The sequence below is a fragment of the Schistocerca serialis genome, chromosome 9, assembly GCF_023864345.2.
Source record: "Schistocerca serialis cubense isolate TAMUIC-IGC-003099 chromosome 9, iqSchSeri2.2, whole genome shotgun sequence".
In the NCBI taxonomy this organism is placed as follows: Eukaryota; Metazoa; Arthropoda; class Insecta; order Orthoptera; family Acrididae; genus Schistocerca; species Schistocerca serialis.
This window is the reverse complement of record NC_064646.1, coordinates 311,555,560-311,620,652: the sequence shown is the minus strand read 5'-3', so window position 1 is coordinate 311,620,652 and position 65,093 is coordinate 311,555,560. Positions and strand designations below refer to the sequence as shown.

The 65,093-nt window shown below is 41.2% G+C and overlaps 1 protein-coding gene across 1 annotated transcript; it reads right to left on the bottom strand.

The window, feature by feature from the left end:
• Positions 1–25,484: 25,484 nt before the first annotated feature.
• On the bottom strand, positions 25,485–39,717 carry LOC126419581 (trypsin delta-like). Its single transcript, XM_050086767.1, has 2 exons — positions 39,352–39,717; positions 25,485–25,883 (listed from the first exon to the last, which is right to left on the bottom strand). The coding sequence occupies exons 1-2, from the start codon at positions 39,715–39,717 to the stop codon at positions 25,485–25,487; spliced, it is 765 nt and encodes a 254-aa protein (XP_049942724.1).
• Positions 39,718–65,093: the final 25,376 nt, after the last annotated feature.

Here is a 65,093-nt window from a genome sequence, read left to right as displayed (position 1 = left end):
AGTTCTTGAAATTTATTCTTATTCGACTCTCTTTTCTTTCTCTTGCACAGTCTGTTAGCTCTTCTCCTGAATTCTCTATATTGTTCCACATTATTTCTGGTTTCTCTCTGTAGCACTTTTGTTCCTACCATGTTGTTTTCCTCTATTGCTGACCTGCAATCTTCATCAAACCATTCCTGGGTTCTTTTATTCCTTCTTACGCCAATTATTTCCTTCGCAGCATCCTTAATGGCTTTTTCAATCCTGTTCCATCTTTCATATACTCATACTGCAATCTCTTCATTGCTCAACTTTCTGCTTAGTGTTACTTGGAAGTTTTTTACTTCATCAGGGATGTTCAGTTTGTCTGTATTCCATTTCATCATCTTTCCTATTCCGTTGCCATCTGTTAGTGACAGTTTCTCTCTCAAGACTGATTTTATCACAAAGTGGTCTGAATCACAGTTTGGTCCTCTGCAACACCGTACATCTGTAACTGACGTGGAGTGGCGTGCAGTCACTAAAATATGGTCAATCTGATTGACTACTCCATTGGCTGCAGACTTCCAAGTACCCAGATGGATCCTTTTGTGTGGAAAGCAGGTACTTTTAATAATCATATTATTCCTTACTGCGAATTGGCATAGTAAGTCTCCATTCTCGTTGTTTTCTTCATGTAGTGAATATTTTCCAGAAACTCCATATGAATGTTCATTTCTCCCTATGTTTGCATTAAAATCTCCTATTACTAGCATCAGGTCATATTTTGTACTAGTCACCATACTTTTTCCAAGTCTTCGTAGAACTGCACTTTAATTATACCTCCCAATACATTGCATTAACACACACTTTTTCCTGCCGACCCATACCACTGTTTAAAACAAAACTGGGCTTTCGTTGTTGAATCAGCATTGTTTTGCGTGCATGAGGAAATTTGTTTTGCTGCAAATGGATTACCTGCCTGACCTAGTTAACAGGTAGTTATAACTTCTCCGAACACAAATGTATTGAAGGGGTAACTGCTCACACATTCTCTCTGAATGTCGTATTAATGTAGTGAAAGATAATATGGGCATTTACATGCCCGTTATAACTTAAGTGACTGTATATTTAAGGACGTCTTTCGAGAGCAGTGGTTCTCAACCCTTCTTAGGCCATTACTCCTGATTGCAATTAGGCATTAGCTAGTATCCCCGCCTTCTCACCCAACGTCTGTTACCCTCCCCCACATTATCACAAACTTTAGCACCTAACTCAACTGTAGAACGAAAGACATTTCTTGCAACACTTTTATTTTTAAAATGATGAAAGAGGAATGATATTCAGTTTGTGTGTGTATGTGTGTGTACGTGTGTGTGTGTGTGTGTGTGTGTGTGTGTGTGTGTGTGTGTGTGTGTGTGTGTGTGTGTGTGTATTAGAGTAAATGACAAAGGAAAGCGTGCTGCATCACAAGTGCTACTCACAACTCCTTCTGAGATAAGAATGCCAACTTTCCACAGTGAGGGTACACACTTGTTGGAAAACATACTTCCCTTGCATTGCTCCTCTCTATTGTGGCACTTGTTTGACATGCACACTGCAGCCCAATTGAAATCAACCAAGGTAAAATGTGTGCACCACACTTATTATTCATAAATCATTTGATAACGGCACTCCTTAGTCCTAAACTAGCAGAAATTGGCTGACTAGAGTCACTAATAATAATAGTGTGTACAGCTCTATAGTAGCCATTATTTAGATACTGCTGTGTCGTGCTTTCAATTAATACATTTATCTGTTTCTAAGCGAGTCATGATGCAATGCTGGACTGCCACAGGTACTATGTGCAATTTGGAGGAGATATTTTCTTGAGATACTTAGCATTTGTCACGTATGTGTATCACTTTTGTAATCAGCGATGTACTGGATGAAGCACAACAAATGTATGCAGTGGGTGGACTACTTGAAGGACCTGTAACCTCCATCGTATTAATACTACTACCTGAGGAAAAGCAATTATTGATAACTTATATAATTAATATAAAAATCTTACAAAATTATGATAAAAGTAATGATCTTTTCAAAATAAACTAGTTTCTTGATGAAACTGTATGGAATCGATTGCTTTTTACCCCTCAGATAATTTCATTTAATCCATTAGGGACTAATTATCCGCAGAGACATTAGCTTTATGCACACACAAATCAGATACAACGCTTTCTCTCATTTCTTTCGCTCTAACCCTTGGCTTACAACATATTTTAGTCCCAAAAGCGTACTGTATCGGCATAAGTCACTAAATGTATGTGATATGCTCTTAATAAAATTTATCATCTTTCAGTTTGTATGAATTTTCATTGTTTTTTGTATCAGAATTGAGAATCAAAATTTATGCTACTATTGTTTCATAAGTGTCCATGTAGAGATCAAATTTGGGAACTTTTGCTTTTAGCTAGACATTTTTAGTATATTTACTCATATTTCTGCATAAGAAAATGAAATACAGTAGTAAGAAGTAAATAAATGTTAAAATAATGGTAATATAAAGAAAGACTTAGGACTTATACTCCCTCTACAATTATTAGCAGGGACAGCAGATAAACGTCTTGAGATATTGAAGTGTACTGATGATGGTATGTCTTAGAATAGTATGGTTGTTGCTCTGTTATCACCCGCCAGTGCTACAGATGGTATGACAGACGAAGCCTTCGGTGTAGAACTCCTAATACTAACGTAGATTGTATTTTGCTTATTTGTTTACTTTAGTTCTTTTTCTGTGTGACTTGCTTCTGAGAAATATTCAGACCACAGGTACAATGATAACCAATCGAATTGGCAAAGATTGTAATCTACAGAAGGAAGATGGATTGAAAATGTAACCCAGAGGGACATTTGACTTCAGGTCTCACACTTCAGTCAATATATGCATGGAATGACAACAGCATGGTGATAGTGGCTACGAATTTTGATACTACAACTTCAACTCATTCAGTAGCGTGATCTTCACGTCAGTAGAAGAGACCAATAGCAATTCAGTAAGCAAGAGCCATTTACCACTACAACAAGTTTATGAGTGGAAATGGTGGAGCTGATCAAAGCGTTTCACTCCGTAGGTCATGTATCAGGGGTAAGAAACGGTACTTCCACATTATTACACGTTGTGTCGTTGTAGTTGTGCAAAGTGTATTACAGAAAAGGCGTAAGTTGGACCACATGCCATTTCATCGATGAATCGTCACTGCAGTTTGGAATCAAACTGTCATGTTGCTATGCAAAGAGCAACATAATCTACAATTGAGGATATTGATTGTACATATGACATGCTGGAATTTGCTACTGGATCCTTTGTCAAGAAAGAAGAAACAATTTCATTGTTGCCAGTGTCAGAAAAAAATTAGAACAGAGTGCATTAAATGTAGTGTATCTCTTCATGTTTCTTGTTTCATACAGTTCCATAATAAACAGTAAGGCGCTTAAATAGTGACACTGTGTCGAGTGCTTGTGTATATAGGTGTACTCCTTGGAGAAGGTGGGGTACATTTCGAAAACTATTCATATATAAGGTGCAAAACCATTATGTATATATAACTTCTATTACAAGCGATTAATTGAATTTTTCATTAAAATTCGAACAAATAATAGTTCAGCGTGATCTGGGTAAAAGTACTTCTCTCCAATCTTATGACAGTTTGTGTTGGTTTCACCGAAAGTTATCTGCTCACATATCTACCCAACATTCGTGTTTCGTATTGCCTCGTGCTCGCATTCGCATCATGAAAAACTCATTGCTCCGTTTGAAGGACGTAGAAATCATCTTCTGGGGCACAGACTGGAACTGATAACTGCTGAACTAAATAGCTGATGTAGATCTTATAATACCACATATATTTATCAATAAAAATGTATACTCGAACACAGTTGGAACCCCTCAGTATAAAACTTTTCTAAAGTACTTGTACTCATTCAGTATGTACTGGTTGTCAATACATACAGAAATGGCAACAATGAGCATTTTTACAGAAAACTGTGCATTGAACCGACACACATCCCTAGATTCTCAATCATGGTAAGTGTGTCACGAAGCGTGTTGCTAACAATAAGAGCCATTGTTATAATCTCTAGAGCATGGCAGCAGCTACACATTAGTAACAAATGAAACTAATACACCTAACGCACTCCTTTGACCAATAATGCTGCGTGATTGTGACGTATTTAAATTACTGTAGACGATAATCTAAACATGATGAAAACACACATTTTCTTCATGTTTGAGTTTAAAAGATTACTGTTCATTTCTTTACTGCGATAATTTTATTAATTTCCTTTATTGTGTTACTTACATTAATCGTATCTGGGAGAGGACAAGAGCAATTGTGTATTAAACAGTAAAGTCTGTGACATACTCAGGGAAGTCTGACGCGTCGTTTGCGAAACACAAAATACTTGACTATAAGACAGTTATGCATATGTCGAAAGTACAACAAAGGCGTCAATTAGCAACGAGCCATACCCATCTGTGTTCTGGAATATGTACGACTCTGCTCTTCCTTTGACGAAATGTTAATTATTACTTTCAGAACCCAATGTATTGAATTCTTCGTGAAATCTGTACACACAGTCAAAATGTAAGTCCTCTAATTAGTCGTGCAGCTGGAATTATTCGTCATCGTAGCATGTTCAAAACCACAACAGATACAGTGCTAATGAAGCGTAAGCAATTCCACCAAACTAGTGCAATGAAAAGGAACCGATAGATGTGTTTATCTCACAGCGACGGTAGCCTTGGATTTCTGCAGCAAGTTTCTCTTACTGATTTTTATTTTTCTACTCTCTTGAATTTACTGACGTACAATTAGAAACATATAGAATAATCCACACACATATGCTGCAAAAAGAGAATGTGTGCAATATCTTCAGATTATGTGAAAGCATCCACAAAGCCACACATATATTGCTGAAGAATGAATCTTGTCTTACGCCAACTGTAGTCGGCAGAGAATACCGTACTAAGACGGTTGTAATGAATGAATAAATGAATTATGCTATCATTGTTCCTCAATGTCTTACCGTAATTTGGAATGGTTGTCTTCACATTTCCTACTGTTTTGTCAGAATAAATCGCAAATGTACAATACGTCTACTCTGTACTGATTTGTGGCAAATAAGAGTCACACTAGAAATTCCTTTAAATCAGGGATTCACAGACCGCTGCCTGCTGCCCCATACAGCCCACCATTTATATGATGCAGGTCCTTCCTTCTCCGTTTGTTCTCGTAAATTTGTTTTTTTATTCATCTTGTCTTCCTTTTCCTCCCCGAATGGAAAGCGCTGTCTCTCGTAGAACTTAGTTCTCCTACGAATACGTTGTTGTAGCTATATTCATTAAATACAGCGAATATCTGTGAAACAAATTACACGAACAAATTATGTACTTCGTTTGGGGCAATCATTACGGTACACGGTACTATAAAGTCCTATATTCACCCTTGTAATGCTTTAGATAGTTTATTTGGATGAGAATCAACTGGTTGCCTGGTAATCGTACACAGTTTTAATGACATCAGTGGATGCCCATGTATCAACTTGAGACGCATGGGAACTATTCATTGAAATAAGCACTCACAGTGAATTAGATTCACGATAATTACACTGTTGTATAATAGCCTTCCCTAGTTCAATGTTCGGATAACTGCTCGTTTCTATCTACATAGTCTTCACTCGATGTAGTTCACCTTCTTGTCACTTTTACAAGTGTAAACACAGTATTTTACCGACAGACTGCCTATTCTATTGTTTCATACACTCGCACTTTTTCGACGATAAGTCGTAAAATTCTTTGTCTTCAGCTCTCTAGATTTCTTCATTCTTGATGATCTTCTGCGTTGCCTCTAATGACAAAACTTTTGCGACGGTCAATATTAGTTCATCTCGTGTTATTCTCCACTTCTCCTTCGTCGAGCCGTCTCGTCCCTTACAAACTTCCAAAACCCTCATATCATAAAATTCAATTCTGGAAACGTATTAATTACACTCATAGATAAGCTGCCAGAAATTGCTTCCCATTGTCCCAAAACATAAACTCGCCTTTTCACACTTAAGCATCCAACTATAACCAAAAATTAAATTTCGCTTCCACAGATTATATCTCTGTGCCAACAAACTGCCATGCTGCTTCTGATTGTAGCCGATAACCTAATCCCTTATAAATAAAATTAAAGAAGTAAATTTTAAACGTATTAGGGCATCACAATTCCAAATTACAGTTAATATTAGACAGATATTACGTTTGAATTTTCGACGAATGCACCAAAAACGCGTGACTGCAGGCTATATTTTCACTTTTCGGATTTGTGTCAAACAAAGAAAAGAAATAAAACACGTATTACACTGCATCAGTGTTAAAATTATTTTCCATAACCTAAAAGATGCTGTAATAACTTAGGACAGAGAAAAATTTCCGACAAATTAAAATTTTCTATGTGGTATAATGTTGTCCTGTTTCTCCAGATACACTTTGTTTCGATATTAACAAGTAGTTTTCTATCCGAAAAAGTCAACAAAGTTGGGTTGAAATTCACGATAAGCGGCTACAGATTAGAGTATTATCTCATATCTTTCACATTTTAAGCAAAATGAATTTAGTATCCAGAATAGCGTTTGCTCAAAGTGATGTTTCACTGTTTGGAACTTTCGTGCCGTATTTATAAGACTTTCTTAAATATAAAGAGAAAAACATCGTACAATATCTTATACTGTGAAAAGTCCTATTTTTTTAAGACAAGATAGTATCAGATCAATCCGGAAAAGCTTGCACCCCTTGACACCGTGACCTGCAACTACTGTGGAACGTGGTATGTGGCAGAGCAGAGATACGGCCACGTGCAGCCAGCGGCAGCTCAGAATTTCCGGCGTGATCGCGCGCCCTCAGGGCTTTCCACATTGACCCGAACGCTGTTGCATAATTTCACAACAGGGCAGCTAGCCTGTGACTAATGCAAGACTTTCAGCTTCCCGCGTAATTTCATGAGCTGACAATATAAAGCCATTGTGCTGGCTTGGGAAAAGGAAACAAAAGGAACGCCAGGAGGGGTAATGCTGATCCGGGACCGATTTTAGCGGTTCATAACTACGGTGCCGGCAGTTAAAATTGCAGCAACAAGAGGGATAGCCCACACGAATGTTTTTATTATACATTTACAATACAGTTTTTTTTTCATCAGTCTTCTGACTGGTTTGATGCGGCCCGCCACGAATTTCTCGACTGTGCTAACCTCTTCATCTCAGAGTAGCACTTGCAACCTACGTCCTCTGTTATTTGCTGGATGTATTCTGATCTCTGTCTTCCTTACAGTTCTTGCCCCTCTAGTGCCATGTCTTGCCGGCGGGGGTTGCCGAGCGGTTCTAGGCGATACAGTCTGGAACCGCGCAACTGCTACGGTCGCAGGTTCCAATCCTGCCTCGGGCATGGATGTGTGTGATGCCCTTAGGTTGGTTAGGTTTAACTAGTTCTAAGTTCTAGGGGACTGATGACCTCAGAAGCTAAGTCCCATAGTGCTCAGAGCCATTTGAACTATTTTTGAACCTTCATGTCTTAACAATGTCCTATCATCTTGTCCCTTCTCCCTATTAGTGTTTCCCGCATACTCCTTTCCTCTCCGATTCTGCGCAGAAAATCCTCATTCCGTATCAGTCCACCTAATTTTCAACATTCTCTGTAGCACCAGTTTTACCACAGTCCGTGTTTCCCTACCGTACAATGCTGTAATCCAGACTTACATTCTCAGAAATTTCTTCCTCAAATTAAGGCTGATACTTGATATTAGTAGACTTCTCTAGGCCAGGAATGCCCTTTTCAGCATTGCTAGCATGCTTTTGGTGTCCTGATTGCTCCGTCCGTCATTAGTTATTTTACTTCCTAGGTAGCAGAACACCTTAACTTCATCTACTTCGTGACCATCAATCCTGATGTTAAGTCCCTCGCTGTTCTCATTTCTACTACTTCTGGTTACCATCGTCTTTCTTCGATTTACTCTCAGTCCATACTCTGAACTCATTAGACTGTTCATTCCGCTCAGCAGATCATATAATTCTTCCTCACTTTCACTCAGAATAGCAGTGCCATCAGCGAATAGTATCATGATTCCACTCCTGAATCTTCCTTTTACTTCCATCATAGCAGGAGGAATACGTTTGAAATTTGTAAGAGATTTGTTGGTAGACGGGGAGCGAAATTTTGTATGCACTGCTTCCAGTAACAATGGCTCAAGCCCTTCTGGGTGTACTGCCCAACTGTTCTGCATCAACTCTGGCTTACTTAGAGCTTATCAGTCGCAGCTGCAGACGAATGATGGCATTCCAGTCTGCCGACAATCTATGAAGAAATGTTTTTAGTGACTCAGAATTCTTTAGAATGTCCAAGTCATGACTACAGTCGATAGTCCTATATAGCGAAGCAAATCAGGACATCATTGCCAAAAATGCGTCATAGGTTCCCTTGTCGAAAGACACCGTCACGGACTTCCAGAAGACGGGGCTCTGCCAGCAGCGTTAATACCTGGCTACGTCAAGCAGAGCTGATCCTATTGTGTATCCAATGGCACTCTTACCATCTCAGCGGGTGCGGGGACACCGGTAACAAAAGCTAACTTACGGTATCTTGTTGTCATCGGAACATGATCATACGGACACTTCCGCAGTGTTAATATACGCAGATCTAAGACCCATCTGAAAAAAGGCGTGGTGCCACGACTGATATCGTTGCCTGCACCACGGTCGGCGCGCAACCCTGTGCTGCAGTGTGTGAAGTTGACCGTCACCTCTGATGATCGTGCTGACAGTCTGTGGCGCTCCAGGCGTCACCGCACTGACCTTTTGGACAATTACTAAGAAAAGCTGTTATCAAACTGAAGACTGTTTCGAACACCACAATGCTTAACTTGGGATGATCCTGATGGAGGCTGTATGCTGTTGCCTTCCTCCGACCACTGAAAAGTCTTTCCCAGTCAGTTATAGGGGAAGCTACTGTTCAACGTGGTTTCCAAACTACGGCGGAACAAGGCTTTTCTTCACATCAACAAACACAGCCAGAGGTGAAAGAAATGATAAGTGACAGACAAAAATCTTTGAACTGGCTGGAAATAGAACTCAAGATATATGAATCTGTCCTCTGGCACTTCACCACTGAGCCACCGAACCTCACATCTGGACATCTGGATGTTTATCTTGTTGAACATCGGTTCATTCACTGGCTGTACGACCCTTGCACGGCCGAACGAACAATATGTCCGTGATCTATGGTGCTAGTCACGCCTGAGCCGGTGAAATCCTACACGGCGTTGATGGGCCTTCTGAACCCATCGATTCCGTATTTGCATGTGAATAGTGGGGTTCAAAACAATGTGAGCAGCAATATCACGGAATGATAAACGACTGTTCTCGATAGGTCACGATCTTGCCGCTATTAAAGTCTTGCATCTACCCGTAGACATTTCACCTTCTTACACGAATTTTAAGACGATCGTCTTACGCGCCAACATTAAAATGTTGCATCTAAATCAGAAGTTTGTCGTGTAATCCTTTTGTATACACAGTTTTGCTCTTAAATTTCCATCTTTTGCATTTCCAAAAGCATGTAGTACAGATGACACCACTTGACATTGTTTGACATTTATGCAGGCATTTACGTCTGCTGGTACACCTACAAATATGTGCTCTAATGAGATTTCTTTTTTACCTCCTCGATTTCCGTGTTGCGTGTGGGTAACTCGTCACGTAATTTTATTATAAATATCTCTCTAATTATCGCGATCATCAATCTCACGATTCAAAAGTCCTTGTGTTCTGTCGGTTTTTATCTAACCATCTACTCCAACAACTGCATCGTAAACTTTTGCCTATTATTTTCCTTTTTCTACGACTATCGTCTCTTGGTGGTCTTTATTGCTTCTATAATTGCGACGTTAATTTTTCATTCAAGCATTAAGTTCGGTATAACCTCCTAAATGTGCAGACATACAATCGCTTTTCTTCCGTTTGGCTTCTCTGATACGTCACAATTCCGTAAAATATAGGGGCATCGGACATACTACTGAGCTTCAGAGACTTAATTTTGTATTTCTGGCAACAGAAAGATTTTGTAATATTTGTCTTAGCTTTAATATAGCTCCCTCTCGATTGTCATTCTTCTTGTTATTTCAGTACCATAGGCACTAGGTAGTTGAAATAACCCACGGCTAACTATGTTGCTTAAGTAACCGTTTGCAGTAGAGACTCATTAGCATTAAAAATCGTAATCCTCTATTTGCTTCTATTTAAAATTTGCCCAAATTTACTGTTCCACTCATTCTAACAGTATGTTCATTTCTGCACTGCTAGAAAAAAGAAATGCAAAACCTGCAAGAACTGTGTTCACTGTTACATTGGTTTAATATCTGCATCCTGAGGGGTTGTAGTGTTAATAATTCATATGTCACAGTCATCGACAATGACGTGGTGCCCTCTGTTTTGAATCCAGGCAGTAACTGTGCTGAGTTCAGAGGTGAGCAGTGTTTTCTACGTGTATTCTAGGGTACAATCGTGCCGCACCGTCGAGTTCGTACGCCTACTGAATAGCTTCAGTCATATGAACACGGTCGCATTATGGGGATGCGAAAAACTGGATGGACGTATCGACGGATTGCTGCACATGTTGGGCACAGTGTATATGTGAAGTGTCGCTACTTTCAACAGTCGTCTGCAGAATATTCCCACACCTGTAGGCCGGGATCAATACGTATGTGCAGTACAGACACATGTCAAGATTGACTCATAACGCGAGCAGCGTTGGCCGACCGAATATCATCCAGGGAACAAATCTGGACACGCGCAGCACCTTCTGTTTCGTTAGAAAACATTAAGCAGCAGGACTAAGAGTACCTGTTTGAATGGCAAGGCTATTAACCACGACATTGACACGCATCGATAATCTGGTGTCGTGAGAAAATTGACTGGAAAGTGGAATGGTCCTCTGTCGTCTTCATTGACGGGGGAAGATTCTATCTTTATATGGGTGATGGATGACACGTGTATGAAGCAGACCTGTTGAGCTGCCTGTTCCATAGCGTATCCGCCCATGACACACACGTCGTACCTCAGGGTTCACGGTGGAACGGAGAGCATCAGCTACAACTCGTGGTCACATTTGGTGTTTCTGCAGCGTAGACTAACCGGTGCACAGCACACTGCACAGCTGCTATCAACGTGCTACTGCTATTTCTTCGACATGATGGAGGTGTGCTTGTTCAACAGGACAATGCTCATTTACATCTGGCTGCTGCTACAATATTTCTGGTTTACAACTGCCCTGACCGGCAAGATCACAGGCTCTCTTGCTTACACGTTCTCCAGAGCCCGCAGCAACCATTACCGAATAGCAATCAATGGGGTTCAAATGGCTCTGAGCACTATGGGACTTAACTTCTGAGGTCATCAGTCCCCTAGAACTTAGAACTACTTAAATCTAACTAACCTAAGGACATCACACACATCCATGCCCGAGGCAGGATTCGAATCTGCGACCTAGCGGTCACGCGGTTCCAGACTGTAGCGTCTAGAACCGCTCGGCCACTCCGGCCGGCAATCAATGGGGAATAATGTTTGGGACAAAATATCGCAGGATGCCATTATGCATGTTTATGACCGTTTGCATGCGAGAATACACACATATGATACTGCCAGGAAAACTGTTGAAACTGTGTATTGAAGCGATTCTTCGGGCACCCTTTACTGAGCCATGTGTGTTTCATTTCGTTTGAATTTGTTACCGTATACTCCTACAACGACGAACAACGTGTCACCTAACTTTGACCTTGTCCTTGAGGATGAAGTATTCTTACCAGCACTATATTTCAAGTATCGCTAATATTGTGGCGGTAGTCAATTTAAGATTTTTAATTCTGTACTCTCTGGCCCTTATATCTCAGTTCAATCCATTAAGAGCGTTTTAGTTGCTAAACGAAGCTGAAGATATACGACCCTTTCCGTCTTGTTTCGTTCGCTGATGCGGTTCTGACTATACACTCTGCAATAGCTCATTGAAATCTCCACACTCGTACAAATTCTTCACCAGAGTCGGAAATACACAAAGAAAAATATAGGACTCATGTCCAAGTTACGTTAAAATATGCCAAAAGTGAAATTAAACTATGTAATTAAGCGCACGATTTACTGAACACGGAGACATACTTCAGGTCATGTCAGTGTTATACCTTGCACGCTGCAAAAACAACAAACATCCACAACACCATTCTTTCCTAACCTGTGTACGAGTGGCGCAGCCCTTATTTTAAAATGTGATTCTCATGTGTTACGCTGACTTAGGGCCATCTGTACATGGACTAATTCAACACTGTTTCGAACTGCGCCTGCCAGAGAGACAACCGCAAATACTCTGCCGTGTTCAGTGCTGCCGCACATAGGTGACGACATTATACACTGAAAAAAGTAGCGAAACCAAGAAGGAGTCGTGCGAAATAAATGGAAATGATGATGTTTATTCAGATTTCGTGCCAGTCTCGTAAGAATGGAGCCAGTAGCACCACTATGAGGATGTAGATCAGGTCTGATTTACACACATTCTGTAATGGTGGCGACCAGTAGTTACCTATGAGATTGGACGTGCTGACTTGATGTTAGTCAAGAATGCGCTTAATGTGACAAAGACGCCAACAACACCTCAGTAAGTTTGAAGGCGCTCGTATAATAGGGCTACTAGAAGGTGGATATTCTTTCTTCTATATTGCAGAAAGTCTTCGCAGGAATGTAGTGACTGTACATGAATGCTGGCGGAGATGGTTAGGAGAATGTACGGTCGCAAGAAGACCGGGCTCCAGACGGCCACGTGGTACTGCGGACAGGGAAGACCATCGTGTTCGGCGTATAGCTGCGGCGCAACGCACTGCGTCTGCAGCCTGATTTTAAGCAACAGGTAGCACCGCAGTGACAACAAGCTGTTACTAACCAGTTGCCTCATGGACAGCTCCGAGGCAGACATCCTGTAATGTGCATTCTCCTGACCTCAGTCTACCACCACTTTCGATTTCAGTGGCGTCAAGCGAGAGCTCATTGGAGTGCAGCGTGCAGGTTTGTGTTATTTTCTGATGAAAGCAGGTTCTGAAGCGGTGCCAGTGATGGCCACGTGTTGGTTAGAAGGAGGCCAGTTGCATTCTTGTATTCAACACTCTGACAGTTACGTCGGTTATTATTGTACCAGCATTTCACATTTTCAATGACTTTTCTCACGCTTACATTAACATGTGATCTATCAACTTGAATCACTTAAATATGTAATCTAGAAAAATAGTTTTCATAATTTTTTTTACTCTACATTAATTATTTTTTGCTGTAGCCATTTTGTCTGTCGGTGTATATAAATGCGCACTACGCATGGTGACACAAATCGCGATACCCGGCGCCTAATCATTCATGCTGAGCTGCACAACTTTACTGCCTGTTAACACAGCATACATCCAAGGAGACGAAGTGTTAGCAACCTTTCTATTGGCGTGAAAGTCGAAAAACTATTTACAGAAAGAGATCTAGCGCGTTGTTACAAGTTGTGTTGAAGAAGTACATTAAAGCAAAGTCATTTGGCGCTTTTCAGGTAAATCTTAACCTCAAAAACCTTAAAATAACGAGTCAAGGCTATCTGGTAACTTCCGTGTGAACTTCAGAAGTAAACTTTTTAACTTTCATCCGTGAAGATCGTGCTGTTGTTAATTGATGGCAATGAATTATTATTTTATTGTTTTGGTCGTCAAATTTTACTTTACAAGAGCCAAATGGCTTTATTTTAAAGTATATTTACACCACGAGATGTAACAGCACTATGTCTCCTTCCGAAGTAATAATAATTCAAAATAGAAACCTAGGTCAATGGTTCCTATAAACCTGTGTCACACGTGTGGTTGGTTAGTTGATTGGGTGGTTCGTGGGACGGGACCAATCAGCCAGCTCATCGGTTCCACCGGATCAGGGAAGGATGGTGAAGGAGGTCGGCTGTTCCCATTCAACGGAACCATCCCGGCATTCACCTGAAGCGATTTAGTGACATCACGGAAAACTTAAATCAAGATGGCCGGACAGGGGGTTCGAACCGCCGTCATCCAGAATGCGAGTCCAGTGTGCTAACCACTGAACCACCTCGCTCGGTCTGGTTGGCAGATTTAAAAAAAAAAAAAAACAAATGTGTGTGAAATCTTATGGGACTTAACTGCTAAGTTCATCAGTCCCTAAGCTTACACACTACTTAATTTAAATTATCCCAAGGACAAAGACACACACACCCATGCCCATGGGAGGACTCGAACCTCCACCGGGACCAGCCGCACAATCCATTACTGCAGCGCCCTAGACCGCTCGGCTAATCCCGCGCGGCGCAGTTTTTTTTACGTCCTTTCCAAGACAGTTGAAAGAGTTGTGTCAATGCGGAAACCACCACTAAAACAGAAAAAATTGCTGATCAACACTTCTAAGACATAGGTTACACTGCAGTAAATATGAAGAACCATATGTAACTATAAATGGATGGCCTCATGTAACCAAAAATTTATAGCTACAGGTGCCGGAACAGCAAATTATATATTTGTTAAAGAGGAATTATTGGAACGCATTTCTAGTTCAGGCCAATATGATTGTTAACAGTGTACATTCCCGACGAAGATTACTTGAGTAGGAATTAAAACAACTTCTGTGACCAATACAGTCCAGAAAATAAGTATTGATTTTACCCGTTTCTTTCAATTATTTGTGCTGTCCCTAAGACTGCATATTAAATAGCGAACAATGGGGCCGAGATCGGCCCATGAGTAGCAAGGGAAATTAATTGATGTGTCCGATATACTTCGAGGCATATCCCTTGCGAGCCTTAGGGTAGTTTATAGAAAGAACATTCGAGTTGCAGTGGAGTGTGATTCAAATGGTTCGAATGGCTCTGAACACTATGGGACTTAACTTCTGAGGTCATCAGTCCCCTAGAACTGAGAACTACTTGAACCTAACTAACCTAAAGACATCACACACATTCATGCCCGAGGAAGGATTCGAACCTGCGACCGTAACGGTCGCGCGGTTCCAGACTGAAGCACCTAGAGCCACTCAGCCACACAGGCGCGCAGTGGAGTGTTCACTGACTGAAATTTCATAGCAGATTAAAGCTGTGTGCCGGCCCAAGACTCATGACTGGATAGTTTACATTCGTGGAGAAGTGCTGTACCTACTCAGCCATTGCAGCTTACCAGTACTAACAGTTTTTTACTAAATAAATATTTGAGACGAGATTCAGAAATAAATGCAGCTAGCAATGAACAGCACTATTTAGAATTGGGGTTGAATGTACTCACTGCTTCGAGCCGTACATGTCTGCTTTCATGTCCAACATCTACACTCGCTGCAGAAATAGTTGTAACACGTTATTCTTCTGTGTAATTGTCCAAGCATAGACATGTAACACTAATTTTTAACTGAAAACAAGTTTCACTGAGATAGAGTAATACTAATAAGAAAAAGTCGTTGTATTCCATTAGATAACTGGGTTTACTTGGAGTGTACTGATTTCTTAAGTCAGTGAAACAGCACATTTTTTTTAAGAATGATAGTCCTACAACAATTGATTTACACATCAAGAAAAGTAATAATAATTCACAGCTGCATTTAAGCTCGATTAAGAGTGTAATTACAACGTTAGCAGACTGCCCAAATACCAGGTAGGTATTACTGTTCCACAAAAATAGAAAATGCTATACCGTTACACCAAACACAAAATATTTCCCAGCTCATACATACTTGAATTCCTTTATGGTGATCAAAATCTTAAAACTCGCGAAATTTACTAACGGCAATATGCAACTGAAACAAGCTGCAGTTCAAAATGGCACATCGTCTGTCGCCCTCGAAATACTGAAGTTCTAACGAACTGTCACAGGCTAATTGTAAGTTCCTTTTGGCTCAGATTGTTTTTAAGTAATAATTAATTATAGTGCTCGTGCAGCCGTTTGCCACTACAAGTCTATCGCTTTATGAGTCTGCAGCCGTAATATCAGCTCTCCGAGCACATTACCTCCATATTTATCTCAACAGACTGACCACTCCTTCTGTGTACTTCGCAAGGACGCTTGCGATACGATTCTTGTAGAAACGTCAGGGCTGTAGAACTATTTCCTTACATTTGCTCTGAGATGACTGAAATATCAATTCTATTGTTGAATGCAATTTGTATTACATTCGTAGAGCTGATTAGTAACGAGGCAGTGTAACTCAGTTACGACAGCACACAATAACATGAATTAAACTTCTCAGAAATCAGCACACTATATGACTCAGTATAATACAACAGCTTAACATGATAGCGTACTACTACCAACCTAGAACTTTCGTACTGGACGCATACTGTTGTTAAGCAGTTACTTATTTACCTTATTCGTCCTTTCAACTACGCGAGACCGTTAAGAGGCTCGCTTAAATCTGGCTCAACATACGGCACGGTCGAGTTCGAGAATGTCAACAAAACAAATGAGCATGGGCAAGATACAGAACGGAAAGTCAGCTGCAGTCCTTGCGCAAAAACGGAGTGCACATGCGCCAAGTTTACCTTACTGAAACCGAGTAAACAACTGTCTCTGAAGCCAAAGGCGAGCGGAACCGTTTTGTTTATGTTATTAAACATGCATTTTAGATGTTGGACTTACCTGCAACCAAACAATTGTTTGATGTTCTTTAATATATAGTGAGCAGTAACAAAAGAAAAGACCATATGAGGAAGAAAAGCGCAGATCCCACGAAACAGCTGACAGCAGTACGTGACAAATGAGTCTTCCGATTTTCTTGCTGTAAACAATAAAAGCTCACTACACTATGAGAAATACTGTATGTATATGAGGTGAAGCTACATCAACCCCGGAATTAGTTTTTCGGTGGAGGTTCTCTTTTTCCTGTAAAAAATTAAAAACAACTTATTTCGCAATTGAGCAGTTCCTTCACTACTGTTGTAGTACTTCTCCTTAAATTGTGGGTAAGCAAACGGCGCACATAATTGATACAATTTATTTCTTTCGTATCTGATAGTTTCATATCACAGCACGATAATCTATTTTTTCCATATCGGGCGTAGTTACGATGATACTTAATTTCATCAATGAATTTGCAAAAAGTATAACGGGAGATTTACCTTACAGAGTAGACTTTCTGAAAGTAACTGTAATGAAAGCAAATCCAAATCCATGACCAATGTGTATATATGTCACACTGGTATACGTATCATTTGTCATTTTGTGTGCCATGTACTATGTACGTGAACACCGATGCAGTCATACAATGTACACTATGTGATCAAAAGTATCCGGACACCACCAAAAATATGCGTTTTCCATATGAAGTGCATTGTGCTGCCACATACTCCATATAAGCAACCTCAGTAGTCATTAGAAATCGTGAGAGAGCGGAATGGGGCACTCCGCGGAACTCACGGTCTACGAACGTGGTCAGGTGACTGGGTGTCACATGAGTCATAGGTCTGTACGCGAGATTTCCACACTCCTAAACATCCCTAGGTCCGCCGGCCAGAGTGGCCGAGTGGTTCTAGGCGCTTCAGTCTGGAACCGCGAGACCGCTACGGTCGCAGGTTCGAATCCTGCCTCGGGCGTGGATGTGTGTGATGTCCTTAGGTTAGTTAGGTTTAAGTAGTTCTAAGTTCTAGGGGACTGATGACCTCAGATGTTAAGTCCCATAGTGTTCAGAGCCATATGTGAACACCGTCAGTTATATCGCAGTCCAGTAAGCCGGTTAAGAAGGGGAGTTTACAACTATACAAGCTACCGCGTTATGTCCCCATAACAGCTGTTTCTATTGGAATACGTTGAGGTCATAAAAGTCATGCGATACCTCCTGATATCGCGTATGATCCCTTTTTGTCCGACGTAGCGCAGTAACTTGACGTGGTATGGACTCAAGGAGTCATAAGACGTTCGCAGCAGAAATATTGAGCCCTGCTGCCTCTAAAGCCGTCCATAATTGCGAAAGTGTTGTCGGTGCAGGATTATATGCACAAAGTGGCCTCTCGATTATGTCCCACAAATGTTCAGTGGGAGTGATGTCAGGCTATCTGGATGGTCAACACCCCCGCACGAACTGTCCAGAATGTTCTTAAAACCTATTGCGAAAAATTGTGGCTCAGTGACAGGCTATCCATAAAAATTCCATCGTTTTTTTGGAAACATGAAGGCCATGAATAGCTGAAAATTCTCTCCAGGTAGCCGAACATAATCATTTCCAGTCAATGATATGTTCAGTTGGACCAGAGGACCCAGTCCATTCCAATACAGCCTACACCATTATGAAGCCACCACCAGTTACCACAGTGCTTTGTAGACAACTTGGGTATATGATTCCCTGGAGTCCGCTCCACATTCGAAACCTACCATCAGCTCTTTCTAAGGGAAATCAGAACTCATCTGACCAGGTCACGGTTTTCCAGTCGTCTTGGGTCTAATCGGTATGGTCACGAGCCCAGAAGAAGCCGTCAAGGGCGATGTCTTGCTATTAACAAAGGAACTCTCGTCGGTCGTCTGCTGCCATAGCCCTTTAACGGCAAATCTCGCCGCACTGTCCTAAGGGATAAGTTCGTCGTACGTCCCACGTTGGTTTCTGTGATTATTACATGCAGTTTTGGTTGTATTTTAGCAGTGCCAGTTCTACGCATACGCCGCTGCTCTCGATAGTTAAGTGAAGGCCGTCGACCATTGCGTTGTCCGTGCTGAGAGGTAATGCCTCAAACTGGAATATTATCGGGACACTCTTTGACTCTGTGGACCCCCAAATACCGAGTTCCTTAACGATTTCCAAAAGGAACATCCAATGCGTCCGATTCCTGCTACCATCCCGCGTTCATAGCCTGTTAGTTCCCGTCGTGCGGCCGTAATCACGTGGGAAACCATTTCACATGAGTCACCTGAGCGCAAATGACGGCTCTGCCAATGGGATGCTACCACAATCTCTATAGGACCCTTGCGCATATCTGTATTCCATTACTTTTGTCGTCTCAGAGTATACGCTCAAAGAACCAGAAGAGAAAAATTATGAAGTAAAGTAAAATAACTGCACAGAAAAAATGATATTTACAAAAATAAGTATCTTCATTTCCATCTGAAGCTAAAACCAGTGTCAGTTCACAGCTTACACATGCGAACACTAATGAATTTAAAAGCTTGTATTATATGTTTTTATTTCATTGTTGTTTCCTTTCGTAGACGTTTTCAGTTAGTAGGTCAGACTACTTCCGCTTCGTACGAATGTTCATTTTGAGCCGTAGTAGTAAACAGCTATAGTTTCGCGTGAACTCCGTTCCAGTATGGCATCGCGTGCTACGCTTCACTTTATGCAAATCAAAGCAGCCGTCCTATGGTTTCTGTTGCGGGTACTGTCTGTTCTCTGTCCTAACTTTTAAGTTTCTGTATTTTCGAAAATACATTAACGTTATTGCTGTACGCAGTTTTCGGTATTTCATTGCACTATCCATCTTTCAAATGTCTTGGCTGGAGCAGAGTAATTATAACGTAGTTGTTCATTCTGCGACTTAGATTGAATATGCTAACATCCTTAAGTTTTTGACAAAAAATGGAATGCTGCAGTCGCCGGCTGTATGCTCTGATATATGGAGATATAATAAGGAGAGATTCTGTTACAGACAGAAGTCGGCATCGCCATATTAGATGCCCCAAAATGTTAACCAACTGCTTCTTGTTCTTAGTTTCTGCCGTGTCCACTCAACAGTTGTTTTAAATAGAAAATGTTACAGTGATTCCGCGAAATGCACGCCAACTTGAAATCAAACTCTTTAATGCATATTTGATCCATTTCTCCAAATTACTTTTTGTTATACCTTTCGAATAACCAAGGAAAGAAGAGGTTGACATGCAAGGGCTGAATTCTTAATCTTGCGCTTTTCTTAATACGGACTAACGAAAAGATGTTCACTCTTTGTCCTTTTGCTGAAAATGATGAGGAAGTGTTTAATTATGTTTGGTCAGGCCTTTCCTTCACGTAATATTCACCCGACGTTTTCGAGTTCGTCGGATACGAATTCTGAAGTGAAGTGACTGAAATAAAGCTACTACAGTAAAGGCAAACAGCGCAACGAAAATTCGTGCATAAAAAAAGAAATTAAAAAAAAATCGCTGGAACACATCTTCTTATGAATGAAATTTATATTATACATTTACATTTTACACTATAATTAGAATGATTAGTACACCCGTAAATGACGCGAAGTGGTGTTTTCTACCAAAATACTTCTACCTGAAGATAATGTTCGGGGCAACCAGAATGACGGACACATGCATCAAATTTGAGAGATCATGAAAGCTGCATGCTCTGACAGTAGAAAGTAGCATCCTTCTAGATATTAATAACGAAACAAATAGTGGCCTATTAGATAATTATTTATGTTATTAGTTAACTACAGCTTCAGCATTTTCGTGCGTAATTACGTTCCAGTACGTTTTCAACGCTTTGAGAAAGGTCACTAGTAACTGGAGATGGAATACAGAATGTTAACCAAATCAGTGTTGATTGCATACCATACAGAAAAAATCTAGCACTGTTTCTTAAATACTGTGCATGGTAACTAAATGTATTAATTAAAATAATTGCGCGCAAGTTGCAGCCTGCCCTTTGAATTGTAACATATCACTTCGGTGAAGTGATGAGTTGCACAAACGTTTTTCGAGTTGACGAACGATGATCACCACTATAAAAAACTTATTTCCGTTGTGAATTAGATAACCCACTGTTTGTATGTAAGTTTTATTTATGTGCATGTATAATGAGACTGATGGACGCAGCGCATATGTAAATAGGGGCGACGATCAACACAGTTCCACGTTCGCGATACTTGCTGCTAGGGCTGTTTATTCCGTATCGCTGGTTCCTGCGTTGGAGATACGGGGTGCACTATACACCAAGAGCGTCCTTCATAATGTCAATGAACGGGACAAGCAAAAACTCGTTATGTTGATTCCGGGTCGTTAAACTGAAAGTGCATCTGCTCGTGGTGGTCCAGTGTGGGCTGTAATTACCGTGTCGCAGCGAAACTTAGTACATATTGACATCGATTGTAGTTAAGGTAAGCTATCTTTGCCTTTCACGTGTCTTATCTTGCGGTTTCGCTGGCGAAGCGAGTTGCTTGCTAGCCTTCGACGGGAACCCTCGAGATCTCGTGTCATTCGAGGGGGAATCAACGGCTGCCGAACGAGTGTGATGACCGTTACACGTTGTAGTGTGCAATTGATTGGGCGTTTTGCCGACTTGGGCAGCTGGGACATACAAGTTCAGTGACTTCGCTGGGAATAAAATTTGAAGGGAAGCGGTGAAGCTGTGGTACCCGCTCCCTCGTATTGTGTACCTGATGTGGAGTAAGTCGTCGTAATTGTTTGTTCACCGACGCACTCAGAGTTTTTAAACTTTATTATTATTATGGGAGACTTTCTTAGCCTAGGTAGATGGTGGCCGTTATTGGGAAAATTTTCTCTGAAGTTTTTTGGCGTCTCTTACAATCAAATGATTTTATGTTGCTGTTTTAAAGTCTGCACTCTATTGATACAGTTGTCCATGTGCAAGTGAGTCAAAGGTTCTGCCAAGTGTTTCTATGTTTCAGAGTTATTTGAATGTCTTTGTGATTCGGGCTGAAACTTTTAATTGTGCCAGCGCCTTGGCGGGGAGTGAAATGTCATCCGAGGTCTAGGACTGGCGGTGTTTAAGAACCTGACCGCCGGTCGGAGTGGCCGAGCGGTTCTAGGCACTACAGTCTGAAACCGCGAGACCGCTACGGTCGCAGGTTCGAATCCTGCCTCGGGCATGGATGTGTGTGATGTCCTTAGGTTAGTTAGGTTTAAGTAGTTCTAAGTTCTAGGGGACTGATGACTTCAGAAGTTAAGTCCCATAGTGCTCAGAGCCATTTGAACCATAAGAACCTGACCGCTACCAGAGTTGGTCACATATCCCCTTCCAAAGTTCAGTATTTATCTTCCTTCCGTCAAGGCGGGTTAAGCTGGTAGATAAATATTTTGCATGTAACCTGTTTGTATTTGAACTTGCTTTCTTAAATATTACGCACTGGCAACTGGCTAAAACTTAAACTGCGTAACATGCGCTGAGTTCCTTGTGCAGCTTTATCTAGTAATTTTTTATTAACACGTCTGAGTACGTATAAATTTATTTTTTTAAGATCAGTGTCTCTGTTGTAGTTTTTTATTAAGTGATTCTATCATGTTATGTAACGGTATCTTAGTTTGGCACTAGTGCTCGAGTGTTATTGAGTTACCCTTCACCTGTAATTGTTTCATTATATCTATTTTGAGGGAAGTCCTATCTGGGAGTTGGAGGTTCTCAAGTTTGTCAGGAACCCCCTTTTCTAAATTTGAAATTGTTTGTTAGAGTACTTAGTACGTTGGGTTTCTAATTTTATTTGCAAAGTTTTATCTAGTGGCTCGTCCACAATTTACAATTTTCAAATTATTTTTTAAAGACGTAATGCCAAGAAAGTGTCTTAATTATAAAGTGTGTCTACCAACCATGATTCCATCCTGCTTCCTCTTTTATTGAATTTAAGATATACTGTGCAAGTTTGGTACGACTAAAGAATCACGTATCACATATGCTAATGTGTTAATGTGAAACCGATTTAATCTTCAAAAACGTACTTCCAATTTTGGCTAACAGGTGTAAATTTGGCTCTGTGAATGCAATAGACTTATAGAATTGTTTCCCTACGTAATGACGTACTAACGACAGGTGGGCAGAGATGCTCAAATAAGTGAGAAACCCATAATATTGATTTAATAAGCATTGAGCGCTGCTTACACAGTTTGTTCAGTAAGTGCACCGTATTTGTAGACGAGATGCTGCATCCGCAAACCGACATGACCAACAATTCCTTGTAGCAGTTCCGACGGAATCCGAGCAATGTGTTCCTGTGTCTGCTGTCACCATAGACTACCTCACTGTGTGCAGCCTCCACTGTTTAAGTATTTACATCATTCTGCTCACTTAAACTCTACAGTTTCTTTTTTCCGTTTCTTAAATTTGATCCTCTTATAGAAAGAGTCAGCCTTTCCTCATTGCCATCTTGTTGAATGTTGATGTTTCTAAAAACTTGTCCTCTGTTGCGTAGTAAAATGCTGAAGTCATCGTTCGTAATTTTGTTTTAAAAATGTATTTTACCCTTCATTTGAAAATATTTTGTCTCATGGGGGTATTATTCTCTTTACATCGATGGCAGTAGTAACTTTCATTATTCATGTTTCTTATTTGGTATGAGTTCCAATTGGTCGATAGCACTCATCATATTTCTAATATCTACACAGAAGGGCCAAAGAAACTGGTACACCCACCTCATATCGTGTAGAGGGCCTGAGAACATGCAGAATTGCCGCAACACGATGTCGCATAGACTAATGTCTGAAATAGTGCTGGAGGGAACTGACACCACGAATCCTCCAGTTCTACCCACAAAGCCGTAAGAGTATGAGGGGGTGGAGAACAGCACGTTGCTAAGCATCCCAGATATGCTTAATAATGTTCATGTCGGGGGAGTTTCGTGGCCAGCGGAAGTGTTTAAACTCAGGAGAGTGTTCCTGGAGTAACTCTGTAGCAATTCTGGACGTATGGGGTGTCGCTTTGTCCTGCTGCAATTTCCCAAGTCTGTCGGAATGCACAATGGACATGAATGGATGCGGGCGATCAGACAGGATGCTTATGTACGTGTCACCTGTCAGAGTCGTATCTAGGTGTATCAGGAGTTCCATATCACAGCAACTGTACAAGCCCCACACCATTACAGCTTCCAGGGTCCATGGATCTATGAGATTTTCTCCATACCCGTACACGTCCATCCGCTCGATACAATTTGAAACGAGACTCGTCCGATCAGGCAACATGTTCCCAGTCATCAACATTCCAGTGCCGGTGTCTACGGAAACAGGCGAGGCGTAAAGTTTTGTTTCGTGCAGTCATCAAGGATACACGAGTGGACCTCCAGCTCCGAAAGCCTATATCGATGATGTTTCATTGAATGGTTCGCACGGTGACTCTTGTTGATGGCTCAGCATTGAAACCTGCAGCAATTTGCAGAAGGGTTCCATTTCTGCCACGCTGAACGATTCTCTTCAGTCGTCGTTGGTCCCGTTCTTAGAGGATCTTTTTCCGGCCGCACCGATGTCGGACATTTGATGTTCTACCGGGCCCTCGTATTCACGGTGCACTCGTGAAACGGACGCACGGGGAAATCTTTACTTCATCGCTACCTGTTGGGGCGACTATAACACCACGTTCAAATTCACATAAATCATCCTAACCTGCCATTGTAGCAGCAGTAACCGATCTAACAACTGCGCCAGACACTTAATGTCTTACATAGGCGTTGCCGACCGCAGCACCGTATTCTGCCTGTTTACATATCTCTGTATTCCAATACGCATGCCTATGTTAGTTTCCTTGGCGCTTCAGTGTAGTTCCTGTAGTTATTATCACTGTCTTTTGAAGGTAGTGATGGTTTTTTAGCTGTATCTTGAACTCACATACTGAATAAGTCAGTGACACTACTTATCGGAACATTTTTCATAATGTGCATTATTTTCCCTTTTACGAACGTTATACCTTTGACGTTAATATGAGGTTGGGAAGATTACCAGTATGGAGTCATGGCATGCCTATGAACATCTGACTTGATAAAACGGTTGAATAAATGCAGTTTATGTTCTTCGGCTACCAAATCACGTATTTTGCCTCGGAATGTAGAAAATATAATTAAAAATATAATTATGCCATCGATACTGAAGCAATTTCAGAACCCGCCAGGCTGCTTCCTGGACTCGGGTAGGCGCGCCGGCCCCGGATCGAATCCGCCCGGTTGATTAACGACGACGGCCCGTGTGCCGGCCAACTTGGATGTGGTTTTTAGGCGGTTTTCCACATCCTACTAGGTGAATACCGGACTAGTCCCCATGTCCCGCCTCAGTTACACGACTCGAAGACATTTGGAACACATTCACACGCATTCACATTTACACTAGACGCAGAAAGTTAGGGTACACTTTTTCCATCCCGAGGGGGATCGGGTGGCGGCAAGAAGGGCATCTGGCCACCCCTTAAAATTAACGATGCCAAATCCGTACTTAACGCTGCCGACCCTGGACACAATGCAGGATAAAGTCAGTGACAAAAGAAGAAGACTGACGCAATTTGAGGCAACCATGGCAAGCTACTAAAGAGATGGAGTGATGTTATTTATGTTAGGTTCTGGTTCCCAGATAAATAAAGAAACCACGTGTTACAAGGTTGAAATATGTAAGTAATGCACAATTCTTTATTATAAAAATATGGCCTTTAGTGCAAACGGATGTAACTGTCAGGCCTGTCATTGTCTGGAGTTCAAGGGTGCTCAGCAGCGAGGTTATCGATTGCCAATGTGCTGAGTGTAGAAGACCTAAGAGCCAGGAGGTTCAGACAGCAGTTGCAGTTCGGATCCAGGAGCGGAGGTTGCCGACACTGGCGTAGACGCCGGGGGCGGCCTCGCACTCTGGATTCCCCCAAGAGACGATGCCCACCTGGGTGCTTCCGCTGACCAGGGGACCGCCGGAGTCTCCGTTGCAGACGCTCCTGCCGGCCTCGCCGGCGCATACCATGCGGTCGGTCACAGTATTGACGTTGGCGAAGATGCTCCTGCAGGTGTTGCGGTCCACGATGCCGATGTCGACCTTTTGCAGGGTGCTGGCTGCTGGCCCGTCCGTGTACGTGGTTCCCCAACCGGTCACCGTCACTGTCAGACCACCTTCCGGGTCGTAGCCGTCAGAGGGCAGGCTGACGGCCTGAGCGTTCGAGTCGAGGAGGGATCCAATGACCTGGCAACATGATGTCAAGATTTGGTGGAGTACATTCGTGAAGTAAGTTCTGCGGAGGGATCATCTAGGCGTCGAAAGAAAGGGGGACGGTGGCAATGCAGAGAAAATATTTTCAAAGTTTGTGGCTTAAGACTACACTTGTGTGTAAGCTGCTTATTAAGTGAGGTGAGCGGATAAATCGTGATCCAACCCGCACTTGCTGCAGCTAGTAGAGCGGTGCCGAGGAAAATACCAAGCTTCACATTCCTTGTGCAATGAAGCTACTTTACCTATGCTCTGTGCTCCATTCACAGCCTGCATAAGGACATTTCAGTCCTATTCGTTGAATCTTACTTTCAAAGAGAGCTAATTATTGCACCTGATGAAACAACAACTGCTTTTACAATAACGAGTGCTGAAAACAGGAAATGGACACAAACTAAATTCGTTACTGACTTTTCAAAAACTCGAAGATTAGAAGTGTCGCCGAAGATTTCGTATCTATTTTCTCATAACGACCAGTTTTTTTATGTTTTCTAACATTTATGTTTATTTTTTTCTTTCTTAGCATAGCTGCTTGGTTCAGTAACCGTTTGTAAATTAAAATTGAAACAAGTGAGCCCTCGGTCAACACTTTTTAGTGTTATTAACCAGGTTTCAACACTTCGAAAAGTGCCTTCAGCAGTATTTAGACATTTTAAGTGGTCTATAACATAATTACAAATTTATGGGAAAAAATTTTATAAAAGAAGTTTAAGCACTAATTAACAATACAAGACAGAGACAGTAATTACATGTCACGTATAAAATAAATAAAACGCCACAAGGGCTTTAGTCACAAAATATTTAAAAGGGATGTGTGAAGGCGAGCCTCTAAGGCAGGGCCGGCCAGAAATTCTGGACGCGTGATGTGCTCCTGCACATGTGCAACTTCCGGGTCGCAGCGTGCACGCCGTAGCCGTCAGCGTTCATGTAGTGCATGTTTCTACGCACAGATGTCGCTTTATCCACTTGCTGGGATACTCTGTACCGGCGCATTATAGTGCTCTTTGCACAGCTTGCAAGCCAACCATGGGAAGGTATTTCGCGTATTGAACATTTAAAATACTGTCACAGTCTACTCACTGAGACGCCTGCTTTTATGTAAACAGTTTCACGCAGTAAGACAAGTAATACAGTTAACAACCGTGAGTTTTTATTAAGGCAGCTTGACTGACGGCACGTAAATACGCGTAACGTTTTGAATCTAGTATTCAAGAAAGAGAGCACTTAGCGACTTCCATCAAATCTTATTCATGATTTCAAATAACATTAAACTAATGGAAGGTTTCCTATAACTAATTTTCAATGCCCTGAGTTACACCCACATAATTTCTGTCTCTCTGATCTCTGAACAGAATGTTAACCGCAGACCTCTCGATGATCGCTTGTTATTTCAATACCATTATTGCTATATCTTTCATCAGTTCCGTCTGAAATCGCATAATAACCGACAATTAGAAGAATGTTATGTTTTATCGACCTCAGCTGAGCGTAGCCCTTCGCACATAAAAAAAACCTAAATGTAAGTATAAATTGGAACAATCAGTTTAATGAACAATTTCCTTGGTAATAATGTAACATGGCGCAGAATGAGGCAATAATGCACAGTTAGTAAACAATAATTTTTAATTATGAAAGGAATAAATCCAAACTCGTTTATCATTGGTCATGAGAGATGATATAGTTAATATCGGGCACAAAAGCACGGCTCATTGACAAACGCAAGCTGTTGCGAAAATTTTTTTCACTTATGCTTGATCGAAACCTTGATTTATTCATTTTCATTACCGAGAAAAATCTTTCACAAACATATGTCGACCAGAACATGGACATAGCTCTCGCGGCTTCTCGGTGCAGACGTGGAAATTCTTGTTGTGAAAAATTTTCGTAGAATTCTTTTGTACTTCGCACTGCAAAGAACTTGTCCTTCAGTCTCGTATTGCACTGTAGGTCGATCAGTTATGTAGATCATTCGGAGCATCTTCAACTGACGACGAGAACGGTCGAGCAAAGAGGCGAATGACAGGAGACAAACTCGTAACATCTGCAAATCGTGCTCGAAATTGTTCCTTAATTTTTAGAATTTTTGACACGTATTCTTGAAATCTAGCACTTTCATGGACCAGTCCAAGACTCGGGAAATGTGCAGTGTGTTCTGTCAATAGCGCAAGCTTCCTTTCAAAGGCATTTACTTTTTCCAACATGTCAGAAATTAAATTATTTTCACCTTACAAACTGACGTTCAGGCTGTTCATGTGAGACGTAATGTCCACGAGAAATGCAAGGTCTGATATCCAGCAAGGGTCTTCCAACATAGGTTCATTTTTACCCTTCTCATGTAAGAATGTTACTATGACCAAACGTAAATCAAAAAATATTTTCAGCATTTTACCTCGACTGAGCCAGCGTACTTCGGTATAGTAAGGTATGTCGCCGTACTCCGCTCCTAATTCCTCCAAGAACCGCTGAAACTGGCGATGCGTAAGCCCATGTGTCTTCATATAGTTTACAGTACGCACAGCAATTTTCATGACGTTTGCTAACGTTACTGATTTTGCACAAAGCGCCTCTCGATGCAGAATGCAGTGAATTCCATGCAACGTCTCGTCTGTGGGCCCTAGCTTTTTGTGCATCCGTGCTATGAGTCTTGTCTGATGGCCTTGCATTGATGGTGCTCCATCTGTGGTCAGTGAGAGTAACCGATTCCAGTCCATACCGACACCATCAATCGCTTGCTCTACAGCTTGGAGTAAGTCCGCACCTGTAGTAGACCCTTTCAAAGGTACTAAGTCCAAAACGTCCTCTGTTACACAGTGCGTTATCGACACCTCGTACGTATATCACAACCTGTGCTGTATCTGTAAGACCTGTTGCTTCATCGAGCGCAACAGAGAAAGCCCCAAAGTCTTTATCCTTAATTATTATCCGCCTGTGCACATCGCCGGCCATAGCACTGATACGTCTTGTCACTGTTTGTTTGGATAGACTGATTTCTTGAAACATGCTAACGTTCGTGGGACACACAAGTTCAGCAGTTAATTTTGCTCGCAGTGGAGATTTAGTGTGGTTGTCATTCTGGAAAATTGAAAACAGTACATTGTACACCGTACAGTAAAATAGTTTCTTGTGTTACATTTATGTCTAAGAGCTCAAGAAGTATCAGTTACTTTGACGCACAGTAAAATCAAGTTGATGTGTCTCATCCATTTTCTTAAGGACATTTAATTTTGCTAGCCGCTCTTCAGTGTTGAGTACACTACACTCGTCTTTGTGATATGTATTGTAGTGTCTTTCAATTGAAAACTTACGCTGGACGACTATTATTCGGCGGCACAGTAAACACTGTGAGTTTTCACCAACGGCTACGAAAAAGAATTGCAGTTCCGAGTCATTTTTAAACGACTGAGAACATAGATCTCCCGTCCTTTGCTTTTTCACAGTACTTGCCATTTCTCAGTATTTCTCTGTTAAGGTTACGGTCACCAGGGGTAAACGAGACTGGGTATGTTGCGCTCTTGCTTGTACCACTTCAACAGGGAAGTGGAGCCGTCGCCGTTCATTTAAGACACATGTCTAATAACAGATGTCGCTGTCGCACACGTGCGCACATGTGCAGCACTTCCGCACGTTTGCACACTGTGCTGCGTTTGGCTGGCCCTGCTCTAAGGGCTCCTCATACCTGTACAGCAACAGGTTGCAACGTACTGAGGCGCCCGCGTTAACAAGTGCGGCAGGTGAACATGACATTGCAGCGAGAGCACCATCTGGTAGCCGCAGGTACAACTTGGCTACTTAACGTTCAAATGTAGACAGGAGAAAATTAAAATCAATGTTGTTCAGTACATAATGTAAAAGGCAATATTTTGTTTAACAGTGGCAGATAAAGTAACATTTTGTCTACAGCAGATCTTAGAAGTACAGTTTGAAGCATTAAAACGTCATTATAGAAAATACAGAAAGGGCTGAATGACACAGGCTGTAGAAAACGATATAACATGAAATACATCCAATACACCATTTAATAAATGAAAAATTATGGGATGACTTAGATGGGGAAAAAAACATTTCAGTGAACTACACGAGGAGTCCTCGATATTAGATGTCAAGTAACGGCTCTATACCGTTGAAGAAATTTTTGTTACGCAACTGCAGCTGCTCATTGAGAATGAGGCTATCATTTCGATAAATATGTTTAAAAATCTCTAATTCTTCAAGAATATCTAATTTACCCCCTTTCATCTCGGTGTGCAAGTGTTAATATCGGAAATTGCTTTATACGCGTGACCTGTAGTCAGAAGAAGGTCGGCAAAAGACGGATTTTTGGGGCAAGTGCCATATTTTTTAAAAAAGGTGTTGTTTATATCTGGTTGTAAAGGCACGTCCTGCTTGTCCTATGTAGTACGAAGAGCAGGTATCACAGAAAATCTTATTGACGTCAGAACTTTCTAAAGGAAATGAATCGATTTTAAATTATAAATGAAGCATTTTTTCAAGTTATTATTGGTAGAGAAGACAGTCCACCGTTTGATGCCCTTTGCCTTCATCAACGAAGGCAGATACCAGTTGATGAAATTTCGGGCTTTTGATATGATAACGCTGTTTTTTCGTGGCTGATAGTGGTCGATATACGTTAGTTTTTGAAAGTCAAAATTGATTGTTCTCCGCCCCTAGTGGCTATGCTTAATTGAAAGTCGGAATGCATTTTTTTTTTTCGGTTCCCTGTGTTGACTGTCTTTCACGGAGTCCACCCATGTCGGTGATGGGTGAATGAATTGCCATTTAAAATATGCCCACGAATTTTATAATTTTGTCAGTTATTTGGGGGCTGATATCTTGCAGAGCGAGCGTCACATTGCCACATTTTTCTTAATGCGCGGGAGAAAGTCTGTTGCCCGTTTTTTTGTATGAGTAAAAATAGTGGTGCCAAGTAGCTTTAGCTCGATTTGGTTTTATTATTTTTTGAGTAGCAATTTTAAGTTGATATTTTTTTTAAAAAAGTAGTTAATTTGACAGCTCGCGATAAGCGGCAAATGTGGGTTCGAGTTCCCGTGACAACATATAAAAAACGGTAGGGGCTAGCGTCTTTGACTAGCAGACGCTAAATTCTGGGTCCTGGGTTCAAACCACCCTACTGCTTACATTTTGAATAAAGATCACCAGGAAGAGCGACCAAAGACTTCCGGCATAAGAAGTAACCCTCCTTATCCCAACGGCATTGTGAAACAGGATGGAGGAGCGGACAGAAGTTCCGGGCACTCTCTTGCCCTTGGTGTGAAAAAAGTACGTAAATGGCGGAAGCATCAGCATGATCTACGACATGAGGATGGAGACAGCAATGGAAACCACTGCATTAAAAGCACGTAGTGTATATCCACAGGCCAGGTAGCCTGTAATTCAGAAAGTGTCATGATGATCTCTCTATTGACAAAAGATTCCGGACTAGTGCACCCTTCGGATGTTCTTGAGTGGATTACCAAGGGGAGGTAAACATGAGAAAAAGATTGAATAATCATCGAATGTGTAGCACTCTACAAGTGGCGTGGAATGTCAGAAGTTCTAACGTCATTGCGAAGCTAAAAAACCTGGAAAGCGGAATGCTAAAGACTAATCTAGATAGTGTGCTGGTCAGTGAAGTGAAATGAAAAGAAGACAAGGACTTCTGGTTAGTCGAGTATAGGACAATATCAACAGAAACAGAAAACTGTATACCAGGGGTAGGAGTCGTTATGAACAGGAGGGTAGGGCAGACATTGAGTTTCTGTGAAAAGTTCAATAATAGGGTTCCTGTCATTAGAATCGACAGCAAACACATATCGACAACTGTAGTTCAAGTATACATGCCGACATCGCAAGCTGAAGATGAAGACGTAGCGAAAGTATATGAAGATATTGAAAGCGTAAAACAGTACGTAAAGGAGACGAAAAATTTATAGCCATGGGAATTGGAACGCAGTAGAAGGGGAAGAGGCAGAAGGAGAGGTTACAGAATGGGTTTCATAACAGAAATGAGAGAGGAGAAAGGCAGTTGCAGAGGAAGGGGTAGTAGAAATTTTTGCCCTATGATATGGACTTGGTAGCAGGAATGAGAGAGGAATAAGGCTAACTGACTTCTGCAAAGGTTTTAGCTAGTAATAGCGAATACTCTGTTCAAGAATCACAAGAGGAGAAGGTACACTTGGGAAAGGCCCAGAGAAACGGGGAGAGTAAAGTTAGATTACATTATAATCACACTGAGATTCCGAAATGAGGTATTGGATTGTAACACATACCCAGGAGAAGATTTAAGCTCAGGCCACAATTTAGTAATGATGAAGAGTCACCGAAGCTTGGGCGACTACTCAAGAAGAATCAGTGGGCAACAAAGTTAGATATAGTAGTGTTACGGAATGAAGACACACGCTTGAGGTTCTCTGACGCTATAGAGACAGCGACAATGAACAGCTAAGTAACATTTAAGTTGAAGAGGAATGGACGTTTCTGAAAAGCGGAAAGAAAAACGTAGGTACAAGGAAGGTAACTGCAAGAAATCCTTGTTTAACAGATGAAATACGTCAGCTAATCAACGAAAGAAAGAAGTAACAAAATGTTCATGGATTCCCAGTAACAAAGAAAAGTATTGGTCACTTAGGTATGAAATAAAGTGAAGCGAAGCTAAAGCGGAATGGCTAGATGAGAGACATGGAGAAATCGAAACCCAAATGATTGTCGGAAGGGCTGACTCAGCATACAGAAAAGTCAAAACAACCTTCGGTGAAATTAACAGCAAGGACGGTCATATTAAGAGTGCAATGGAAACTCCGCTGTTCAAAGCACAGGAGAGAATGTGGAAACAGTGCACTAAAGGCTTGTAAAAATGGAAGGACTTATCTGATGATGTGACAGAAGAAGAAACAGCTGTCGACAGCGAATAGACAGGGAATCCAGTATTTTAAGAATTTAGAAAAACTCTGGGCGACTGAAGATCTAATAAGGCAAAGGGGTGGAAAACATTTCATTGTAATTTCTAAAATCACTGGGGGTAGTGGTAACAAAAGGACTATTCTCACTGATGAGTAGAATGTATGAGACTGACAATGTACCATCGGACTTCCACAAAAATATCTTCCACATTATTCTAAAGACAGCAGGAGCCGACAAGTGAGAGGGATATCCCACAATTAGCTTCAAACCTCAAGCACACAAGATTCTGACAGGAATAGTGTATAAAAGAATGGAAAGCAAATTGAGGCTCCCTTACATGACGATTAGTATGTCTCTAGGAAATATAAAGGAACCAGAGGGACAGTTCAGACGTCGCGCTTTGTAAAGGAAGAAAGACTGGAGTAAATTCAAGACGTGTTAATAGGTTTTGTCTACCTGGAAACAGCGTTCATAATATAAAAGGGTGCAAGATGTTCGAAATTTTGAAAAAAATAGCTGAAAGCTATACCGAGGAAGACGGGTAACATACAATCTGTACAAGAACAACAAGGGAACAACAAAGCAGTCTTTCGCCATTACCATTCGATCTGTACACTGAACATGCAATATCGGAAATGGATTTAAATTTCAAGGTGAAAGGATATCAATATCACTGCTATCCTCAGTGAACGTGAGGAAGACTTACAGGAGTTATTAAATCGATGAACAGTTTAATCAGTAAGCGCTATGGATTGAGAGTGAGTTGAAGAAAGACGGTAGTAATGGTTGGTATCAGAAATGAGAACAGAGATAAACTTAAAATCAGAATTGGAATCACGAAGTAGACGAAGTTAAGGAATTCTGCTACCTAGGCAGGAAAATAACCCTTGATGGACGAGGCAAGGAGGACACGAGAAGCAGAGTGGCACTGCTGAAAAACGGCTTTACTGGTAAGGAGAAATCTAACACAGACCTTACATTGAGGAAGAAATTTCTGAGAATATACGTTTGGAAAGCAGCAACGTATAGTAAGGAAACATGGACTGTGGGAAAATCGAAACAGAAGAGAATTGAGGTATCTGAGATGTGGTGCTATAGAGGAATTCTGAAAATTATGTGGATTTACAAGGTAAGGAATGAGGAGATTCCTCGTAGAGTTGGAGAGGTAAGGAGGATATGGCAAACGCTGACAAGAAGAAGGGACAGTATGACAGAATATGTGTTAAGACATCGGGAATGACTTGCACGGTAACAGAGGGAGGTGTAGAGGGTAAGAAATGTAGAGGAAGGCAGAGATTGGAATACGTCCAGCAAATAATTGAGAACGTAGGTTGCAAGTGCTACTCTGAAATTGAGAGGTTGGTACGAGAGCGAGGAATTCGTGGCGGGACGCCTAAGCCAGTCAGAAGGTTAATGACCAATGAAAAACAAGAAACAGGCCAGCGACTTTCGATTAAAGTATTACAGCAAATGTACGAGTCCAGGTTAATGAGACATGGACGGCAACGTAGGGAAGCTTACGTCTGGTTCAAATGGCTCTGAGCACTACGCGACTTAACTTCTGAGGTCATCAGTCGCCTAGAACTTAGAACCAACTAAACCTAACTAACCTAAGGACATCACACACATCCATGCCCGAGGCAGGATTTGAAACTGCGACCGTAGCAATCGCTCGGCTCCAGACTGTAGCGCCTAGAACCGCACGGCCACTCCGGCCGGCCGTTTAGGTCTGTCCATGATGCATACACGGATTGACAAAATGGTTAAGGTGAACGCTCGCGACATGCTGGAAATCCGGGCTCGATTCCCAGTTCAGCACAACTTTGGATTTCGTCATTATATTCTACAGCTTGAACTTGGCCGTATTCGCAACAGTGAACACATTTCCTGTACATAATTAGTTGTTTTTATACAACGTAGAATTCCACAAAAAAATACAGTTAATCTCATTCGCCCCTGACGCTGATGTCATTATCAGAATACAGACTTAACAAATGTTAAAATCAACTCGAAGGTATAAGTGAACTGTTGCACGCCTTTTTTCCTGGCATAAATCAGTTTTTAATCAAAGCTTGTGAGGTATAGCGTTACGTGTTTAATCTCATGGCTCAATACGGGAATGAAACGGGTGTCGTTATGAGCCTGCATGCACTCGTGTGCGACTACCTAGAAAGGGTTCACCGTTGGGATGTAAGACAAATGCGCCCTCCCGAAATGCCGATCATTGACAACAGTACCGTCTGTGCAAAAAATGTTTTCCGTAGGAAATGTATGAGAGCTGTAATGCATTTTACGACAGTTCCAAGAGATTTCGAGATTGTAGCCGAATGATTACTAAAATCAATATGGAAATCACGTCGTTAACATCAAAGTAAAGCTATTTATTGAGCTACTACTTTCAATAATCATCAGACTTCAAATTATCTTAGTATAAATACCTGCATCACGATCTGGATCATCATCGCGCTGCCACAAGTTCAGTATGTGCAAGGAAACTTCAGTTTCTTTATTTCTATCTATGATATGTCAGACATGAACAAAATGCTAGTAGAAAACTTGTCACAATTTACCAATTAAATGCCATTCCCTGTTTTTATTTCATGGCCATAACTTCAGTTGTACATCCGTTTTGCCGTCTTGTTTCACTAAGTATCATACTGTTCGTTATTTAATGATCACCAGTGATCTACAGCCAAGCCTCTTCTCATGGCCATTTTCTTGTTTTTAAATGTGGTACCTAATTGATATTCTCATTGTATTCACTAAACTGTCTCTTTTCCATTACTTTTCAAGTGTCTTCTTAGGTTATGAGCTGTGTGTGTTGCACTCTGATATTAGCATTCCATATTGGTCAGCAGTGAGTATTTCTGCCTCTCTCTCTTGGTTATTTATTGTGTTCAACAAATGTTTTCCCCAAGCACCTTTCCAACTTCCAACATCACATTCATTCTATATTTGCATGCGACGTTTTTGAATTAGCAACGTTTGAGGAAAAAAGGATCATAGACATGTATAAAGTAGAAGCGTGGAGAAGAGCATTTTTTTCAGTAATTAGTATTACTCAGTGGCTCAATGTTATGTTCTAACTACGTTCAGCTATTAAATTTGATCTTATCCTACGTGCCATAGGTACCATAGCTAGAACGTAGAAGATCATTTAACTTCACATGTTTCGACCACGAGACAGAGCAGTCGTTATTGACATCGGGGTGGTTTACGCATACATACTCTAAGGATGTTTATCGTTTTCTAATTGTTATCTTGCAGATTAGAGGTGACGGAACACTAAAGTTATTCATACATCTGCTGCTGACGCAGTTGCGTACATGGCTTTCATAAAACAGTTACGAGATATTGGTGAAGAAAATATCCAAGTTCAGGAGAAACGTCACACACTACCGTGGAAAATATTTCAGGAACGTAACGGGAACGTACGAGGATCATTGAATAAGTAATGCCACACATTTTCTCCCTCAGAACATATTTGTTGTGAAGAATCTGAATGTGGTGACAATATACATCAACATGTCTCCTACATGGCCTATTTTTCTACGTAGTCTCCATCACGTTCTATGGCCGTACGCCAAAGTTGTGGAAGAGCATGTATTCCCTGCTGGGAAAAGCTCTTGTCCTGTATGCGTAGCCATGTTTTCACTGCACGACTGACACTCCCGTCAGCTTCAAAGTGTGTTCCCCCGTAGAGAATCTCCGCTTTCAAAACGCTCCAACAATTCAGATTAAACGGCCTTACATTGAATCTTGTGGTCCACTGATGGCATTCCTGAAACCCGTCGTGAGCACGTCTATGAATATCCGAGAGTCTTGATCATTGCAGACGCACTTCCGATGCTGACCGACAACTATAGAGACAATTGTCGAGTTGTGATGCTCCGGTCGGCACGAATAATGGCATCCGCACGATTCGGCATTTCTATAACAGTGGCTGTGACAGGACGTCCAGAGCGTGTGTGATAATACAGCTCTGTCTCCGCATTTCCTGAGGCTGTAACTTTCTTTAACCATCGCCCAACTGTAATCATATCAACTGCAGCATCGCTATACAATGCACACAAATGTTAATGGGTGTTCACCACGGTTTCTTTTTCTGCACACAACAATTTGAAACTGCTCTATTTAAATGTGTGCGTCTGTACTAAAATTTCAGAAGGACGGAAAAGATGAAACTTCTACGTTTTTTGATTCTGAAAAAGCTGAGTAAAACTGAACGTACTCAGCCTACTTTCTCTTTACTTTTTCTTATCATGTCAACACTGACCCATAATATTCTAACGCAACACAATGTGACTGTTCAAAAAAATTACAACCTGATTTCAACAAATTAATTCAAAAATATGGCCCTGACTAAAAAGAGATCTTAACAATGACCTATATATTTCATCAAGCACTTACCTCACAAAAACCTTCATTACGCGAACTACTGCAGTACAGCGAGCGTCAATACTACCAGCTAAATAAAAGATAACTACTAAAGCCACTAACTACTAATAGGCATGTGGTTAGCAAAGGAAAGATTTTGTTGCAAACCAAATAATGTATTTTTTACCTTAATAATGTGACATCCATTTCAGACACGAATATAAATCGTCATTGACATCCAGTACAAAGATATATAATCATGAGAAATTTTCAATCTCCAAGTCGGATACTTCCAGGTCATTACCCTACGCTAACAGTTCAGACCTCTACCCTCCCTCAATGCTAACTTCTCACCATTTAACATCCATCACTACTTGCTGTTCACTTCCAACTGCCCTACATTACTTCCATCACTGCTGGCAACTAACTTCCAACTGTCCAACGCTACTGGCGATTAACTTCCAGCAACGAGTCAAACCAGCCACAGAGTCTCTTACAAAGAAAGCGCTGTCAGAGATCTAGTGCAAAGCGCTACACAGCACTGCCAACACAGAAGAAGCCCACTTACAAATTCAATAACAGCACGCTGCTCGTAATGTGAGTCGTATGTAGATGTCATTTTGACGCTCTACTGCGGGTCTGCCATCTGCGAGAACGGTTCAAAACTTCACCGGCTCACAGAAGAAACATAAAGTGTGAAGCACCAACAAGGACGTTCGTCTATATACTTTATGGCTTTTTTAAAAAAAAAAGTCGGGCGTTATTTATTGAACGACCTTCATAAGAGATGCACGTCTGGCACAGCTATGAGATTCAACTTCAAGCCATGGATAATGCATTGATACATTTTGAAGAAAGAAGAAGTTGAAGAATTTTAGAATATGTTTTTTGCTCGCGTATCATGTCATTTCTGGAAACCGAGAATCCATTATGTAGGAATCAACATGGATTCCGGAAACAGCGATCGTGTGAGACTCAACTCGCCTTATTTATTCATGAGACTCACAAAATATTAGATACAGGCTCCCAGGTAGATGCCATTCTCCTTGACTTCCGGAAGGCGTTCGATACAGTTCTGCACTGCCGGCTGATAAACAAAGTAAGAGCCTACGGAATATCAGACCAGCTGTGTGGCTGGAATGAAGAGTTTTTAGCAGACAGAAGACAGCATGTTGTTCTCAATGGAGAGACGTCTACAGACGTTAAAGTAACCTCTGGCGTGCCACAGGGGAGTGTTATGGGACCATTGCTTTTCACAACATATATAAATGACCTAGTAGATAGTGTCGGAAGTTCCATGCGGCTTTTTGCGGATGATGCTGTAGTATAAAGAGAACTTGCAGCATTAGAAAATTGCAGCGAAATGCAGGAAGATCTGCAGCGGATAGGCAGGGAGTGGTAACTGACCCTTAAGTGTAATGTATTGCGAATACTTAGAAAAAAAGGATCCTTTATTGTATGATTATATGATAGCGGAACAAACACGGGTAGCAGTTACTTCTGTAAAATATCTGGGAGTATGCGTACGGAACGATTTGAAGTGGAATTATCATATAAAATTAATTGTTGGTAAGGCGGGTGCCAGGTTGAGATTCATTGGGAGAGTCCATCAACAAAGGAGGTGGCTTACAAAACACTCGTTCGACCTATACTTGAGTATTGCTCATGAGTGTGGGATCCGTACCAGGTCGGGTTGACAGAGGAGATCGAGAAGATCCAAAGAAGAGAGGCGCGTTTCGTCACAGGGTTATTTGGTAATCGTGATAGTGTTACGGAGATGTTTAGCAAACTCAAGTGGCAGACTCTGCATAAGAGGCGCTCTGCCTCGCGGTGAAGCTTGCTGTCCAGGTTTCGAGAGGTTGCGTTTCTGGATGAGGTATCGTATATATTGCTTCCCCTTACTTATACCTCCCGAGGAGATCACGAATGTAAATTTAGAGAGATTCGAGCACGCACGGAAGTTTCCCGGCAGTCGTTCTTCCAGCGAACCATACGCGACTGGAACAGGAAAACAAGGTAATGACAGTGGCACGTAATGTGCTCTCCGCCACACACCGTTGGGTGACTTGCGGAGTATAAATGTAGATGTATATCCAGCTTACGTTTGAGAATTGTCTACGAAACACCGAATTATTTTTGGTCACGCATATTTTCAGCTACTGGTACTCACCATGATGACGGCGACATCGTAGTCTAGCGTATCGCTGTCGTACGATCCGTGCATGTAGCCGGAGGAGGCCTTGTGGACGGCACCGCCACTTTCACGAATTGAAGACCCCGCTCGGAAATACACCAGAGGGAGTCGCAACCCGACAGCGCAATGAGCGGCCGTCAGCGCCCAGCTGGAGCTGATGATGGACGCTCCACAGATGTGTGAACCGCTATATTCAAAGGACAGCTGCCACGGGTAGTCGGCAATGTCGGCGTCGGAACCTCCAACGATGCGGCTGTTACCGCGGCTCCTCAACCTCGTCGACGCCGGCGGAGCCAGGGCGGAGCCCAAGAGGCCCACCAGGATGAGAGCGAGGCGCTGCATAATGGACGCAGTGGGTGCACGCCATTCGGCCCACGACCTATATAAACCGTACAGGATTGAGTCTTATCTCACTCTGAGGTAATGTGTGTGCTTCGAAAATATCTTCTGTGTCTGACTCCTTATCTTCTGAGATAAGCTATCGCATAGGCTCTTAAATATTGATATAGACCATGATAAGGCCCCCCTCAAAGATGACGCACAGCTGATTAAAATAAAACAGCTAGTTTTTTCACTTTTAATCCATATCCCGAAGTGATCTAGAGTGTGGTCTAGGTGGTGGTTTGACTCTAAAAGTTTCTGAAAGCCGTACCTTCATCATTTTAAGTGAGGGTAAGACGTCAAACGGGCCGACTTGGAGCAGGAGAGGCAGCACAGGACATTTTAATTTCCACTGTCTATACTTTTACAAATAAATTCATAAAACTTTGTCAGCATGACCAGAAAGGATTCAGAATTCACACTCATAGCAGTGGAAGTTCGAAAACATAACAAAGTTTTTTTTTTTACATGTGAAATTTCATCATTTTTTTCACTTACTAATGGCAGCATTTGTTGCTATAGGTACATTTTTCTTCATAAGTAAGAGAGATGGTTCGATGAATTTTGCACAGCATACAAACCATGCTTAGAGGTGTATGAAACTCTAGAATTTTCCAAATCTATGAAAAACTGTGGCAAAATTTGAGGTAATTAACTACAAAATTTGTGTTTTTTCTAAACATGAAGTTTAAAATACAACAGATCATTCGTTTTTTCATAAATTAAATAAATTCTAGAGTTTCATACACCTGTAAGTAAGGTATGTATGATGTGCAAAATTCATTGAAGAATCTCTCTAACTTATGAAGAAAAGTGTACCTACAGCAACAATAGCAGCCGTTAGTAAGTGAAGAAATGATGAAATTTCACACATAAAAAAAATTATTTTGTTATGTTTTCAAACTTCCACTGCTTTGAGTGTGAATCCTGAATCCTTCCTGGTGACGCTGACCAATTTTTATGAATTTATTTGTTAAAGTATATACACTGCAAATTAAAATGTCCTATGATGCATCTCCTGCTCCAAGTCGGCCCCGTAGCTTCACGTTAATGTCGGTGCTGTTTTTTCTTGTTGTCCTACGCCACGTGTAGTCAGTAGAGTTTACGTATATCTCTGAAATCCGAAAGCCACCATTCGGTGCGTTCTGGAGCGTTCGTAGTCTACCGGTATAGTTATCCCTCCTTTCTGTTGCATTCGGAGATGATACGTGGGAAACGAAGACTGTGCGGATCCTGCCGCGTGAGATCGATGGGTTCACTCTACAAGGTGTATGCTGAAGAACGTGTTGGTTTTTTATTCACTCGTATTAGAACGTGGGATCTTGTCAGTAAAGCTCTCTGCTAACGTCGATCTTGTACTGTCGAACAATGCAGATCGCTGAGCGTTTCAGTGACATTTTGTAGTCGTCCAAACAAACGCGTGAAAAATCGCACAGTTCTTCCCTGAGTCTCTTTCATCTCCCTCTTAATACAAACGCGGTCACAGTACCAAACCGACGCACGATATTCAAGAATTGAACGATCAAGTGTTTTCGAAGTAACTTATATTTTACTTTTTTCTGAATAAATTACGCTTTCTTAGGATTTTGTTTTGACTGCTTCCTCAATACGTGATTTATCTGGTAGCTTCACCTTAAATCGCTTGAGGCAGAAACGTTCAGATACTTGGAGGTTGTGACTGATTCCTGAAATCGTCAATCGCATGGTGAATACATGTCAGATTTCTCAATTACCTGCACTACATTACAGTTTATGCGAATGATCCCGCTAAGTGTACACAGTTCCTGCACGCGAGAAGTCCGATACTGATGTACGTAATATCTTCTTCTGAATCCTTATTTCGCAAGCCACCTTACGGTGCATGGGTGGGGGCACTTGCGGCAACGCTCTATCACGTAGCTCCTTCTCTGTCCATATCACGAGTGACGCGTTCGAAACAATAGTGTCGCTAAGCCTCCGTAAGACGTGTAGTTCCTATTCCTTTTGGTATGTCACAGTAATTTCTCGAAACGTCTGTGGGAGGAAGTAATTTGTTCCCCGCCTCTTAATGTAGCTTGCGGAATCTAACCGTTAAACGTGTCCACCTCTCTTGCAGCTTCTGCCGTCGGGCATCTGCGTAACGCCCCAGTGATTAATCTTCTCACCCCTTCTATTTATCCAACATGGAGAGCGTCCCACGTTGTCGTGCAAGCCTTTTCTGTCGAATGAGTTTTGCGTAAGACACTATGTAACACTACAACCCAGTGCCTCATACATTTGATTTCATGAGTATAAAACCACTTCTTTTTAAACGTATGGGTTACTGAAGTTTGTCTGTAATTAGTTGTTATGAATACGTAAAGTATGTTGATAGGATACATAAGAGTTATTTATGACAAATCATTGTCGTGAACACACTGTCCATGACAATGGAGTTCTTACTTATAAAGTAGAGTAAGATTCAGTAAAATATCTGTGTAATAGACATACCAGCGCTTCGTAAATTTTCCATTATATTGTGTTTAGCCAAAAAACAAAGTAGCCGAGAGAAACTTCATTGACCAGAGTTGTTAACCATCAGCAGAGCCATATCCATTCACCAAAAATTCCGAGAAAGCCGCAAGTGAAATAAATAGCCCAAGGAAGCCAAATCTATTTAAATTTACGGTTGATTATTAATCAATAACTTACTGCGTTCAAAAGCAGTAATAACTTAAGCGGTCAAGATAGTATTTGCACTTCTATCGCAGACAATCAGTTCAAATTAAAAGTGATTAACTGAAATGCATTTTCTGTGACAAAAGTATTATGTCTTACCTCATGACAAAGTAGTTTTAGAATTTTTTGTTGTGTTTTTGTAAAATATTTTATGTGTGTACGTGAATGTAACACTAGTGCCGAAAAATATTTGTTCCTATGAATGAGAAACAAAACTGGTGTTCTACGGATCGGAGCGTGGAATGTCAGATCCCTTAATCGGGCAGGTCGGTTAGAAAATTTAAAATGGAAATGGATAGGTTAAAAACTGATGTAGAGGGAATTAGTGGAGTTTGGTGGCAGGAGCACCAAGACTTTTGGTCACGTGAATACAGGGTTATAAATACAAAATCAAATAGGGGTAATGCAGGAGTAGGTTTAATCATGAATAAAACAATAGGAACGTGGATGAGTTACGCATTATTGTATCCAAGATAGACACAAAACCCACGCCTACCACAATAGAACAAGTGTATATGACAATTAGCTCCGCAGATGCCGAAGAGATTAAAGAAATATATGATGAGATAAAAGAAATTATTCAGATAGTGAAGGGATACGAAAATTTAATAGTCATTAGAGAAGGAGAAGTAGTAGGTGAATTGGGATTGGGGGTAAGGAATGAAAAAGGAAGCCGCCTAGTAGAACTTTACACAGAGAATAAGTTGATCATAGCTGACACTTGGTTTAAGAATCATGAAAAAAGGTTGTATACGTGGAAGAAGCCTGGAGACAGTGAAAGGTTTCAGAGATATTATATAATGGCAAGACAGAGGTATAGGAACCAAGTTTTAAATTGTAAGACATTTTCAGGGGCAGATGTAGACTCCGACCACAATTTATACTGTAGACTAACTCCGAAGAAACTGCATAAAAGCAGGAATTAAAGAAGATGGGACCTATATAAACTGAACCAGAGGCTGTAGAGTGTTTCAAAGAGAGCATTAGGGAACGATTTACAAGAACGGGGGAAACCAAAACAGTAGAAGAAAAATGGGTAGCTTTGAGAGATGAAATAGTGAAGGCAGCAGAGGATCAAGTAGGTAAAAAGATGAGGGCTAGTAGAAATCCGTGAGTAACAGAAGAGATACAGAATTTAATTACTGACAGGGGAAAATATAAAAAGGCAGCAAACGAAATAGGCAAAAAGGAATACAAACGTCTCAAAAATGAGACTGATAGGAAGCGCAAAATGGCCAAGCAGGGATGGCTGGAGGACAAATGTCATGATGTAGAGGCATATATCACTAGTGGTAAGATAGATACTGCCTACAACAAAACTAAAGAGACTTTTGTACATAATAGAACCACTTGTATGAATATCAAGAGCTCAGATGGAAAACCAGTTCTAAGCAAAGGAGGGAAAGCAGGAAGAGGGAAGGAGCACATACTGGGTCTATACAAGGGCAATCTACTGCAGGGCAATATTATGGAAATGGAAGACGACGTAGATGAAGATGAAATGGGAGATATGATACTGCGTGAAGAGTTTGACGGAGCACTAAAAGACCTGAGTCGAAACAAGGCCCCTGGATCAGACAACATTCCATTAGAACGACAGATAGTCTTGGGAGAGCCAACCCTGACAAAACTCTACCATCTGGTGAGCAAGATGTATGAGACAGGCGAAATACCCTTATAATTAAAGAAGAATATAGTAATTCCAATCTCAAAGAAAGCAGGTGTTCACAGGTGCGAAAATTATCGAATTATCAGTTTAATACATCACGGCTGCAAAATACTAACACTGATAGAAGCCGATCTCGGTGATGATCAGTTTGGATTTCGTAGAAATGTCGGGACAGGTGAGGCAATACTGACCCTATGACTTACCTTAAAAGATAGGTCAAGGAAAGGCATACCTATGTTTCCAACATTTGTAGACTTAAGCTTTTGACAATGTTGAATGAAATATTCTCTTTCAAATTCTGAAGGTTTCATGGATCAAATACAGAGAACGAAAAGCTATTTACAATTTTTATAGAAGCCATAGAGCAGTTATACGAGTCTAGGGGCATGAAAGGAAAGCAGTGGTTAGGAAGGGAGAAGGGAGTGAGTCAGGATTGTAGCCTATCTGCCATGTTGCTCAGTCTGTATATTGAGCAATCAGTAAAGGAAACAAAAGAAAAATTTGTAGTAGGAATTAAAACCCATGGAGAAGAAATTAAGACTTTGAAGGTTGCCGATGACATTGTAATACTGTCAGAGACAACAAACGACCTGGAGGAGCAGTTGAATGGAATGGACTGTGTCTAGAAAGAAGGATATAAGATGAACATCGGCAAAAGCAAAACGAGAATAATAGAATGAAGTCGTATTAGATCGGGTGATGCTGAGAGAATTAGATTAGGAAATGAGACACTTAAAGTTGCAAAGGAGTTTTGCTATTTGGGGAGAAAAATAACTGATGATGGTCGAAGTAGAGAGGATATAAAATGTAGACTGGCAATGGCAAGGAAAGCGTTTCTGAAGAAGAGAAATTTGTCAACATCGAGTATAGATTTAAGTATCAGGAAGTCGTTTCTAAAAGTATTTGTATGAAGTGCAGCCAGGTATGGAAGTGAAACATGGAAGCTAAATAGTTTAAACAAGAATAGAGGCTTTCGAAATGTGATGCTCCAGAAGAATGGTGAATATTAGATGGATATATCACGTAACCAATGAGGAGGTATATACAGCCTACAGTTGCAGGTTAACTTTATCGTTTACCTAGGTTTCAACGTTCTTCAGAACCTGCAAAAAGTTAATATTATAATGTGCTAGTAAGTTATATTAGATGTGGTCATCCTACAGGATGCAACGTGTAGTACTTACATAAAATATTATTTAAATGTTTGCCTAAAACAAGCCATGTCCTAAGTCAACTTCATAAAACTTGATGCATAACCATAAGGTTTTGTCACTTCTATTAAACAAGCTGCAGCAAATTCACTTTAAGCCCGGTGTATTGGCCTCGTCGTGTGACCAGTGACTGCAGACCGCGAGGGCTTCGTGTCTGCCTCACAAAGTGCGGCGCGCATGTGCGAGACGTATAGATTAGAACTCTTATTACGCATGCGTCAGATAACATTTTTGTTATAATTAATTTTATACTTTACTATTGTAAGTTAATTACAGTAATCAGCATGACTATGTTTTACATTCTACTACAGAGCTTTATAAACTGACCAACAAATCTCGTATGAACATCTGTAGGAAAGGTTCTATTATAACAGAAACTGTAATGGTTACATGCATTATGAATTATTGTAAACCTAACATAGGCTGGAAGCGTTCGAAGTATGCCCTATTTTTTAGGTACAGTTGATCGTTCAGTAAATTGCCTCTATCTGTAACTGGTGTGCATAAATTTGTATTGTCGAGTGTATAGCCCTTACCTTCATGATGTAGTAGCTCTATGTCACGTAAAGGTTTAGGTGTATGAGCCATTTGCACCAGATGTTCCGCAAAGGCTGACCCGCGTGTTCCTCCGCCCTTTATTGGAAGATATTCTTTAATCCTCACTGCTATAGCTCTGCCTGTTTGACCTATGTAATAACATGGGCAATCATCACACACAATCTTATATACGCCTGATTTCGATGACTTATCACAGTCTTTCTCAAGGGTATGTACCAAATTTCGCTTTAAACTATTACTCGTCGAGAAGGAAATTTTAAATCCTGCACTTTTCAACAGGCGCCCTATCTTGTAGGAGGCATTACCTATATAACCTTGGGTTTGAGTATTTGTGTTTACTAAAGTCGTTGTTCTTTTTCGCGTTTTGTTATGATATAATTGCCTCACTATCTTTGGATCATATCCATTATTCTGTGCAATACTCTCGAGAATTTGTAATCCTTTTTCGAGTTTGACATCTGACAACGGGATAGAAATCGCCCGATGGATACTAGAATAGAAAAACGCCATTTTATGCGCTTGGGGGTGGGTTGAATCTGCCGGGATGATGTTGTCTGAATAAGTTGCCTTCCGGAATATGTTGAATATTTTAGGCTCTTTAATAGTCAACGATAAATCAAGATAATTTAGTGATCTATCAGCTGTTTCCAATTCTTGTGTGAATTTCATTTTTTCATGTAGACTGTTAAACGTTGCGAAAATTTGCTTTATTCCTTCTGGAGAGTTATTAACCAGTAGAAGAATGTCATCCACGTATCTCGCATAAAAGATGATGTTGTTCACTAATTACGGGTAATATCGGAAAAAACCAATTCCAGAGAATTTATAAAAATTTCAGACATGATACATGCAAGTGGACTCCGCATAGCTAGCCTACATGGCTGTAAATATAATTTTTTATTGAATGAAAAATAATTGTATTTAAGAGTCGTTCTAAGAAGTAACATTAGCTCATCAATTTCTAAGGCTGATAATTTTTTTGTGGTACCTTAAGTTTTGTTCTATAATGTTCAAGGTCTGATCCACTGGTACGTTTGGGTACAAGCTAATGATGTCAAATAACACCAATTTGGTGTTTTCGTAACATGTTACAGTTTTAAGTCTGTTTGCTAGGTCCACTGAATTTTTAATCGAAAGATTATTTTGAAACACGAAATATTCTTTAATTTTATAATGTGTCTCGCTAATTTATTGCGATGCAGACCATGCCTAGTGAAACCCAATCTACTGATAGACCCAACTGGCACCACTGAAATGTGATCCATGCCCTCTGCCATCAGCACCCTCTCCAGTCCCATGTTAGCGCACCTAAGAGCCACACTAAGATGAGACCAATCACGACACTGAAACAGTTGCACAAAATGCACATTAGCGCCACAAGTTTAAGTAACTATTTTACCAGGTTACCACCTATATCATAATCCCCGTCCCTATCAAGACTGTCCCCTGCTTCACCCACTGTCACTACCGAATCCTCCTTCATAAAATTCCTACATAGCTTCCCTATGCTGTCAGTCACCCGAGCCAACCCTGCACTAGGCTTCACAATGCTGGACACATGGCACTCACTCCCCAACACTGCCTGTAACTGCTGGAACACGCCTCTACCGTGCGAACTACCTAGCAGCAGAACCTTCTTCTTTCTATCAGACTGTGCAACTGTCTTAGGCCTCCTAACTGCTGAGGGCTGCTCATGTTCCCTGCATCTACAGTTGCAAAAGGCTCCACTTGTTATAACTCCACCTACTAGAGTATTTGTAGCCTATCACAGGCGTGTTTCTTTCATATGGCGGAGTTTAACTTCTGCTATTTAATACTGAGATAAACAGCTTTTCTTTTCATGTGAATTTTAATGCAGGAGGCTACAGTGAGTTACCAACGTTTTGAGTTGGGTTTCTCCAAACGTTTATCTTGATATCCGGCCGTGTCCCTGTAGGAAGGCTTTCCAAAGAGTCGACATTAAAAGCATGGACAAGGGCTCCTTTTGCCAGTAGCCCACATAGTGGCTGCAACGTCTCATTGTGTCTGCTAGGTACCCCGTGGCAGTGGTGTCGGCCTGTAAGGGACAGGCATTGCCTTGGTAAAATGCTCTTTCCCTCCCGCATCTTGTACCTCGGGTCGGGGAAATTAATTGTGTGCAATTACTAGTTACAGAGTTAGTGGTTTATATACATGAAATGCTGGCTTATTTATCAGATCTGCATATTAATTAAATTTGTACAGTTTCATGTAACTATGTCGTGTGACATACTGAGTTAACTGGAATTGATTCAGGAATTCAGTGTGTCTCATTTTTTTGACACAAATTAGTATGTATATTTTTCTTCTTGCTGTTGCAGGTTGATTCTGATGAAAGTAAACTTTCTTACGTTTTCTTTCTGAAGAGGTATGCAGTACCTATAACTCGCTAGTATTCTGTTTACTTACCAGGTGCAGATAAACGTGTGCTTATTATTTAGAATGAAATACCCTCAAATCTCTGTGAGTGTAAGGTCCAATGATTTTGTCTGTTTTCTGGTTTTGTAGAAGGTACATACCAGGATGCGGTATATTAACAACTACACATGCTTCTTCATATAGCAGACGGCATTTTGTATTGCGCCACTCCAGTGCAGTAGATTTGTGATGAGTGCGCAATAATACCTGTATGCCAACTTCGAATTCTAGCCTTTTTTATCGAATTAACATAAAATCGGTCTCTATCATTAGCATTCTATATCAGTGCCATAAGAACTTCCCTAACCGTTTCCTTACATGACACTGGTTCATTTGGAAATTTCTGCAATGGATTGCTCCATTCATTAGATTCCTTGTGGTCACACATTAATTCATTAGGGCTACAGCTAGTATCGAATATGTTGAGATTATTGTGCACATCTTCAAAAACAGTTAATTAGTTTACCCAGTTATCATGTTGTGTAGGTATATGTGTCCTCATAAACCTGTTCAGTTTCCTGAACATCCGCTTAGTGGGATTAGATTGAGGGCTACGTTTCAATATAAAAAAAATCTTAATATCATTATCTTTCAAGAATTTGCACCATTTGTACACTGTGAAGTACGTGACATTGTCAGATAAAATTAACTTACGTTTTCCCACGTGAGGAATGTAATCACGTGAAAATAGTCTTACGATAGTGTTTGGAGTAGCAGATTTTATGACATAAGATTAACTTGCCTAGAAAATGTGTCATGAAATGCTAACACATATTTTACACCACCGCTACTTGCCTGTGGGGGTCCATTTAAGTCTGTACTAACGATTTCCGTAGGTTTACTGGACAGTTTACGTCTGTCTTAGACGCTAAATTCTGTGGCTTAGCTTTCTGACAAAACATACAAGTTTTGAGTATATGAACCTTTCTCCTCGTTTTAGTTTTGCTAGACACTTCTTCATCATATAATATCCCCGAACTTAGTATGTTTATCTAAGTTATGTTCTGAGTCCTTGGGTATTCACACAAAGCAGAGCGACTTAGGTGTCGATGATACAATAATACATATTGATATATCCTGTAGCAACTAGACAATGGATGATGAGACTGATTAGTCAGAAGGGCCCTTACCTTGTTCATATGTGGATTTGACTTTTCTATATCTGCCATGCTTTTACACAAATTAATGTAGTTTTGGAATGTTGTTTATTCTACATTAAATGTATTCTATAGCCATTCTCGTTTTCTAGTTCAGTGTTAAAGTCATTTAAGCCGTATGGAAGACGAGACAAAGCGTCAGAAATAATGTTGTCCATTATTTTAATACAAACAATCTTAAATCAGTAATTCTGCAGCTAAGAAACCGAACATGACAAGCTGGGTTGAACTAACTTACAAGTTAATAAAAATGTCAGGGCCTGGTGATCAGTACAGATTTTCGTGTGTTTGCTGTATACATAATGATTAAACTTTTTATGAGCCGGCCGGTGTGGCCAAGCGGTTCTAGGCGCTACAGGCTGGAACCGCGCGAACGCTACGGTCGCAGGTTCGAATCCTGCCTCTGGCATGGATGTGTGTGATGTCCTTCGGCTAGTTAGGTTTAAGTAGTTCTAAGTTCTAGGGGACTGATGACCTCAGATGTTAAGTCCCATAGTGCTCAGAGCCATTTTTGAACCTCCGTCAGGAGCCGCGCAATCCGTGCATGGCGCCTGAAGACCCCGCGGCCACTACGCGCGGCTTCTCATCGTGATTATAGCGTAAAAGCAATAGTGTTCATTACTTAAAATTATTTACAATGTTATCATTGTGTTGTTATTTTGTGGGGACCTCCCCCAACTTTCATCAGCCACGACCTGGGGCTCAGTGGTGACTCATTAATTTGTCGACGTCATTTTCGGTGCAGGTAAGGTGGTGTTCAACCTGATATTCCAATTATATTCACATTATGTTACTACCGATTCCATTCTCCAGTCTGTTGCCGTTTTTGTGACTGGACGTCGTGACTTACTTGCTGATTGGTAGGCAAAGTCCTGTTTTGATTTTCCATTGGTTGTTGGGGCATTTGCCACAGACGTGTATTGTTGTTGTTGTTGTATTGTGGCCCAGTGTTTTTCTACTCATTTCCGTAATTAGTGTCCCAGTTCTGCTGTTGGATGTGTCTTGGCTGATGTTTTTGTTCATATTCCAGTTCAAATTGTTTCCCTTCCTGTTGTTAGCATTGTTGTATCGGCATCTCTTGTTTGAGTTACCGCCTGTCGTGTATGTGCTGTTACGATTACCATTTACGTTCGATTGTGTATGCTGATTTTGATAAGTTTGCGGAAGCAGGCTGTGGAGTCTGCTGCGCTAACCGAACACAGCTGGTGCGCCAGGATTATTTTGGGTAACCTGCGACACCGCATATCACTAACATAAACATTGTGGTTTATATAGCGAATCAACTGGACCGAGCTTTGTCAAAAAATATGCCGCATCGTTGTGCTTTTAGCGTGCGGAGTATACCACGCGTAGCAACGGGTTCGACAAGAAAATGTGTCATATTTAGATATTTAACAACATTTTCGTAAATTACCATATTTTGACATTGAAAGGCTCTGGTTCCATGATCTGTTTTCTGAGACGCTCTTGAACACTTTGATACTAAAATTTGGCCAAGAAAACCTATACGAATTGTTCGCATGTTACATATCAGTCGCCTTCGTTGCACGCCCAGACAGCTGCGTTTCCCTGGACGTAATCTGCTACTTAAGAAACTCTTATCCGGTTTCCATGATTAGGCGAACGCGTTTCTGAATGCATTGCGAAAAATTACGGGGTGTACACTGCGTTTCTCCGGAATAAATGGTCTGATTTGGCGATGTTTGATGAGGCTTTCTTCCTATTTAGCACTGGAATATCTGTTTCCTTCACTGTAATTACTGCAGTGCTGACCTCGTGAATGCAAGGGAACATATTGTCCATTGATATTACAATTGGGATTTGGTAATTTATTGTAATGTCCACCTGCTGAATGCAAGGGAGCATTGTGTCCATTGATAACACGACTACGATTTGGTGATGTGTAGGCTGGTATGTTTTGTTGACAATGTGGTGTGTATGGTGTGCATGGGATACGTGTCATAACCGTACCGATTTTCATTTCCATATTACACGTGACTGTGACCATCAGTACCGTCCGGGTGCACACAGTCATTAAATTGTTTTTTCTGTACTGCGCTGCTTCGTGCTGCATCAGCTATGATGTGTCTATTATTTTTAACAAATTGAGTCACGTAGTCATGTACAGCTGTTGGTGATTTTTCATCTATGCATTGATCGAAATATTTGTTCTTCTCGTCAAACCAACTGTGAAATTCTCTGTTTGTGTTTGCGAAATGATTGTCCGTATCTAACTGAAGCTTTTCTATTAATTGTTTGGTCATCGTATTTAGCTTGTCTTCAGTTTCTATAACATGTGTAGTTACTGATTCATGTACTGACCGGCAAGATGTCATTTGAGTCGCAGCTGCTTCGTACCTGGTGTTTAACTGTTTGACTTCACTCTGAATGTTTATTACGTACTTGTTGGTTTTGTTCCTATTGTAAATTTAGTTCGGAAAATTTGTTTATCAAGTTCAGTCAGTTGTCCGCTCAGTCTTGCATTTATTTCGCCTATCTTTTCGCTTTAAGTGTCTTTTAGTACTGTGATATATTTTTTGTATGTCTGCTTGGAGTGCGGTCGTATGATTTTGTACTGTTATCATACATGTGCCACTGTCTTTTTTATTTTCGGTCATTTGTTGAATTATAATATTTAGCAAATTAGCAATATTCGCCGACTTTAACTGCTCTGCCTCCACGACGCCTTTTGAGATGACGTCACGGTCAAGAATTGGTTCAGAGCGGACTTTTAATAATTGACTAGTGGTCGGGACGTTAACAAAATTACCGTCACTAGGTATTCCAAGTACTGATTGCTCATTAACGTCTGTGTCACCATTGAAGCTATTGTCAATGTTGCGATGTCCCTGTCAGGTTCTGTTTGTGTTTGCCGTCTACCGTGCCCTATTTTCGCGAACTATTTGCATATTATTATTACCAAACTGTACATAATGTGTTGTGGTAGGAAAAATTCTTTAAACGCAACTTGTCTCTATCCATAAAGAGCAATTCAAGTAAAACAATTATCTGGCCCTAATCGATATTTCCACTTCACTCATATCTTGACAACGTTCTTGCAAAATTCTCGAAACCACAACAGCAAACAGCAAGCAGGCAGCGGGTATGCTAGATTTCTGTTTCTAAATAAAATTTGCAAACTATACTCAAACAGTTTCACACCACATTGTACAACGTGGTAGTGTGTAATGAAATGATATTCCAAGACAACGATTTGAGAATGGAGTATGTATTCAAAAAGACAGAGTAAAACTTCGCTTGATCTTCACACAACGTAGGTCTGAACAATACTCTGATTAAGAAACTGAACAATGATTTAAAGATAGTACAATGTTAACAGGGAATTTCTGTAAAAATCAAATAGTTCATCAGTTAATATGTTAATGCATCACCTTCTCTCAGCTCTGAGCAAGTGAAAAAAGTTAACCAGATGACAATCATCATTCTGACAAGGCACCTGCGCAGTGCTGCAACCTTATCTAAGGCTTCTTCAAAAAGTAATATTATTCAAAATGTATGCTCTCTTCGGTTTCTAATATATCCATCTCATTCTTCCTTGCTGTCGTTTACAAGTAATCTTTCCTCATCTAACAGATACAATCACAAATCGACATAGCACTGCTAAATACTTCCATCATCTACCACACGTCAACTAAAACTGTATCAGATTGCGCTGAGGCAAAGACTGTGCCACGACAAGACCAAATATTCTTTAACAGTAACTCGAGGAACATCGTGAACATACAAAAAGAGATACATACCAGCAGTCTATCTTGGTAGAATCTCCAAAAGAATTGATGTAATTCAGCCACAATTATTCAACTAGCCTTTCGAACCAATAAGTATCTTTCAATAAAATTACGTTCCGCCACCACAAAAGGACGGCAGCTGTAATAGCTTTTACATTGGGCAAACAGGAAAGAATTTTAACGTGAGATACAAAGAACACATTAGAGATAATGTAATAATTCAAGCTTCTTACTACACTTGACAAATAAAATCCACACTGCTGATACAATCGAAAATGCATTCCAGATTCTGCACAGAATACCAAGAGGTTTTGCAATAAACTCTCTTGAAGAATTAGAAATATATATTTACACGAGAAAATACCCACAAGAAATACTAAACGAACATACAGGATTTAGGCGCAAGTACTATCTCGAAACCTTTACTGAACTTTTAGAATACGAAGCTGTATAAATCGGAAGTAACATACGCAACAACCAAAGACAACCGTAACAAATTTTAGTTACTAAATTGTAGACTTTCACGGCCGGAAATGTCATGTGCATTATAATTAATGGACTGTTATGCCGCTGTCGGTAGATGAATTCTGTGTCAAACCCCAACGTTTCGTCCCCGTCTGCGGAGGACATCTTCAAGGGGGTCTCTATCTCGATGGAAGGTCCAACACACCCAGTGGCTCGCTACTGTCAGTAAGTCTGGAGAACATGCTGGCAACTCTAGTCGAGTGATGTCGTTATCCTGAAGGAAGCTGTTCACAAGATGTGCACGATGGGGGCGCGAATTGTCGCCCATGAAGACGAATGCCTCGCCAATATGCTGCCGATATGGCTGCAATATCGGTCAGAGGATAGCATTCACGTATCGTACAGTCGTTACGGCGCATTCCATGACCACCAGCGGGGTACGTCGGCCCCACATAATGCACCCCAAAACAGCAGGTACCTCCACCTTGCTGCATTCGCTGGACAGTGTGTCTAAGGCGTTTAGCCTGACCGGGTTGCTTCCAAACACGTCCCCGACGATAGTCTGGTTGAAGGCATATGTGACACTCACTGGTGAAGAGAACGTGATGCCAATTCTGAGCGGTGCATTCGGCATGTTTTCGGGCCCTTCTGTACCGTGCTGCATGGTGTCGTGGCTGCAAAAATGGACCTCGTCATGGAGGTCGGGAGTGAAGTTGCGCATCATGCAGCCTACTGTGCGCAGTTTGAGTCGTTACACTACGTCGTGTGGTTGCACGAAAAGCATTATTAAACATGGTGGCGTTGCTGTCAGGGTTCCTCCAAGCCATAATCCGTAGATAGCGATCATTCACTGCCGTAGTAGCCCTTGGGCGGCCGGAGCGAGGCATGTCATCGACAGTTCTTGCCTCTCCGTATCTCTACCATCTCCGAACAACATCGCTTCGGTTCATTCCGAGACGCCTTGTCGAGAGCCCTTCCTGGCACAAATAAACAATACAGACACGATCGAACTGCTGTGGGCGAGCGGTTCTAGGCGCTTCAGTCTGGAGCCGCGCTGCTGCTACGGTCGCACGGGCATGGATGTGTGTGATGTCCTTATGTTAGTTAGGTTTAAGTAGTTTTAAGTCTAGGGGCTGATGACCTCAGATGTTAAGTCCCATAGTGCTTAGAGCTATTTGAAGCAGAGTCACTGACTGTACATCTTTTGAAAAGGATGATGTTACGTACCAAACAAAATTGTCTTACTGCAGTGATTGTGTTTTCATAGTATTTACATTTATGTCTTTCCTAATGAGGTCCATATCCTGTTCATGCGCTATGTCTGGTAAAGAAGATGAGATAAAGTTTTCGAAGGCTGCCTTACGTATATACAAAAAATGAAGTTTTTCCTCTAATCATTTTCAGAAGTGTTCTTGAAAAAAACAATAGAAGCTCTTGTAAAGTATCCCCTAAAATATTTTGAATACGGTACCAGGAATGTGGACAACAGTGAAGTTAAACTATTGTAAACTATAGTGGTTTAGTTTAGACGACATTAAAAATTGGAGTGCTCGATTATCAGTGTACCCCTTAGTATGTTCGCCAATTAAGAATAATCGAAATTTAGAAAATGCCCAAATATTTGCCAATGTTTCCAACTCAGATACAGAATAATTTCTTTCAGATTTAGACAAGGCACGCCTGGCAAAACATATATTTCTCTGCACAGCTCGATTTACCGGTAAATCAGTTTGTTGTTGGTAACGATCAGTGTTAACAGTTTCACCAGGTCTTAGCAGCTCATAATGGACCCCTTCTGATCTCACCAAACACAGAGCATTCTCTTATTTGCAAAGCGATTTGGTCTTGCAGAGGATGTCGATGGTTTGCCCGGATTCACCCATGATTCACGACGCTTCGGGTTCTGTAAATATATCCATTTTTCATCACCTGTCACTATCCGATGCAGAAACGAGTTTCTTTTGTATCTGGCGAGCAGCATTTCACAAGTGGTCTTTCGAATTGCTTGCTGTCTTTCATTCAGTTCATGAGGAACTCATTTTCCCACTTTCCCCACGCTTTCAACCGAAGAGAAACGGCTTTCCGCGTCGCATTCAATTGTTTCGCGAGTTCCTGTTGAGTCTGAGTATCATCTTCATCCAATAAGGACTGCAGCTCGTTGTCTTCGTACGTTTTCGAGGGTTTCCAGCGCTAGTCGTTTCTCAGATCAAAATCTCAACGTTTGAATGTTTTGAGCCATTCGCAACAATGTGTCTTCCCAAGGGCATGTTCACCGAAAGCTTCGACAAGCATTCGATGTGATTCTGCAGTAGCTTTCTCCAAATAACGGAAAACCAACGTTGTGTACAAATCGTAGTTCGTAGACACAAAACTCGACATGTTTACGGGTTTGAAACAGATACCGATATATGGAACTTGGTTTACTGTGTGTTGACGCTCGTCGTCAGCCGTTATAGTAAGCAGATGGCGCTGCTGGCGCGGTCTCACGGCTATAAACTAACGGCTAGCATCATCTATAGGGAAATTCCGGTTTCATACTTCTCTGGTATTTAACGTTTGAACGCAACGCGTAATACGTGAATACCGATGTGAACAACGTAACATCTGCAAGAGGAGGTATACACAAGCGCAATCGTTATTATGAGAGAGGTGTAATTATGGCTCTTGAGACCTACAACGTTAAGGATTTTCCTCCTTGTATACGATGGACTTACGCAAAATACAAACTCAGACTTTATACAAGCAGGGTGATACGCACCCAAACTAGCAAGCGATGTCAAGTACTGTCGCTCTATGTAGGCAAATACACCGTTTTACGGGTGCATACGCAGATTAGCGGAATGCGAGATGAGAATGTGAACGATGACGAATAATAACGGTATGTGTCTCATAAACTGTAATCCATAATCAATTTTTTCGAAATGTATGTAATCGTGTTTTTTTTAACTATGCATGATCGCTCATTGGCCAGATTTTGTGCTGTACATTTACGACAGTGAACTCTACAACAGCTATGCACGGTGGTTAACTCTACAATCACATATTGCGTTAGTAGATTGTTTTCAGAATTATGCCTATACATACTCAGAAATCTGTATAATGTACTTACTGTTAATTACAATGTTTCTCAATTCTTTTCAGGGCACTGCTTTGTGAAAGCTTTCGTCACACAGGCGGTACGTAAGTAAATTGCCTCCAACACACCTGAGGTTGCCTTCAGACTTTCTGTACTGAGAATATATCAACCGAACAGGGGAGCAGTGAAACTATCTTGCCCTGTCATGATGCTTCAAAATGCAGGACTGTAACGTTTTTCAATGTCCTCTTATTGGTATATAGTGTTTATTTATTCTTACTCTTGGTTCATAGAGATATTAAGCTAAGAAGTGTGACCTATGTTACAGATGATGACACATGTAAACTTAATTGGATTTACAATACCTGTTACCAAAACCGTCTGGAAGAACATTAATTTATTCATGTCTGATTTCAGACTGCTTGTCCTTTATTAGATCAGCCATAAATGTAAGTTTTGCGTTACACCAGTCATACAAGTGGAAAATTCGCCATGAGATAGTAGACACCGAGGCCTCCACATGTGCTCATCGCGGTCAGAGAGCTCTGTTGTATAGGCAGGAACACACGGTGAATCATTTTCTGTTCTTCTTGGTTTTGTAACTTTAGTTGCTAACAGTGAATATCCGTGACTCGCATATTGTTACAACATAGTTTAGTGCTCCATTCTTAAAATTTCGATTGTATAACTCCTTTCCCCAGCCCCCTCCCCCCCCCCCTCTCCCTCCAGCGACTCCAGCCTCAGACATAAAAACCATAGTTTCGGTTTTCAAAATCTTGTAGTAAGACGTGCATATGAGAATAATTGGCTACAAAACACTGCTCTGAAACTAAGGCTTATAAAACGTAATTTATCATCATCTCAACAACTAAACTAGAAGATTTAGTATTAACAGCAGATGCTCTCGACCACCCCCGTAACATAATCACTTTTCTCCTTAGTTCTGCTCGTCACATACCGGTACAAGCTGATACTCATCTTGACTACGACGTCACGTTCTCAAGCGCTGCCAGCCAGAACTTTCAAACAGCTGCAATATAGCTGCTTGGTGAACATTGTACACACACACACACACACACACACACACACACACACAGTACGCCGCCCTACGCCCCGCGCCCTACCCCGTCTCATCACGTTGGTCACGCTGTCACGTTCATCGTTACCGGGACAGTGAAATATTACGATTTCGTTGCGATTTAATGCAAGTGTATTATCTTAAATATCCCGTACCGACTTGTTCCAGTAAGTTAAAAGAAATAATTTCCTGGTAGGTGTCGGAACGCCGTTCCGCTTCATTCCGGTCGAAATTAGCCTTCCCATAGTTTCACAAGAAGTTTTGTTTTGAGATAGGTATGGGCTGTTACCAGTTTGTTTTATATAACAAGTGTTACAAAATAACAATTTTGTGCACAGATGAAATTCGCAATTCATTACCTTTTTGGAGCAATTTTTTAAATGCCTTGTTGAAAACCGATTTTGATATTCTAGGTTTTGAAACAGATTACTTTTCTTTGAAAATATTTCCGTCGGAAACCATGAAAACGTAATTGCCTTTTTACTGCTCTGAAAGGCTTCGTCTCCATTTTTAAATTCTGCTGCAAGTTGTCTTTTAATATTTTACAGATGTTTATGACTTTCATACTCTTAGATTCGTTGGCCACGGCTATTTATCAAGATGTTGAGTTAAATTCGTTTATTTGTTAGTGAAGTCGTACAGACAACGTATTTTACTGTGGTAGAACGCTCTTTTTTAGCACTGTGACCAACATGATTGGGCATTTATTACCGTATCAGTAGTAACGAGTTTTCTGTAAGGAGAAAAACAGACAATTGTAACATCAACAGTATTCATACATCGACTTTTTATACAGTTTAGCAACGAATTTAATTTTTGGGTGCATGCAGCTAATAACTTGCGCAGAATTGTTAAGCAGAGTTTACATGACGACACTAGGTAGGGCGGAATTGCGCTACCGGCCATTGCGTGTGCGCAACACGCGAGTCGATGGTAAAACTAAACAGCTTCGTTTTGTTCCAATATTGGGGCCACCAAAACAGCAGTTATGAGTGTCTTGAGGGTAGATTTCGTGCCAGTGGCGTGAAAACTAACTTATATGTGATTCAGGGAACAAAGGAAGTGTCTGTGTTATTCCGAATTACGATGTAAAGTTCCTTCTGTCATGCATGGCCGTGCGGCGACTACAGCCGTTATGGAACACGTCGATATATTCGCAGGTGCGAATGTGAACTACGATCAGCTGTATAATAGAGTGACGACAATGAAAATTTAATTTATGCCAGACCGGGACTCGAACTCGGTCTTCCTGCTTATTGCGAGAGGTAGAAGGCCGTAGTCAAATCATCATGTAATGTAAGCTTCAAATGTGAGAAAAACTTATGGTAACAAAATAATAAATAAATAAAAAGAGCCACTTGAACCACTTCAACCGCTAACGATCCACTGTGCGAACAGTGCCAGGCAGGGCATATAGAAGAATCAAGATAAGATTAAAAACTTGACAACCTAATCCCCTGCCGGAATCCAACATTAGCACCTCATCAATAGGTGTGCCTTTGTCAAAGAATAAAACGGTTCAGATGGCTCTGAGCACTATGGGACTTAACATCTATGGTCATCAGTCCCCTAGAACTTAGAACTACTTAAACCTAACTAACCTAAGGACATCACACAACACCCAGTCATCACGAGGCAGGGAAAATCCCTGACCCTGCCGGGAATCGAACCCGGGAACCCGGGGAATAAAGCGGTCCCCGTGGAATAACAGGGTGCTACATTAAAGCTCATACTAAAACCAATTAAGGAGAAATGTCGAAATAACACCTCGTGTAAGAATACTATGTCTGCACATTAATCATAAATGAACTGACACAACGAAGCCAATCGCAGCACGGGGTTACGTTTTAGAGGAAAGGAACTTGTTAGCTTGGGTCATTGACTGCAGTTATACAGAGATGTACGGAACCTACCGACCAGAATTATGTAGCCAGCTGAGAGTCAGGGCACACTGAAGAGTCCACGTATGAATGAAACATTGCTGGAAAGGAACCACATCATCGGAATCTTTTTTTCTTAGATTTATTACGTGCCACCGTACGGTCAGGTTGTACGCGCCCTCTCTGTCGGCTAAATGGCATGGTGTCCTCTGCAGACGGAGGTGTGGAATGGGTCATAGGCACAGTTTCCTACCCTTCAGAGCAAGGGACATGTAAAGCAGGTCTTGTCACTAATACCGAAGCGTTCAATGCTTCGTCTGGAGTTACTCTACATGGCAAATTCAGGAAACCGTTGGCGGATGAAGAGGAAGATGCAGGAGGACATTGTCACGTCTCAGACTGTAACGGGGGACAGAAAGACGAATGGGGGACCCCGCTCCCCCTCCAAACAGAGAAATCTCGGAAGAAGCCACATCGCAAGCAGGAGAGATGATGGAGATAATAACTTCTATGCCAGTCACGGTACCACGGACGGGAGTTATCGTATCGTCAGGAGGAGCAGTGGACAAAATCGATGCGGAGAAAATTGGGTCCGAAGAAAGAACACCTAGTTCTTCCTCCTCACCATCATGAGTGCGACGTCACTTGTTTTTCACTGTTGCAGGTTCTGTCCTGGAGCAATAGGATTCTGATCCTATCGGGAAGGTAAATGTGAAAATTCATTTACACGACTATCAGAACTGTCTTTGCGAGCATTATGATCCGAAGCAGAAGTAGATCTAACTTCGGGAATGGGACGAACAAGATCAGCAACCGTTAATTTTCAACATTGAACTAATGACGGCTTTAATAGAACCAGCCTCCGCCGACATATAGACCGAAAGTGTCCACTTTCATTACACAGGAAGCAGATTCCCTCTTGACCAGTATACATGACACGAACGCGGTAATCATGTAAATGCGATGAAATATTGGTACAGTCAATTTCAGCATCAGCGAGTGACACCACACTAACGGAATTATCGCGGTACTTGAACGGGACCTGAGAACTATGTCGCAACAATAATCTTTCAACGTGAAGTAGATCCATAAATTTCACGTAAAACAGGTACCCGTCTGCGTAAAAATACGCGACGTGGACCTTATCAGAGTTCACATGAATTGTATGGACAAGCCGATAGTGGATTTTTTGAGAAACGGGCTGCAACCGCCGGGTTGTCTTATTGCAACGCCGACGCCGTGGCAAGTAAACAAACACAAACTGTAAACAGGGGCGGAGGCGCTACCACTCACTCGACTAACAGAACAACACTAAAGAGGATAACTTGACACCAGCGACGCTGCCGCAAGTGAGATAAACAACAACCTTCCCCCTCGTCACTCAAAGCGGAACTAAAACTATCCGTACGCACAGCCAGACCCAGTCTTCCAGTCGTCGTCAACCATGTGTCTACGCCCTGTACTCGTACATCCACTATGTACATTCACGTAGAGGGGAGACATGTCGTGGGCCCGGTGACGGCTGATAAACACGGTATTGCAGTGCCCTTGCTATTCCGAATTACGATGTGAAGTTCCTTCTGACATCCATGCATGTTCAATAGAATAGGCCCTGAGGCGACAACAGCCGGTATGAAGTACACAAATGAAATGTGTTGGCAATTGTTCCTGAAACTGCTAACACTCACAAAGTATTTCCCCTGGACTTGCTTATTAAAACTACACTTGCTACTTCATCAGCTACTCCTTCCCTTAAAGGACTGATTGCTCTTGCAAGGGTCGAGGATAGGAGGCAGGACTTGCCCCATGCATGTTGCCCCACTACGACGTTTCATTTCGCATGTGACTCTGAGGAGTATGCTGCTGTGGATAACTTTACCTTTGGTTTTGAAGTCAACCTTGCCAGTGCATTCTATTCTACGACATCTCATACAGCACGGAGTGCACCACCAATCAGCCATGTGGTTCGCTTTTCTCCACCGTTGCCAGTTTGAGTCATTTACAACAACATTGCGCGGCTCGTTGATGCACGCGGGAGTCGGACAAACATTGATAAAAATGAGTAGATACATATCCTAGGACAAAAATTTAAATGTGTGTGTGTTATCTCATGGGTACGTAAACACCTAAAGTAAATTTCCGTAAGAGAATGAGATTGGTGGTGGCATTCAAGACAAGTCCACAACATATAGTTCAAGTTGACAACTTACCACAAAGGTTGTATATAAGCATATTCAATGAAGAGCCAAAGAATCCTGCCTAATATCGTGTAGGACCCCCGTGAGCACGCAGAAGTGCCGTAGCATGGACTTGTTTAATGTCTGAGGTAGTGCTGGAAGAAACTGACACGATGGATCCTGCAGGGTTGTCGGTAAATCCGTAAAAGTACAAGGGCTGGAGATCTCCTCTGAACAGCACGTTGCAAGGCATCCTAGATATGCTCAATAATGTTCACGTCTGGTGAGTCTTATGGCCAGCGGAAATGTTTAATCCCAGAAGAGGGTTCCTGGGGACACTCTGTAGCAATTATGCACTTATGGGGTGTCGCATTGTCCTGCTGTAGATGCTGAAGTCCGTCGGAATGCACAATGGACAAGAATGGATACAGGTGATGGTAAAGGGTGCTTACGCATATGTCACCTATCAGAGCCGTATCTAGATGTATCAGAGGTCAGAGGTCCCATATCACTCGAATTTAACACGCCCCACATCATTACAGAGCCTCCACCAGCTACAAAAGTCCCTTGCTGTCACGCAGGTACATGGATTCACGAGGTTATCTCCGTACCCGTACACGATCATCCTCTCGAAACAATCTGTAACGAGACTCGCCCAGCCAGGCAATATATTTCCAGGCATCAACAGTCCAATGTCGGTGTTGATGAGCCCAAGCGAGGCGTAAAGCATTGTGTCGTGCAGTCATCAAGGGTACACGAGCGGGACTTAGGCTTCGAAAGACCATATCGATGATGTTCCGTTGAATGGTTCGCACACTGACACTTGTTGATGGCCCAGCATTGAAATCTGCTGCCATTTGTGGAGGGGTTGCAATTCTGTCACGTTGAACGATTCTCGTCACTCGTCGTTGGTCCCGTTCTTGCAGGGTCTTTTCCCGACCGAACCGATGTCATAGATTTGATGTTTTACCGGATTCCTGATATTCACAGTGAGCTCTTGAAATGGTCGTAAGGGAAATCCCCATATCATCGCTACTTCTCAGATGCTGTGTCCAATCGGTCGTGTGCCGACTACAACACCACGTTCAAACTCACTTAAATCTTGATAACGTGCCATTGCAGCAGCAAGCAGTAACACCTCTAACAACTGGCCCAGACACTTGTTGTTTTATATAGTGGATGTCGACCGCAGCGCCTGTTCTGCCTGTTTACATATCTCTGTGTTTGAATACACATACCTGTACCACTTTCTTTGGCGCTTCAGTGTGAATGAATTCCTTACATCATTGTTACACGGTATTCTGGGTAAGAAAACATGAGTAAAACATTGTATGTATTCAAGACATGTACGGAAAGTAAGAATCGTAGCATTTTGGTTCAAAAATCTGTCAAAATACTGTTACAATATTATATGCTTCCTTAAGGTTGTCGAACTTACAATTTAATAATAAAACAGAATACTATTTTCCTACAAAAAGTTCTCTCTCGAGCAACTATTGAGAAAGAAAAGAATGAAGGAAGGGAATAAAGAATTATGCACAAAATTGCTGTCGTACCTGTCGAAAGAAATTGTTATACAAAAGGGCCAGTCGTCACAAAACATAATGGCAGTGAAAATGTGCTTACTCTATGCAAATGCTACGCAATAATTATGATAAAAATGTATTTAGCATTCCCCAATGCAATAAAGACAAAGTGGTACGAAAGAAATACCGTACACCTACACATAAATGAAATAACGAATAGTTGTGCTAATTGGTGAGTAAACATGATTATGTATGTTAAGCTAAGCTGAAAAAGCAAAACAATCATTAACCTGTTATACGAGAAAGAAAACTTGTGAGGACAAGCAAAACCAGCACATAAGCAAACGTGTCACTACCCACACAGAAAAATGCCTACAGGCAAAATGTTCTTATCACAGTGTATCAAATAAAGTAGCAAATTTCCTAGCACAACTCGCCTTCATTCATAACAAACCTCCTGCCCCAGACAAAAACCACGAATCCAAGCAACCTAATGTGTTCCTACAAGCAAATCATCACATAATCCCTAATAGTCCCTAATCTCATTGCATATCTCCTGAAATCTTAAAACCAATCTCCACATTTACATAACCCCATAAAATCATCAACTTCATCACGCCAACCGATACTGATCATAAATTCATAATTATTTCCATCACTTACTAACGCATATAGTACTTAAATAAGTTCATATGATGTACTCATAGTTCTTACTCCGTATTATTATGTTCAGTCCTCTATGCTGAAAATAGGAAACCTCCTTCGATAAGTAACGAAAGATGTGAAATACAACCAAATATTCTCTACCGGTGTCACAACTGCGTACTGTACAAAATTTGCCAAACACCGTTTAAGTGTTGCAAAATTCATTGTGTCATGTCTGTTAGCTTACGCAGTACCCGATGATACCATCCAACAGTCATGGTTTTGTACCATTACGCGTTTCTACTTGACTAAAAATTGCTGTTTCTTTTTGCAATGCAGTTTCGCCAGAGCCTTTGTGTGACACATACCGATAAAAAATTTCATTTCCGTAACATAAATGTTATATTAATAAAAATACGTAAAGCAAAGGAAAAACAAAGAAATGGACAACTTCTTCAGCCTTATGTAAGGCGAAGAAAAATAACGACCTGCGCATACATAGGTTGAAATGACTCATTACTTGACTTGTACACATTTACAACAGTCCACTTGTCAATGAGAAAATCAAATGCATCAAAATATGACTATCCTAACATATGTGTACCGACTAACTACAACAAAAAATGATACCCACTGCTTTACACTAGCAATGTGGTGTCGACCACGAGATTTTTTGAGCGCAATGTCTCGACCTCTGTCGCATTCGTGTGAGCTGTTCGGCTAATACGGAATGGTCCTCTGTAGATGAAGAAAAATTTTTGGATCATGTTCTTTCATCTGTACGACAACTAATGAGAGAAAAGTGAAAGGTTCTGACCTACTTCGATTTCTGTATTGTTGAATGTCTTCTTCTGCAGCCAGTTCCTCTCCTCTGCGCCCGTTTTATGTTTTTAAGAGGTATTTCAATGACTTCATGATGTCTTAAGTATCGTGAGTTTGGATACGTAAAAGTTTCTCTGATTTTGTCAGACGGTTGTCTCTTCAGTTCGAAATGTGGACAGAGTAAAGTGGAA

Coding starts and splice junctions, on each gene's coding strand:
- LOC126419581 (XM_050086767.1), bottom strand. CDS start 39,717: ATGCAGCGCCTCGCTCTCATCCTGGTGGGCCTCTTGGGCTCCGCCCTG. Junction 25,884..39,351: donor ACGATGTCGCCGTCATCATG/GTGAGTACCAGT, acceptor TCATGTTGCCAG/GTCATTGGATCCCTCCTCGA.